The 72,089-nt window shown below is 38.7% G+C and overlaps 1 pseudogene across 1 annotated transcript; it reads left to right on the forward strand.

Annotated features, from left to right (window-relative positions):
• The first annotated feature begins 3,646 nt into the window (after positions 1 to 3,646).
• LOC307070137 (centrosomal protein of 78 kDa-like) lies at positions 3,647 to 54,732 on the forward strand (annotated as a pseudogene). The gene is made up of 15 exons: positions 3,647 to 3,733; positions 24,368 to 24,487; positions 24,584 to 24,992; positions 28,091 to 28,263; positions 28,355 to 28,427; positions 29,490 to 29,593; positions 31,584 to 31,758; positions 37,815 to 37,949; positions 39,140 to 39,195; positions 40,613 to 40,734; positions 50,500 to 50,577; positions 52,021 to 52,187; positions 53,015 to 53,186; positions 53,509 to 53,556; positions 54,105 to 54,732. The product of its transcript is annotated as a centrosomal protein of 78 kDa-like (transcript).
• The last annotated feature ends 17,357 nt before the right edge of the window (positions 54,733 to 72,089 follow it).

The raw sequence follows: 72,089 nt of genomic DNA on the forward strand, positions 1-72,089 counted from the left end.
CCCAAACCACTAATAAGTAACCGATGTTGTATAGAATGCTAAAATCTTAGAGACTGAGTTTGATATTTTAAAAGTTCTGCAAACATTTGCTAATTTCTCCTCATCAAATTTCTCATGCCTCAAACCTGAGTATTACTTTTTAAAAGATAAATTTATTTATTTTTATTTATTTATTTTTATCTTGGCTGCTTTGGGTCTTCAGTGCTGCGTGAAGGCTTTCTCCAGTTGCGGCGAGCGGGGGCTACTCTTTGTTGCGGTGCCCGGGCTTCTCATCACAGTAGCTTCTATTGTTGTTCCACACTCTATGGGTTCCTTTTTAGGTCCTACGAAGAACCCTAGAAATTAGTTCATGTCATTATAGGTTTTTGCAAAATTGTCAAAAGTGAGATATTTTAATTTCCATCAGGTAAGTCCAGCGTCTATTTCTTTGTCAATTTTCCTTCTATCATATTCTGCTATGTTGGATCATATTGGATTGGTCACAGGCTTTTTTGAAATCTGGCTAAGGAGATGTTTTAAGTGAGGCTATTATGTGATTTTCAGACACCACCATATGTAATGGACTATATAATATCCCATTAGAGGAATAACTTCCAGTACTCTTACTGACTACTCTACTGACTTAACTAGCACAAGACACAGAAGCGTAAGGACAAAAACCACCTTACAATATAGCCATGTCTTGCACTTCACAGCTCTCAAAGCATGTGCGTTTGAAGAAGAAAAAAAGAACTGAAAAGTATAAAACCAGAAGTTATTCTGTGGAAAATTATTTCAATCATCAGGCATGTGAAAGATAAGTCAAAGATTCAGTTTTCTTCAATGCTTAGTCAAAACAGAAATTTCCTTCTGTCAAGAATATACTCCAGGGCTTCCCTGGTGGTGCAGTGGTTGAGAGTCTGCCTGCCGATGCAGGGGACACGGGTTCGTGCCCCAGTCCGGGAAGATCCCAAATGCTGCATAGCGGCTAGGCCCGTGAGCCATGGCCACTGAGCCTGCATGTCCGGAGCCTGTGCCCCACAACGGGGAGAGGCCACAACAGTGAGAGGCCAGCATACAGCAAAAAAAAAAAAAAAACAAAAACAACCCAATATACTCCAGGGGCTTCCCTGATGGCACAGTGGTTAGGAAGCCACCTGCCAATGCAGGGGACACGGGTTTGAGCCCTGGTCCGGGAAGATCCCACATGCCGTGGAGCAAATAAGACCGTGTGCCACGACTATGGAACCTTCGCTCTAGAGCCCGTGAGCCACAACTACTGAGCCTGCGAGCCACAACTACTGAAGCTTGTGTGCCTAGAGCCTGTGCTTTGCAACAAGAGAAGCCACCGCAATAAGAAGCCTGCACACCGCAACAAAGAGTATCCCCCAGTCGCTGCAACTAGAGAAAGCCTGTGCACAGCAACGAAGACACAACACAGTCAAAAATAAATAAATAAATAAGTAAAAGAATATACCCCATCAATAATGTGTGTAATGGAATGGTGTGAATGAGTATTTTATCAGAATTCCTGTAATGCACAAACCTATAGCAGTACTGAAATCAGTAATGCATTTAGAATAGTAAATATTTATGAGGAAGTAATCCATAGAGGTTTTCTCAAAGTTAACAAGGAACATTAATGCGACATTATCAATAATAAATTGTGATGCTGAAATAAACTTTTCTAAACTATTAATAACTAAAAGCAAACTCTAATCAACCATGTGAAAAGAAATCTATGTCTATAAACTACAAAGTTTATTTCTTAAAATTTTATTTCTAAAACACATAAACTGTCATATGAGGAGGCAGTTAAAGAATATATAGCTACAAGAGTGGGGAAAATGTTTTATAGAGACACATCTGGCAGTAGTTAATTTTCAAATGTCATTTTTCTAGATTTTGTGACACCTATAGTATTGATATTTGAAAGCATTTAAAAAATTGTAATTTGAAGATTTGCTACTTCCAGGTAGAGTAAAATATTTTGAAGTAAAACAACATTTCCAGTGAGAAAAATTTTAAAAGCCAAATAAAATAGTCAGCATTCAATCAAAAAGTTCTAGACATACCAAGAGATAGAATCATATGACTAAAATTCTAAGAAAAGAACAGATAATACAAAAATATTTATATGAGATATTGTGTATAATTATCAGGAAAAGTCTTTATCAAGAAAAGTCTTTAAAATCATCAGAATTAATATTATATTTTATTTATTTGTATATTTTATTTATATATAGATATTTATATATTTATATAAAGAACTTAAAGATAAAGCCCTAGTTAAGGCAGTGACAAAAGCAGTAGCAGTGGCAGTGAAAAGAAATGGTTATAGTCAAGGATATTTTGTCAGTAAAAGTCCAAGATCAAATGTCTGACTGCATACATGGGATGGATAGACGGAGTGGGAAAGATCAAAGTTAACTATAGAGGTTCTAGTGAAGATGGGGTTGCCATCACCCAACCCTAGGGGTTGCGATCATCCCCAACGTCTAGGAGACTCAAAGGGAAGGTCATGGTCGAGGAAAAGTTAATTGCTGGGAAAATAAGACTCCCAGTCTCTCCATCTCCTTACACTAGTTTTTTTTTAAACATCTTTATTGGAGTATAATTGCTTTACAATGGTGTGTTAGTTTCTGCTTTATAACAAAGTAAATCAGTTATACATATACATATGTCCCCATATCTCTTCCCTCTTGCATCTCCCTCCCTCCCTATCTCACCCCTCTAGGTGGTCACAAAGCACAGAGCTGATCTTCCTGTGCTATGCGGCTGCTTCCCACTAGCTATCTATTCCTTATAGCAGTTTTGTCTTTCTGCTCATATACGTAGCAGCATTTCATTCAAGGGGAAAGTCATTGATCTGACTGGTCAAATTAAACACCATAGTTCAAGGCACATTTACAGTGGTTAGTTCCTCCACAATTTAGAAAGTAACGTTCACAATTTCCCTCTTCCTACACCGCGGAACACATTGGCCATTCCTCCAAAGTTTCCACTCCATAGAGTGGACCAGAGATGACGTTAGCCCAGAACTGAGAGCTTGGCATGAGATGGTGTCAGCCCCACCTAGAGCTCTGGCATAAGTTACGACCCAACTCAGCTCTACAGAGAGTTCTGCATGGAATCTTGTCTCAGCCATAATAATGTGATTCTGTTTTTCATTTGGTTTTCTTCTTTGCTTAACTTTCCCTGGCCACTCTGACAAACAAAATTTCAGGAAATCCTGGGCCACTCACTAACTTTATTCCATCTAATGTTATCCAGATTCCCAAGAAAATTACTAACAATAAAGGGGGAAATTTGGAACATGGTGAGTTTTAGGTGCCTGAAATATACAGGTAACTGAATCCAGTTAAGTAGCAAATTATTTGGATCTCAAATATGCCAGTAGAAGACCAGACTAAGCTCAATTTAATGTACTCTTACTGGAGACACATGTAAATTCTGGGTCAGTTTTGAAAATGTTAAAAGCACATAGCTGAGATTAAAAGAAAGAAAGGAACACCTGCATGTTTCAGAAAGTAACACAGAAATTAAATCCAGAGAAATAAGAGCAGACTGATGTGTATGGGTTCCGTTCCTTAGTATAGGCCTTACGTAAATAGGGGCTGGAGCTAGAAATCTAACATTACCTTGAGGCCAGGAATTTAGACTCAGGATGGAACAATATGGAGAAGTTAGTACAGATATCCTACAGAACTTTCATGAGGAACTGCTTAGTCCATTAAGAGGGCCAAGGGAGGTGGTGAGGAAGATTGATATCTCTTGAAAACCTTCAGGTACAGAAAACATCAACACCTCTGAAAAGTAGGCCTGTCCTTCCCAGAGTTGTGATGGCCAGGTTGTCACTATCCTGTAAGGCCCTGTATGAATCAGAAACTGCAAGGAGAGTAATTCAAAGAAAACCAGATGCAGGATGGGTGTGGCAATAAATCCTAGGACCCTATCAGAAACAAACTTAAAAACACACTAGAGGGAAATTTTAACAAACCAGGGCAGAGAGTATCCTAACCAGAATAAAATAATAATTCTGAGGAAGTTACTTTACTTATTTAAGTAAGATTCAATGCATTGCCATGGCCAGGCCCTTTTGAAGAATTCTAAAACATATACAAACAATTCATTTACATCTTATATATCCCACCATCCAGAGCAAAATTCACTTAAGAACTGTACTGGTGGAAATTGGGCAGCACTATGGAGAAAATACAATGTGTTTACCATCAAAAAACATGAAGGTAAGAAAGATAATGTCTAATTTTTTAATTATCCTGTGGTTTCTTGAAATCTTTTGGAAACCCAAACTAGAGAAACCTAGGAGGAAATGAAGATTTAAATATTTAGAGATTTATCAACTCATCTATAAAAGCTTTATTAATCTCTTCCTTTAATAACATTCCTGAGAGGTATAAATGTGTCCAGTGATAGGGTTGAATAAGCCTGAGAGAATTTCAATTGTTTACTATTCTTGGTCAGCTCTTTTTTTTTTTTTTTTTGTGGTACACGGGCCTCTCACTGTTGTGGCCTCTCCCGTTGCAGAGCACAGGCTCCGGACATGCAGGCTCAGCGGCCATGGCTCACGGGCCCAGCTGCTCCGCGGCATGTGGGATCCTCCCAGACCGGGGCATGAACCCATGTCCCCTGCATCGGCAGGCGGACTCTCAACCACTGCGCCACCAGGGAAGCCCTCTTGGTCAGCTCTTAAGACCTTTCAGGAGCATTTTGATTTTCATGACCTCATCCAACAAAAGCAGGATATTTTACAGAAAGTCCTGGTCCACTTTTCGGCTTGCTTTTGTGTTTATGTTTTTGGTTTTTTCACATCGGGCCGTACTTAGGCTACCTATTGCATACTCCCTCATTCATGCATGCATTCATTCAAACAATATTGACTGAGTTGAGACATTTAATTAACACTCAATAAATGATGTTTAGATGAATGAATGCACTTTCTATCAAAGTAAGTGTAAGTACTGAGAAAAATTACAGAATGTATGATCCCAGCCCCACAAAAGCTTATAACTGTGTTGAGGATATAACATATGCTGATGAAATAACTAATATATCATATTGGACAGTGTCTAAGTTCAAAAATGAGTTTTTATAAATAATCAGAGCCTAAGGAGCACAAAGAAGGGACAGTTCATTATGGGTTGAATCTATCAATAAATGTACATTTCAGATGAGATTTGAGATTGACCTCAAAGAAGAGGACTTAGATATATGAACAGAGAACAAAAAAGGCATAGTGATAGCATGTGCATAGATAGTGTGGCCAATATTTATGTTCTTCATTAAAGACAGTCAGAGATAACCCAAATGTAACTGTTTCCATGGGTCCATTCTCAGTATCCAAAGAAAACGGCAAATCCTATCTTAGTAAAACTAATGAAAAACACAGTCTTTAACAAAGAGATTGTGAAGGAAAGGGGGAGAGAAAGGCTTGCATCCCACACCACGCAACAAAACTTATTGAATTCTTTGTTTAATTGTCTCCCTCTGAAAATTTCCTCTCCCTCTCTCTGTACGTGTCTCTTCTCCCACATCTGGCCACACTCTACCAGCCATCTTTCCAGATCTTTCCAGAACTCTCCATCCTAGTTTCATTAGGCCACAATTTAAACATCTCACAGGTCTCCAGGATGCATCCCCATCACTTATTCCACAAAGACAAACAAAGGACACTTCTCAGGATCACGTTTCTTTGACGGAAGAGGTCATGAGGAGTGATTATAAATAATATAAGGTGGAGAGCAGTGACTTAAAATACCATTTTTCACCTTAGAATGTGAATACAGGGAACTTTGGGAAACTAGAAAATCTAGAAAGGATTCACTGATAATTATTTATGTTCAATGAATAAAATAAAATGTAATAATACGGCTAAACTCTGACAGATTCACTTTTTCAAAAGTTGCTTTCACACACCTTCACTATTGGGATGTTTGATAAACACACCTTTCCTTCTTTACTTTCTTCTTTCTTTGCAGATACTGGCACCAAACTTTCAAACAATAAGAACCTTCCCATAAGTCCCTTGCCAGGCAAGATTAAGGTATGACAATCCAAACAAAGTTTTGAAGAAGATAACTGCTTGAAAGCACAGGAAAAGAGCTGGGTTTCTCTTATTCAACAGTCACATAATGAGTAATGTGCAAATTGGTTTAAAAAGTCTCTCTGCATGAGGGGCTAAGGTTAAGATTAGAACTTCTGAGGCCAGAAGAGCAAAATGACTACAACAATCCACATATTTTCAAGAGCTGCCCTTTGGATGTGAGGGATTGATTTTTCCCACTATTTTTTCAGCAACCCACTGGTGTCTTTATTAAACGACATAAGAGAATACAGTGTGGCCAAGAAGGCTTAGATTTCCTTAGCCCCAAGTCAGATATTCTCCAGTGACTGTCCACTCAAATGAAAAAGAGAGATTTACAAGAGGAAACGGGATACCACTGAGTGTACTTTAATTTTACCTGAATTATTTGTTTTGTTTTCAATTCTCTGCTGAAGTGCCTCCATTAATATATTTTTAAGACCATTTCCTTAAGTTGAAGTATTCATTCAGTATATTCATTTACTATAATTTAGAAAAGCCAAATGATTTAGGCAAATTCATTTCTATATTGCCACAGCAGTGTACTGTGAACTAAATGACACCTGGCAGTTCTTTACTCAGATACTAACTCAATTAGAAGGCAGAACAAGGATACCTACCCATTCAGGGAAGGAAAGGTCACTTAGCCTCTGTAGCTCTCTTAGGTCTCTTATCATCACAGTAACAAATTGAAGACTAAAAACCATATGATCATCTCAATAGATGAAGAAAAAGCTTTTGAAAAAAATTCAATATCCATTCATGGTAAAAACTCTCCAGAAAGTGGGCATAGAGGGAACATACCTCAACATAATAAAGGCCATATACGACAAGCTCATAGCTAACATAGTCAATGGTGAAAAGCTGAAAGCATTTCCCCTAAGATCACGAACAAGACAAGGATGCCCACTCTCACCACTTTTATTGAAGGTACTTTTGGAAGTCCTAGCCACAGCAATCAGACAAGAAAAGTCAATAAATAAAAGGACTCCAAAATGGAAAGGAAAAAGTAAAACTGTCACTGTTTGCAGATGGCATGATACATAGAAAATCTGAAAGACACCATCAAAAAATTATTAGAGCTCAAAAATGAACTTGGTAAATTTGCAGGCTACAAAATTTATATATAGAAATCTACTGTATTTCTATACACTAACAGTGAACTATCAGAAAGAGAAATTAAGGAAACAATCCCATTTACAATCGCGTAAAAAAGAATAAAATACAGAAGAATAAATCTGCCTAAGGAGGTAAAAGACCTGCACCCAGGGAACTATATGACACTGATACAAGAAATTAAAGATGACACAAACAGCTGGAAAGATATACCATGGTCACGGATTGGAAGAATTAATATTGTTAAAGTGACCATCATACCCAAGGAAATCGACGGATTCAATGCAGTCTGTATCAACATATCAAGGGCATTTTCCACAGACCTAGAACAAATAATTTTAAAGTTTGTATGGAAACACAAAAGATCCTGAATAGTTAAAACAGTCTTGAGAAAGAAGAACACAACTGGAGGAATCATGCTCCCTGGCTTCAGACTGTGCTACAAACCTACAGTAATCAAAACAGTATGGTACTGGCACAAAAACATCCATCACTGGAACAGAATAGAGAGCCCAGAAAGAAACCCATGCACTTATGGTCAATGAATCTATGACAAAGGAGGCAAGAATATACAGTGAAGAAATGTCTGGGCTTCCTTAGGGATGGTTTCATCAATTAATTTGTTTTCTTAAATGGACCATACTTTTCCATGTCTTTGTATACCTTGTGACTTTTTTGGTTGAAAATTTGTCTTTCAAATATTATAATGTGGTATCTATGGAAATCAGATTCTCCCACTTTCCCAGGGTTTCCTGGGCTTTTGATTGTTGGAGGCTGTAGTAGTCTGTTTGTTTAGGGACCTTTCCAAACTATTTTTGCAATGACTGTTTTCCTTATCGTATGCACGCACTGAAGTCTCTGTTCCTTTAGTTCATGTTTAGCTAATGTTTTGACAGAGATTTCCTTGAATTCCTGCACCTAAAACAAACAAAAATAAATACACACAAGCACATCCATATGCACACTCAAAACCACACACCTCAGTCCATTGTGCAGATTGCTGGATCACTCCTTCAACATTTAGCTGACCTGCATTGAGTTCAGGGCTCAGCCCATGGTAAAAGCTTAGAGACTCCTCTGGTGTGTTCAGAACATGCATCTTATCTCGAGTATGCATGTGGCATTCCTAAGTTCTCTGGACATATGTGTACTTTTTGTAGGTTCTAATTTTCCAAAGAATCTCCCCCAACTTTGGCTCCTGTATCTTATGTGGTCTATTGTATTTCAATGCACAGTCTTCTGCCCCAGCCATCTGTGCTTTGTTAGTTCACCTTGCACTTTTTTTGAGCAATGACTGCTGCTTTTCCAGACTGTGTTCCAAGTTAGCTGAGACAGAGATAAGCATCTTGTGTCAGTCCTTCAGGTAGCTCCCAGAACAGATAGGTTAGAACAGATACACATAATAATCTGAGAGTACGGTCTCTTCTGCTCCCTCCTGAAGCAGGATTGAGGGTCCCATACTAGGAATGGCCTGCTGCTACTTTAAGACTATCACTGCATTAAGACTCCACCACTTTAACACCATCACTACACTAACAGTGGATGGGGCAAGGGCAAGTAAAAATGCCACAAAGCTTTCCTGCCATTTTCAAATTGCCTCTTCCCTGGTTCAGTATGTGTTTGGTTGCTATAAATCTTTGGCTGATTTCAGGACTAAGAGAAACTCAAAGAACCCCACAGCAAAAAACAGTATAATCAAACTCTCAGAAGCCAAACGACACAGAAAGAATCTTTTCTCCCAAAGGAGAAAGAAAAAAGAAATTTGTTACAAAGCAGGGATCCTCAAAAAGATTAGAGCTAATTTCCTATAAGAAACCACGGAAGCAAGAGGCCAGACATATTTAAAGTGCTGAAAGAAAAAAAATTGTCCACCAAGAATTCTATATTTGGCCAAACTGGTTTCAAAACTTAGGGAGAAATTAATGCATTCCCAGATGAACAAAGGCTGAGGGCATTTATTTTACAACTTCCTACCACTGCCCTATGAGAAATGCTAAATTGAACCTTCAGGTTGAAATGAAAGGACACTAGACAGCATCTCGAAGCTGTAGAAAGAAATAGAAATCTCCAGTAAAGATAAATACATGGGCAAATACTAAAGCCAGTATTGTGTTATTGGCTTGTAGCTCTACTTTTTATTTCTTACATGATTGAAAAAACAAATGTATAAAATAATCATAAATCCATGTTATTGGGCTCACAAAGTATAAAGGTGTAATTTGTGACAATAATAATGTAAAGAGGAGGAACAGAACTGTAGAGGAACAGAGTTTCTGTGTGCTACTGAAGTTGGTTTCAATTGAAATTATATTGTTTTAACTTTAGAATGGTAAATGTCATCTTCTTGATAACCACAAAGAAAATATCAATAGACTATATGCAAAAAGAAATGAAAAGGGAATCAAGAGTTCACCACAAGAAAATCGGCTAAGCACAGAAGTCAGTAATGAAGTAAATGAGGGGCAAAAAATGCATAAGACATACAGAAAACAAGCAGGAAATAGACAGAATTAAGTTCTTCCTCATCAGTAATTTTTGAAAAAGTAAGTGGATTAAGCTCTCCAATAAAAAGATAAACATTGGCAGAATGGACTTTAAAAACAACCATAATCCAAGTATATGCTGTCCGCAAAAAACTCACTTGATTTCAAAAGACACAAGTTGCTTGAACGTTAAAGCATAGAATAAAATATCCCATGCAAATAGTAACAAAAAAGAAGGAAAGAGAGACAGAAAAAGAAAGGAAGGAAGGAAGGAAGGAAGGAAGGAAGATAGATCTGGGATGGCTATGTTACTATCACACAAAATAAACTTTAAATCAAAAACTATCACAAGAGGAAAAGGAGGCCACTATATGTTGATAACAAGTTCAATCTATCAAGAAGATAGAACAACTATAAACATATATGTACCAAACAACCCCCAAATATGTGAAGCAAACATTGACAGAATTGAAGGAAGAAATAGATAGTTCTAAAATAATACTTGGAGATCAATACCTTGCTTTCAATAATGGAAAACACATCTAGACAGTCAGTAGGGAGGTAGGGGGACTGAATAACACATTTAACCAACTAAACCTAACAGCCGTATATAGATCATTCCTCTCAACAACAGCAGAATACACATTTTTCTCAAGTACACATGGAACACTCTCCGCGAAAGACCATATGTTAGGCCACAATACAAGTACCAATACATTTTTAAGAAATTGAAATCATACAAAGTATCTTCTTTAGCCACAGTGAAATGAAGGTAGAAATCAATAACAGAACCATTGATAGCCATTTCCCATCATGCCTGCCACACATGATATAAAGCAATGAAGGGAAAAACATAATTTACCACTTAGAAAAGTGGGAAAGAGGACATACCATTGACACAGAGTGTGTGCTGTTTCCTGTTGTCAGGGATAGAAATAAATTAGCATCATTTATTCATTAGTGTGTTAATTTCTTGGTCAATCATTGGGCAGCCCGTGTTTCTGCCTGATGGGAAGATTTCCTATACTCAGTGTTGAGTGGAGCCAACCTTGAAAGGGACATTTTAAAGGATTATACTGTGATGGGCTTCGCAGTACCCTTCCTCCTATGCCAGTATTTAGGCTGGGGTATTTCCATGGAGTGTGTACAATCGTAGGCCCCAGTTCACCAGAATTTAGTTTGACTCGTTCTGTTAATACATTCCCTCAGTACTTTGTCTTTTGTATCCTTTTGCATTTACTTCATTCTTTATTATCACTGCGAAACAACTTTGTTTCCTGTTCAGATGCCAAAAAGTGGATATCAATACCTCCTGAGTTTTACACATCACAGATCAGTTTTGGATATCAGGGACAGAGACAACAGCTATTTCCAATGACTTTGAGACATACTTTGAACATGTGATTAACATGTTGAGTGTTGAAATGTGTGTCGAGCTCATTATATGTGCTCTAAAAGGTTTCAAACTGCAAATATTTAAAAATCTCTATCTTTGAATAGTTTTCCTGTGCTGTCCCTTTGTGTCAGACTGTTAATGTGCAGTCTGGCACCTTCAAATAATGTGGCTTTGTAACCAATTATTTACATGTTGTTTTATCCACAGAGAATCTTTTTTAAAAAAATAAATTTATTTATTATTTATTTTTGGCCGTGTTGGGTCTTTGTTGCTGCACACAGGCTGTCTCTGGTTGGGGCGAGCGGGGGCTACTCTTCGTCGTGGTGTGCGGGCTCCTCATTGCTGTGGCTTCTCTTGTTGCGGAGCATGGGCTCTAGGCGCTGGGGCTTCAGTAGTTGTGGCACGCGGGCTTCAGTAGTTGTGGCTCATGGGCCCTAGAGCACAGGCTCAGTAGTTGTGGCACACGGGCTTATTTGCTCCGCGGCATGTGGGATCTTCCCGGACCAGGGCTCGAACCCATGTCCCCTGCACTGGCAGGCGGATTCCCAACCACTGTGCCACCAGGGAAGTCCCCACACAGAGAATCTTAAGGTCAAAACATACAACTCGATTAACTACACTTCCTCCTGTTCACATTTCCCTCATCTTTTCTTCATCTTCTGTCTATGTTTCCTTGGCCCTGTTTATATTGAGCGCTTTTGCCATTATATTTGATTGTATGTATTCCGGTGAGTTACCACAATGCTTTATGAGACACGCTAGGATATAAATGCATTTAAGTAATATATATATATATGTATGTATATATATATATATATATATATATATATATATATATATACACAATCACATATATATGTAGTTTGCTTGAGTGCAGTGTTTTTTGTTTTCTGTACTGAATTCATTAGCATGGGTCAGTATAATATTTAGCATTGGTCGATATGTAATTTGTAAACTAATAAAGTCTTAAAAGTGAGGAAATAAGTCTTTCAAATTTAATTATTTATTTTAAAGAGCAGAATAGCATACATAAACAGGTGCCTAATGAAAACTTGTAGTCTAATTTGGAACTCTCATGAACACCTATTCTTTTGTTCTTCTAATGGTATGATCGTAGGCCATTTGATTATTTTTATTTTTATGGCTTTAACTTTAGAATAATGAAATATTCGTAAATTTTAAAAAGTATTTTTCTTTATTTGATGGGGGTGGGATACTGGAGAAATGAAAGGTCAAACACCTATTGAGGAATCCATACTTCTCTATATAGTGTGTACTGTTATTTCAATAACTGATTTAAAATTCCTAAAAGGATGCTATAATAAGTTATTATGCCATTTTACAGACTGAATTAAGTGAATTTCAGGGAGGTATGAAACTTGCCTAAGGCTATCCAGCTGCCAAGTGGTAGAAGTGAGAATTAAATCCAGGTATACCTATCGCCAAAGTTTCTGCTCATCTCTTTACATCATCCACTTTTAATAGCCAATGCTTTTCTGCTTACAAATATGACTGAGGTTTCCAGACAGTCAACATTGCTTTTTAATCAGATAGAAAAATTACTGTTGCTTCTCTAAAGACATATTCCTTTTCCATTAAGTGACCTTAGTTGTTCAGATAATACTTCCAGACAGTAGTCATCATACAGTTGGACACTAAGAACAGAACTCAGGGATGTGTCTAGCACTCAGTAAAGACCAACTGGGCTCACTGATGGTACTTACGGTCATTTCCTCTAGACTAACATAATCTTATTAATAAGACCCTAATAATTCACAGTACTGCCCTTGCCTGATTGTTTGTTCTTCTCCCTCTATCACTCTCTCTTTCCCCATATGATTATTATTTTTCACAATTTTTGGTGAATTAAATTCAGGGATTAGTATTCAGGAGCGCTAGTCACAAAAGCAGAGAATCTTAGCTCACACCAAAGGAAGAAAATAGAGAAAAAGTATAAATTATATGAATACACACATATCACACATGTACCAACTATATGTTGCACACCTCCAACATCTATTCGGTATCTGCACATTTATTGTATATTAGCAGTAAGACAAGAAATGAGCATAACGCTCTGTTTACAAGATACAGAAAACAGACCCAAATATGGAAATTACTAGCGATGAGAATGGGGAAGAAAGACCACAACAAGGAATGTAGATGATATTTTTGTTTCTTAGCTATGATGCCAAATATTGAACTTTCAACTTGAGACAAGGAGGCCATAAAAAGTTGTATTAGTTTCCTAGAGCTGCCATGACAAAGTCCCAGAGACTGAGGAGGTTAAACAACAGAAATTTACTCACTCACGGGTGTAGAGGCTAGAAATCTGAGATAAGGTGTCAACAGGATTGATTTCTTCTGAGGTATCTCTTCTTGGTTTGTAGATGCCATGTTTTCCTTTGGTCTTCACATGGTCTTCTCTCTGTGCATGTCTGTGTCCTAATATTTTCTTTTTATAAGGACACCAGTCATATTGAATTAGAGCCCACCCATTTGACCTCATTTGACCTCAGTTACCTATTTAAGGGCCTTATCTCCAAATACAGTCAGAGTACGAGGTATTGGGGGTTAAGACTTCCACATATTAACTTGAGCAGGACACAGGTCAGGTGATAATAGAAGATAAGAGTAATTTAAGCAAGTAAGTAACTATTGTTTACAGTGAGTTGCTTAAGGATATGTATTTACTCAAGAAAAACAAGAAGAAATTACATAACACTCTGTGTTATACAAAGATATTAAATTAATCATCATAACATCCTGTGAGATGGGCATTAAATTAGACTAAGCAAGAGTAAGCAACTTATCCAGAATTGTATAGTTGGTACTTTCCAGAATTTAAACCAGGTATTTTCCCAGTTCCACTCTACGTTATATATTCATTTCATTATTTGAAATGAATTTTGAGTCTTCATTTTGCTTAGTTCCTGAAGTTATATGGAGATAGAAGGGAGTTGGATATTTTCAGTGACATTCACACATGGGGAAGGAAATTGAGTCCAGAAGCTTCAGCAATGTTTCCATGGAGAACGCTAACAACAGAACCAGAAACACCATTATCCTTTTGGTTCAGTGATCTTTCCTATAGCACTACAAGAATCAATTTTAAGAAGCCCAATGTTTTCCAAACTTTCACCAATGGGCTCTGTAGGTTCCTCTAACAATATCTAAGAGACTAACTAGTTTCACATTCCAAGCCACTTAAGACAAGGAGTTCTGATTGTTCTCTGTGAAGAAATCAAGTGACAATCATAGCTGGTAATTTAGGATAGTTTCTTCAGGGCCCAGGCAAAACCTAATACACAAGTGATAAACATTGTTAAGTGCATCTTTGACAAGGATTCATCAAGTATCAAAGAGGTCTATAAATTGGGAGAAATTATGACCAAAGACAAACATAGACCACAGATATTTAAGTAATGCTCAATTATTTATGAGTTTAACTTTGGTTAACCTCATTTTCCTTCTTCTAGACAATTTCCAATTCATCTCCACAAAGAGACCAGAATACTTACCTTCCAAAACAAGATTTATTGTGTTCCTTTAATTCAAAGCATACAGTGACTTCTACATTCACTCCACCAAGTTTTGCTAGGAGAGAAAAGGAGACATTATATTTTGTCTTGAATTACATATGCCACCATACTTGACTTAGCTCATCCTACTGGAAGCACTTTGACGGCAGATTCTACAGTCTTGTCTTACATCCTCTACGGAATCAAGCCAAGGGAATCACACATAGTTACAGCTGGAAAAACGTTTGTTCTGGGTTGATACTTTTAGCCTTTACCACCAAGACTTTATCACCAAGATCTATCTTGACAGCCTCTAAACAGGAGAACTTCTTGCCTTCCATTTTCATATTGACAAGGAAGGTAAAGGGAAGAACTGAGAAGTACCCAAAGTCAGCTAGCAGCCAGAACAGATAAATCATCTGTGGAGATATTGTTTCTTTCAAAAGATATAAACATAAGAGGAAGTCCTAGTGTTTGAAACAATTGTGCATAATAAAATTCCATGAAAACCTAGAAATCCAGATGCAGATCAGTAACATATTGGCTAAATAAGCTGTTATGTTCATGCAATGGACAAGTGTACAGACATTAAGAAGAATGAGATACTCTGTTCTATGAGATTCTCTTTTCACTGAACTCATCAGTGCTGCAAAAACATGTTACATAATGCTTTTTCTTTAACATTATATCAGGCATCCTCATCTTGTCCTGCATTTATTGCCAGTGTTATTAAAGTTTATCATTTACCTCTTTCTCTTTTAGACATATAATTTCTCCTTATTTTGGAAGCATTCATCAATCCCTATTTTACTCTTTCTTTTAAATTACAAATGAATATTGAATTTTATAAACTATCTTTTGCGGGATATTTCAAGTGATTGTATAGTATTGCTCTCCTTGGACCCTGTTATATGGTAAATTATATTTTGTTATTTTATATATGCTATTTATTATATGTCGTATTATGTTTACTAATTACATTTATTATATTATAATTACATTATAACTAAGGTAGCATTTTGTTTTAGATAGGCAAAACAACCAGTGGAATAGGAAGCATCTTAAAATTAGATGCAAGAGCATAAGGGAATTGAGTTTAAAATAAAATTCACATTTTGGATCAGTAGCAAAAATTATTCAAGAAAAGGGGGGAAATATGGCTATCATTACTAAATTCTAGATACAGCAAGTAGTTAAAAGTTAAAAAATAATGAAACTGTAAAAGTATCAGAAACCTGGGAGACATGAAATAAAGTATTCATGAGGAATACCTTTCTCAGATACAAAGAAAAAAGGATACATTTAATTATATAAGAAATAAAATTTGCCTCATGGCAAAATGCACTACAAAGGTCAGAAAACAAGCAAAAGAAATTGGGAAATATATTAAGAAATGGATATGCTTTCTTTACAACTTTGGAGGAAGCACATGTTTCTTTTTCCTTTAACCTGTTATGGGGGTATTAATCTATAATGTAAGTGCATGGTTCCTTTCCTTTAACCTGTAATGTGAGACTTAATCTATATGGTAAGTGCATGGTTCCTTTCCTTTCATCTGTAATGTGAGTGTCAACATGGGGCACTGTTTCCAAGCACAGACTTTGGATGTTCCTGTACTGGTCCCATCACTGACCATCCACAAAATCTTACAAATGTTGCTTCACTTTCCTGGGGGTTAGAGTCTTAGCTAAGAAATGGAAGCAAAATAGAACTTTCCCACAGGGATGATAGAAGGTTTAAAGGAGTAAATATGTAAGTGACTTAGCACAGTGCCTAGTACAAGAGAGATCAATTATCATTTTTTAAAGAGACAGATGAAAGAAATAAAATGTGGTGTTTTCAATCTATTGATATATATCCTTGACATTAAACTACCTTTTCATTCATTGGATTACCTAACTTGCTCATGCTTTTTCTTACTCTAGTGAACTTGGGTAGCTAATATCATAGTTTAACATTTTTGCTTTTATATTTACAAGTAAATTTGACCTGTAAGTTTCTTTTTCCTTACAGTCCTAATCTATTTTCAGTATTAGGATTATATAGACTTCATAAGATGAATAAAGGAGAATTCTTCCTTCGCTATCTCTAGAAGTTTTTCTTTGTTCATATTGATGTTATCTGTTTAATAGAAGTTCCATAGAATTCACCTCCCAAATGATCTGGCTGGGTCTGGTATTTTCTTGGTGAAAGATTGTAAACTATTGACATAATTCCTTTACTGGTGAAAGAACTCCAGCTATAAATTTCCTCTTGTGTCAGTTTTGGTAAACTTTAGGAGCTAGGAAATTGTCCACTTTACAGAAATGTTCAAATTTACTGGCATTTCATATATTCTCTGCTCTAACATTGTCCGGATTCTTTCTGTATATTATTTACTTATGTTTTTGTTTTGCTTAATCAAAGTGTGTTTTTTAAATCTTTTCAAAGAATATTCTTTTGACTTACTAAATCACCTCAATTTTATACTTTTTTTCTGTTTTATTAAGTTCTGCTCACATATTTATTATCTATTTTTCTATGTTCTCAGGGTTTATTGTTTTACTCTTCTGATGTCAATTGAAACACTTGGTTATTAATTTTAGAAATCTTTTTAGTTATAGATAGTGGAACTTTTTGAAGATTCCAGCTTAGTTGTAAGTATCTAAGGGTCAGCTCATCCACACTGTTGCTAGCCTAAGGCTTAGTTCACCCTACTGCAATGTATATATTGACATTTTTTCCCCTCGACTTTCTGTGTTTTGCTACTTCTCACTTTTCTTTGGAGAGAAGCCCTTTGAAATAACCTTAACTTATTTTACAGCCAAAAGGTCTTTAAAATAATGTGTATTTTTAAAAGATAAATCTACTTATATAATTAGGCAGAAAATCTGACCTGCCATATTTTTAAAAACAGCATAAATTCACACTTCTCCATGATTAATCTGCTATATTACACAACCTTCGAGTTTTTAGCTTTATCAATGACATGTACTTGAAAAATGTTTTAAAGATCCTACCCAGTCTTTTAAAACATCCTTGTTCCTTGTTTCAGTTCTAGTTTTATGTATATTTTCTGCCTTGCACCTGATTATTCCAACATCTGATGGAAGGCCTTGGGAATATAATTCTGGTATTGATTGTTTTTGGCTGATTCTCTCCACTTCTAGCTGATTTCTTCATTATTGTGTAAATTTAGATCATGAGCTCATGTTTAGCTAAACTTTATCTGTGGGAATGCTATAGGCCTGTGTTGAAGGTCTACCTCTCCAGAAAGGGTTTAGTTTTGTGTTTGGAATACCACCGATTTGGGAGCATTTTAAGTTAATTTCTTAGCTTCTGTTTGCAAGACCGCACATAAATTTGCAACCCAAACACTGGGAACACAGATCTGGGGTTCAGAATTCTCAAGATTTCCTACCTGTTTCCTACCCAGAGCAGAGGCCAAGAGAATTTGGTCTTAGTCTCCCTTTGCCAGCAGATATTTTTTCTCCTGGCACACCCTTTCATTGAAGGTGAAGCAAGGGATAGATAGGTTTAGTTCTATCTTCCCATCTAGTAGGGATGGAGTCTTACCTCCTGCCTCTCACGTGGTTATGGCCATTTATAAACAAGTCTCTATGTCAGTTGTGTCATTAAACTATGGCCTGTATTACAAATCCAGACAGATGCCTATTTCTATGGCCTGTGAGCTATGAATAATTTTCACATTTTAACTGGTAACATTTTAAATGGTTACCTAAGTACCTAAATAATATCCTCAATTTTGCTCTTTGGTCTACAAAGCCTAAAATATTTGCCACTTGGCTCCATGAAAACAGGATTTCCAGCTTCTGTTCTAAGCCATCAAGATCTTCAATCCACTCCTAATATAGCTATAACTCTCACACATGTACCACCCTTCTTTCATGGGTCCTGGAAATTTCTACTGCATACTTCAAAAATCAACCACGCACTTAAAAATAAGTTGTGTACATTTAACCTAGCATACCTAACCGTTTTCCTTCAGGAGAGTTTTTCAAGTAATCTTGCCCACCGTATTCTTTAGAGCTTCATTAATAATGGCAAAAAATTAAAACAACTTAACATTCAACAAATGGGAATTGTTCCTAACAATTATAGAAGCACATACAGTAGAAAACTATAAACTCTTATTGAAACAGTGAGACATAACTAGTTTTATTCTTAGAGAACTCTTTATTTAGGTCCCTTTTGTTTAAAGAAGTATATTTCTGGGTATGTATGTATATAGTCATGTATTTATATACACATACATTATTTGTATGATATAGTTATATAAACATATGAAATACATACCTATACACATACCTTTGATTTATATTTGTATACATACACAGGAATATAATTATATATATTATATAGTTATATACATTGAACTGAAAACTGGCAGGATACATATATATCGTGTATAAATGTGTGTCGTCTATGTGCATGTGTAGAAAAGCAGGTTGCGAGATATGGAAGCATGAGTTAGACAGGGTTCATGATTATAAAAGTAGTTATGTGTAGGTAGTGAGGTAAAGGCCCATTTGATTGAAAATATTGCATATTTTTACATCAATTGTTAGGATGAACAGATTCCTATGTAAATAAAATTATAAATAGCTATACATACTTGTATGTGTAATGTATAATTAAAATATATATAGTTTTATAGATGTATTATATTTATATTACATAATATAATTGTCTTATACTAATACATTACATATTGTGTTATATAGAATATATTAACTATAGTGTATTATATCAGATAATAATAATTATATATTTATAATATATATAAATATATATTTATAATTTATATATTATGATATAATTGTTTTATAATCAATATTACAGGATATATCATATTAATATTATGAACATATTAACCATATAAATACATTTCATTACCCATATATTTTGTATATAATATACGCTAGGCAAAAATATATATTAATATAATACATAATTGTTATACATTAATATAAATATTAGTATATTAAATTTATATATCAATATAATATTTAATATTGGTATATTTATATTATATTTAATATATACATAGCTAATGCTCTTTAAAGCCATCTGCTACAAGTAGAAAAAGACCAGGAGTATGGCCAAAGCAAATTCTAAAAATATTAGATTACTTATATTCATTTATATGTCATTTTCCTGGAATCTGCATCTGGCTATTAGAGAGGACACACAGCAAAATCAACAAAGAGTGCCCAGGAGGACATAGGATCCTTTATTTATCGGAACCTCAAAGGAAACACAGTGCTATCCAGTCCCCCATCAAAGAGCCAGGAGCAAACCTTGAAGCACCCAGTAAAAAGCCCATTCAAACAAAAAAGCTTTCCCACTTAAACTGGAAAAAGTTAAGTTCCCAAGAGACCCCCTACACCAACCACCGAAGCTCATTTGGCAGTAAAAACAAAAATGTTCACCGAACAACAAGAAACCCCAAACAATAGTTGTTTTAGCACAAACAAAAAAAAAGCAGCTAATTAGTGTCTCTCCTGTTTGAAAGAAGGGGGTGGGAAGTGGGCAGAAGACCTGATAGGAAAGATAAAAAGAAAAGGAAAAGGAAAATAAGTTTCCAGTTTGACACTCAAGCTGTCTTCTGCATCCATTTTGTCAAGACCACCAAGTCAATGTGGAGGCTTTTTCCTCTTTCCCTTTTCTTTTCATGAGACTGATCACAACCAGCACTGCAGATTCCATCGAATTAAGGAATGCTGTTGCCTACATGTGTGAATGAGCTGTGAGTAAAGTACTGAAGTAGAGGACACCTAAAGTGAAACGTCTTCATGAATGTCCATGTGGCTGAGCAGGAAGTTAACCTTTCACAGATGTGCTAAAGAAGAAGAGGTGCCTTTTATTTTATTTACTTTTCCCCGCACTGTGTTGAATGACTATCATCTACAAGTTCAGGCTACTTTTTGCTGAGGATTAATGCACTGGAAAGGCTGAGAGAAAACTGAACAGTAGAGCTGTCTTTTTCTTGACCAGTTCACCTTACTTTCCCAAACTCTAAGTCTTTCCCTAATTCTTTCTCCTTTTTATTGTAGTAAAATGAACAGAACACAAAATTCACCATTTTGATCATTTTACAATTCACTGTACCATTCAGTGGAATTTAGTACTGTCACAATGTTGTGCAACTATCACTGCTGTCCAGCTGAAAAACATTTTCATCACCCCAAGAGGAAACCTACACCCATTTTAAGGAGTCATTCCCTATTTCCCTCTGTTCCAAACCCCTGGCAACCACTAATGTATAATATTTGCCATGTGTATGGATCTGCCACTGCTGGACATCTCGCATAAATGGAACCATACCATATGTAGGCTTTCGTGCCTGATGAGAAGTTGTGCAGTGGTAGGAAAAACTAAAATGTGATGTACTGTATGATGTATGTTTTACTGAAGTGGCTTGGTCAGATTATAATGATTTATGATAAAATCACGTAAAGCAAGCATCACAATTCTCCAGGAATGTTCTGAAGAATGCTAATGTTAATTATGAATATGTGAATCCCAAATCTTTCATTTGTATTGACCTTATCTCATTAATTCTTCTCCCAACGCTGCTATAACTAGAGTTCAGTTCTAAAATGTACCTTCCTCTTTTCCCATAGAAATTGTCCCACAATTTCAAAAAGTTCTCAAAGGTGAAAAAGTGCACACGACGTTTATCACGTTTGCAAATGCCAATGGAAATGCCAAGCTAACACTGTCCAAAATGCAATATTCTTCTGTGAGAGCACCCAACTTTAAACAAATACACATATTCTAAATACAGCTTAGATCTGTGACATGTTTTGGCCACTGAAGTATGAGCAGACATGATGGCCTTAAATGAGCAGAAGAGGCCTTAAATGGGCTTGTGCAGTTGGGCTCACCTCTTATGTTTCAGTGAACTTCTAGAGAAGACAGGACCTGGGAGCTGCGGCCTCACAGTTGGGCTTGTGTGACAGACCTCAAACTGACCCAAAACACGGAGCAAAACTAGCCATCTAGAGGTCTAAAAGAGAGCCACTGCAGCTAGCCCATAGGTCCAAGAGAAATAAATTCTTGTTTATGTAACTGACTTTGGTGTGATTTGTTCCAAAGCATTATCACAGCAAGAGCTGACTAACACAACATCCTCCAAATCATTGTTATGTAAATGGATGCCACCATGCCAACATTTAAGGCAACTGTGTACTCAAATTGTGAGAATTCTTGAACTCTTGGTGCCTCTCCAACACAATGTACATGGCTAAATTTCCACAAATAAGTTCACTAATATACCACAAAGATCTCTCTAAACTTTTATTAAACGTAATGCAAAGTTCTTTCTTTTCATTTTCTGCTTCTACATAGTTAAAATGCTGTTTATCAATGTAAAACGGTTCTTGCCGTTTGGCTTCTGTCGTTAGAGTCTTTTGAACTCTTTGGCTTTTCAGCTCCTAGGCTGTAACATTTGAATCAGCAAATGCCCCAAGGAGAAAAGCTGCACCAAGTGTCAAGCTTGCGTCTGTGTTTCCCTTCTCTCCACAACTTGGCCCACATGTCTTGGTGTCTCTCTAACATTCAGACGCCAGCGAACAGAAGTTTTCCTACTCTATCCAGCTTTTCTAAAATTTCTTTAGACTTCGCCTGATCTTATGTTATTATTCAACTATCATCTCAATTACCCCTAGGAAGAAAATTTACAATTTTTAGAGAAAACGGAACCCTGGTACACTGTTGGTAGGGATGCAACTGGTGCAGCCACTGTGGACAACAGTATGGAGGGTTCTCAAAAACTAAAAATAGAATTACCATATGACCTTGCAACTCCACTCCTGGGTATAAATCCAAAAAGAACCAAAACACGTGTTTTCAAAGACATGTATTTGAAAAGATACATGCACCCCAATGTTCGGAGCATCAGTATTTACAATTACCAAGATATGGAAGCAACCTAAGTGTCATCAACTGATGAATGGATAAAGAAGATGCGGTACATATAACCAATGGCATACTACTCAGCCTTAAAAAAGAAAGAAATTTTGCCATTTGCGGCAACATAGATGGACTTGGAGGACATTGTGGTAAGTGAAATAAGTCAAACAAAAACAAACACTGTAGGATATCACCTATATATGGAATCTAAAAAAATACAGCAATCTACCGAATATAACAAAAAGAAGGGGAGACACAGATATAGAGAAGAAACTAACGGTTGCCAGTGCGGAGGGGGAGGAGGGGGCAATACAGGGTGCGGAAGTGAGAGATGTAAACTACTGGGTGTACGATAGGCTCAAAGATGTATTGTACAACACAGGGGATATAGCCAATATTTTGTAATAACAGTAAATGTAAAGTGACCTTTAGAAAGTATATAAAAATGTTTTAAAACAGAAATCATACTGAAAATTGGAAACAATTTAAATGTCCATCAACAGGAAAATGCACATATAAATTATTGTACTTCCCTACATGGGAATCCTACATAGTGAGGAAAGTACATGAACTAGACAGATCTTTACGTGTCAGCATGGATGAACCTAGCAAAGATAACACTAAAAAAAGCAAGTAAGAAGAGAAAACATAGTAGAATACTATATGAGGTTGAAGAATACTTAAAAATGTAGCCTAAATAGAAAGACATCCATGCAGTGATGGAGACCAAGTTCAGAGGAGTGGTTACCCAGGGTCAGCTGGGGAGTGGCTGTGTTTGGGAAAGTGGTCACAGCAGGCTCTTCAACAGGAATGGTAATGTTTCAGTTCACACGCTGGCTGGAGGACGGAGGAGTGTCTGCGATATTATAATGTGAGCATGCTGCATGTGAAAGCCATTGCTGACCACATGTAGGGGATCTGATACGCGGGAGCTGGTAGTGGGTGGAGGCATCCAGAAGGTGGTGGTAGAAGAGGAACGTTGTATGCATAACGCCTAAGGCCTGACCAGGGGACGACCACTGTTCTAGAAACTGGACACAAATCCAACTTCTACGACCAATGTTAAAAGACAAACTGAGGCATATTGAAAATAAGACTTTACGTGAGCAAAAATAGATTCAATTCAGGCACCACCAAAGCGGAAGCGGTGAGGAGCACTCCAGCCACAGGAGCTGCAGAGATGTTTATTTTAAAAGGGCAGAAGCAAAGCAAGGAAATGACTGACTTGCTATAACTTTAAAGCCTAGTTGGTGGTTTGTGACTGGTTGTCCTCAGCAGTGTTCGCCACCCTGAGGCGTTGACAGGCTTAGATTTTTGTTGGTTTACATAGGCGGCCGCATCACTAGAGCCACCGCAGGCTAACGGCCTCCTTGCAGGGTTAATTTACTAACACCAGTTGTCTGAGTCCTTACTCTTACTCAGTCACTTCACTTCCTACGCCTCAGTTTCTCTTCTGGAAACTGGATATTCAGTAGTAAATTCTCTGTGGAGTTGTCAGTACCAAACAAAGTGATTATTAGTAACCACGATCATGTCCTGAATGCATGGAACACATCACCATTTGCCAACTACCGTGTCAAGTTAGCAGAAACTACAGAAATTAAGAGCTCTCCACATAAATTCACACACCTGTGCACCAGGTAAAGGACCACAGGCAGACGTTCACTCAGCCTTTCGTGTGTCCCTCACGGAGTGCACGCTCTCTCCTGGGTCGGGGGAGCACAGACACTTACGGGAGTTTACTTTTAAAATGCGTTGATACAACCAGGTCTCAGTTTTGTTTGGATGAGTCAGCAAACGCTTTTTGGAAAGCCCAAAGTCTCCACACCTCGTACGTTTCGCGTTGCCTTAGTCTCAGAGCTCAAGCCCCTACTCTTCAGGCCGCGTCACCGTGGGAGACAGGGCTGCGTGCGGACGCACAGCGAGCGTGCAGACGTCCTCGAGCCCCGCCCCAACGGTCCCGCCCGCTGACGTAAACCCCAGCCCCGCGGCGTGGAGGGCCTAGATTCCTGTGCCAACACCAGGCCACGCGGGGTCTCCGGAGCGCGGCATGGGTGGGTTGGCGTAGCTGGGGCCCGTGGCCCTATGTCTTCTGGCTGCGACGTCGGTCCTGCGCACGCTGCGGGGCCGCAGCCGCCGGGCGGTGGGCGCCCGAGGGGCCGGGGCCCCCAGGCGGGTGTGGCCATCGTGTCCGCAGCCAGCGTCCCCGAGGCCGTGCTCGGGCCATGATCACTCGGTGAAGCTGCGCCGGGACAGCGTGGCCGACTTCTTTCCGCGCTCTGAGGACCTGTGCGCGCTGCAGGACTTGGTGCCTCTGCCCTCCGTGCGCGCTTCCCTGCGGGACGCCCCGCTGGACTTAAGGCCGACCGCCTCCGCGGGGTGCCCTGGGCGCCGCTCCTGAGCACCCGCTGCCCCTGAGCACCCGCTGCCCCTGATCTGTATCCAGAGCTTCTTCCAGCCACGGCTTGTCGAGACAGGTTTGTACTTCCCGCTTCCAGGGCCCCTCGTGTTGGCGCTGAGAAGCGGGGTTTTCGATGGTGCCAGGTGGAGGGTGGGCACTAGAACCAGTGCCCAGTGCCCGGGTGTGCGTGCACTAGACGGGGCGTGCGGCCTAGGACTCCTGCCGGCTCGGTGACCCCGGCCGAGTGCCTTAAGGCTTCTAGGTCTCAGTGTTCTCATCTGTAGCGTGGGCTTAACAGGTCCCAGTCTCTGTGGTGGTTACAAGGATGCACTGTGTTAATGCTTCTAGACTCTACAAAGTAGAACACTTAGCACAGTTTGGAGCATCGTTCATTGTTGCACAGATGTTACCTGGTCTGTTGAATGACTTTGCCTGGTACACACCAAAGCGATTAGGAAATGGATATATCCCAGCTTCATTTCCTTTCCATTCAAACGGTTCAGGAAAAAAAATTTTTTTTCAATACTCGTATCATATAGTGCAAAGATCACCGGTGTGAAGGCAGCTTAGGGTTTGAATTCCAGGGCTTATGCTGTCTGTGGCCTGGGCAGGTTTCTTTTGGACTACAATCCCCACACTTGTAAAATGACATTAATAACCACTCTTTCTGTGGGTTCTTAGAAGTAATTAAGCAGGTTATGTGTGTAAAGTAGCCTGGCACTTGAATGAGTTGTCAGAACCAAGGGCTGCTGGAGACGATGCTTCTGCCCTAGGTAATCTCCCCTTCTACTGGGCGGCAGGTAAACACAAGCACAGTAGTCAGTGCTCTGGAAGAAGTGAGCTCTGGTGCTACAGAGCACAGAATCTTTTTTTAAAATTTAATTATTATTTTATATTGGAGGTTAGTTGATGTACAATATTGTGTTAGTTTCAGGTGTACAGCAAAGTGGTTTAGTTATTCATGTATCCATTCTTTTTCAGATTCTTTTCCCGTACAGTTTGTTACAGGCTATGGAGTAGAGTTCCCTGTGCTATGCAGTAGGTCCTTGTTGATTATCTGTTTGATACAGAGTCGTGTGTATATGTTAATGCCAAACTCCTAATGGATCCCTCCCCCCGATCTTTCCCCTTTGCAGAGCACAGAATCTTGGAAGGGAAAGTTCAGGGTAGGCTTCTTGGAGGAGGTGCCATCCTTTCTAAGGATATGTAGAAGGTCCTGGGGTGGCAGGAGGGAGCAGTGTGTGTCAAAGTTTGAGAACTATAAGAAAATATGGCAAAACTAAGGTATAGGACTGGAACTCAGGGTTTGGGAAAGAAATGAGAGTTGATACTGGAAACTTAGTGGGGCCCAAGAGAAGGGGGCCTTGTTTGTCCTGTCAGAAGTTTGGGTGTTTATCCTGAAGGCTGTGGGAAACACCAAAGAAGAGATGGACTTGTGGTTTAGAGACTCACTCGGACCTCCATGTGGAAGGCAGTTGATTTGGTGCAGGCTGAGTTGTAATCTGAGGGTCCCACTTAAGTTATAAAAGGTGGGACTGGATTTTGCAGATCTGAGAGAGAATGGGTGAGGCCTGGTGACCAGTTAGAAAAGGGAGGGCAGCAAGCGTGGGTGACAGTTTACAGCTGCATCTTTTTGAGAGATACAGAGCACGGTAGGAAGGTATTGGGGGTGGCGAGAGGATCTTACTTCATCTTCAGTGCTTTAGAGGGGCCTGGTAGACGGGTCTGGACCCAAGGTACAGATCTGGGCTTTTTGGGAGGACAGGTGTTTGAAGGCATGGTAGAGACTTAGGTTACCCACAAGAAGATCCAAAGAATCATAGGTCTGAGAGATTTTTAAGTGGGTATATTTGAGGATGTTTATAAGCTGTGAGAAAGTAACCAGCAGAGTAAGGGTGTGAAGATGTAGGAGAGGAAATGATTGTTCATTTGTTTTCAAAAAGCTGAATACTCATCGTGTGCCTGGCCCTTTTCCAGGATCTGGGGTTCACACCATCTGTTATCTCTTCTGCAAGGATAGTTCAACTCATCCCCTGGTGAAGAGAAGTCAGATTATTCTTTGCATCCCATTCAGGTATAAGAACTGTTCTGTACCTCTGAAGGGACTTTACTTAACCAGAGTAATAAGTTAGAAATCAAAAGAAATTAGAGCTGGAAGGGACCTTAAAGGCCACTGTACTTAATTTTGCCTAATATTTTACATTGAATGTAAGAAAAATTTATTGTAGAGCCCATTCTCTTCAGAGTTCCTTCACTGAACTTTCTTTATGTCTTGCATCCAGTGGGTCTATCTTGTAAATTTTGGCCTCCTCCTAAATTTGCTTCTTCATCCATATTACATTTGGCCCAGACTATGGCAGAAACTCCTGGGTGGTTCACGGCCCCTGGATTCAGTTCCTCTAAGTTCATCCGCCTGCTCGGGTTAAGTGATCTTCTAACATAAAAAGATGTGCTTAAAATAATGCTGCTAATGGCTTGCCCACACAGAGTTACTGCATACTAGCCGCCCAGCGTGTGCTCTGCACGGAGGCGTGTAGTCTGAACTGTGTTCGGCCAAGCCTCATAGGGCTCTTTGCCCTGAGGAAGGGGAGCTTTTTGTGATCACTCCCTTTATCTTGTCGGTCCTTCAGCAGCGGGGAGCCTTTTTCTAATCAGCGGAGGCACCCTTACTCAGCCAGTGGTAGCCCCAGGTCTCACCACCTGTGGGATACGAGCCATGCTTTCTCCCAGGCTTGCTTGGGCCAACATCTCTTTCATTTCTGTGTCTTCTCACACTTGGACCCCTGGCCTTTAGTCATCCCCACCTGCAGTATTTACAGTGCCCAGCAGGAGTCAGGCTTGAGTGTCTTTTCACAGATGTTCCCTCTGCAGTTAATGCACCTCCTACTCCAACTCTGCATAGCCTCATCTTTCTAGATTCTGCTTCAGGGTTATCATGAAGCCATCACTTGGATATAACATTCTGCCTCCAAAGGAACCTCTGTGCATAAAGGTTATGTTTCTTTATCTCATGTGATTGAAATTTTGAGTTTACACATGTCCCTCCTTAATGAAGGCTTTAAGGGCAGGAGTCGTTTCTAATCCTTAGCACAGAGCAGATGCTTTTTTTAATGCTTTTTAATGATGATAAAATGTGTGTTTTAAATCACTTATTTTACAATAATTTTGCTTTAGCTTCTGGCAGAAATAAAGTTTACAGAAGTCGTGTTCCTGCGAAAAGAAATAAAGATGTGACCTTCCAATTGTGTAAAGCTCTTAAACGCTGTGTAAGTGCATCGGGTGCGCTAAGGAACGTGGAGCTAAGTGGGCTAGTTGTGAGAGAGAGAGGCTTAACTATGTTAACAAAGGTAAGCCTTCATTGTGTCCTGCCAACATTTGATAGTTGCTTTTGGGGCAAATTAAACCAGTAAAATTTTAAACTCTTCCTCCATATTAAAGGGATTGAATAAATTGGCCACTTTGGTGCACCTGTGTCTTGCGAATTGTCCAGTTGGAGATGGAGGTTTAGAAAGTGAGTTTCAGTCTTGTTTATGTCTCTTCCCATCAGACTGGTCTCGTGATTTCCTACACACCATGTTACTTCCTGTCTACCTTTTCTTGGTGTTGTTCATGCCTGGATTGTCTCCTGTACCTGCTCAAACCTTGGTCCATTCTCATTTGTACCATGAAATTTTGTCATGCTGGATACTGTCAGAACTAATTTTACTTAACTTTGTGTTAAGCCACAAACCACACATTTTGTATATTTTCTGTGTTTTGTGTTTGTCTATATTTTTATGGTTTCTCTTCAAGAAATATTATGGGAAGGGAAATAGCAAGATGTAAAGAGCAAAAAAGTCATCATTCTCTTTAAATTGTTAGAACATCTATCTGCAATCATAATTATGATGCACTGTGGTATGTGTTAAAATAGTAAATACATGTAACGTCCCGTAGGAGCAGCAAACTCAGTTGTGTTGGTGAGGGTGTGTCATGGAAGTAATCACAAAGCAGGTGACTGTTGGTTGGGGTCCTGAAACATTAGTGTGTGTTCCCTGTGTCCAGTAGTGGTCTGAAGGGGTAAGGAAGCCTGCCTTTCAATTTGAGGGAACAGAGGGTTTGAGGTCCTCTCTCTTCTATTGCTCTGGTACACTGCATAGCAGCTAATAAAATACTGGGTTTACAGTTGACATTTAAATCGTGATTGATCATCAAGATTGGCATGTATCATTGGAAATGAAAATCGGAAGAGTCTTATGCTTTTTAGGTTTTTCTTTTTTTTTTTTTCCCTTTGTCTCAAAAGTATGTAGTACTTTACTGAGTGGTTGGGAAGAAAGTTTGCAGTATTCAGTGTATTCAGTTTTAGTACCTAAATAGAATTAAACTGTTGCTGTAAACTGGTATAACACTTTGTTACTGACAAATTTTAGAATGCATCAGTTCATCAATCACCTGTTTGGGAAGATTGTAGTTAATGATTTTAAGAATGTGGCTGTAAACCCCCAATTGACTCAAGAAAAGCAGATAAGTCAAGATTGACAAATGTATAGGCTCTTCATCTTACTGTGTGTGTGTGTTTTTTGTTTCCTTTTAGTTACTTGTCAAGGTGTAAAGAACTCTATCACTCTTAAGACAGTAAACTTCACGGGGTATAATCTGACATGGCAGGGAGCAGATTACATGCCCAAGATCTTAAAGGTGATTTTATGTTTAAACTTTCATAAAAACATATGTGATTGAAACACATTCATACATTGACACAGATGGCAGTCAATTTTTTCTTTTGATATCTGTGAGTGCATCTTTCGTTTTGTTGAAAGAATAAGACCAGTTTTCAGTTTGGGATTCTACCATTTAGTAAAGATAGTCCACTTAATTTTAGAAATAAGAGATTTAATATATAATACATAATAATACTTCTATGTATTTTTAGTTACTGAAAACATTGATTTTGATGCTGTGAAGAAACTCTGCCATTATAGTCTTCAATCTTTAAATGAATCAAGTGTCTATTAGCTACTGTAGTTTGTAAACTAATAAAAATCACTACCTCGGCAACTTGTAAATAGAGTTTTTAAACCAGTGCCTTCACAACTTTACAGTGGTTATAATTACTGTATTTAGGCCTAAATTATTTAATAATTTGACATGAAGCCTTTTTAATAGTTCGATGGTGCAGACCAGGGATAGGTAAACTATGGCTGGTGGGCCAGATCAAGCCCGTCGTCTGATTTTGTAAAGAAAGTTTTTTTGGAACATAGTGGCACCATTGTTTACATGGTAGCTATGGCTACTTTCAGCCTACGCCAGTGGGGTTGAGTAGTTGCAACAGAAACTGTATAGCTCACAGAGCTGGAAATGTTTAAATTTAGATTTTGGAAATTGAAAAATTCTTTGAGCCTATACAGGGCAAGTCCATTGACCCCTGGGGTAGAGAACAGTCAAGAACTTGGGTGCCGAAGCCAAATGGCTTAGGTTCAAATTCCCTTTCTCCCTTTTCATAGCTAGTGACCATGGACAAATCACTTAACGTCTATGCCTCATTGTGAGGTTTAAATGAACTCATTTGTATAAATAGTGTTTGGCACATACTAAGCACTGTGTAAGTGGTTGCTGTTATTTCTGCTTGGAGCTTTTATAAGCTATTGTTAATGGGAAAATGACACTAATGATTTTCCTTTTAGAGTGTCAAAGGCACTTTGAGTCTTTTATGTTTTCAAAAATGTAACAAGACATTTTTCATTTAAACTCAGTGTTCCCTCTTACCAAAATTGATTTTATGAATATAAAGAATTGAATGTCTTTAAGACAAGACTTGTGGTTAAATGTCAAACCATTATCTTCCCAAGGCACATCAAACTGGCTGTGCATAGTCCAGGCCTCTAAAGTTTGTGTGCATACCCTAGGTAGCATGTGAGATCCATTTTGTAAATATAGTTTTAAAAATAATGCCTGGGACTTCCCTGGCAGTCCAGCAGTTAACACTCTGCGCCCCCAATGCAGGGGGCCTGGGTTCGATCCCTGCTCAAGGAACTAGATCCCACATGCAATAACTAAAAGATCAGGCAGGCCAAAACTAAAGACCCGGCACAGCCAAACAAACAAACAAATAAATAAATAAATATTTTTAAAAAATAAATAAAATAAAAGAATGCCTTAGAAGTTAGGAAAAGAAAATATTAGAACCTATTTAGCTTTGTATCATTTAAAAATATCTATGTATCTTATAATGTACATAAGTTATATGTATAGAACTTTGTGTATATAATTTGTGAAAAAATAAGATGCGTATTAAAAAGTTTTCTTAGCGGTTGCCCAGTCAGGTGTTTGGAGGCCATTGGAGGACAGAAAGATGAAATTTAGAGCCTCAGCAATGATAGAATTTAGAACCAATTCCCTGACTTAGAAGATAAGGAAATAATTCTTAGACTGTAATTGAGTTGTCCAACTTTACATAAGTGTTCATAAACAGGTCATCCAGTGGCTGGAATCTAATCACTGACCGACTAGAATGTGGGTCACTGGACTCGTAAAGCAGAACTGACTATTTAATTTCTCAGCTTGGCTCTCCTGGCATATATGCTTGATATGTGTGTGTGTAAATCTCTGACATAATAAGCCATACTCAGTAGGCACACCCTGTTTCCTTATTGAAACATCCCAATTTCGTCCCGTTAAATCTTTGCAGTATCAGACTATCAGAAGGCATGAAGCAACCTGGGCTGAGAGTCTTCGTTCCAGGAGACCTGATCTTGACTGTATGCCTGGTTTGAGGCGCATCACTCTGAACTGCAACAAGCTCATTGGTGACCTGGGTGCTCGTGCTTTTGCAGAATCTCTTAGTGAGGATTTATGGCTTGGAGGTAAATTCTAAAATGGAAAATATTGAATTTTTAATATAATATATGCTTAGCTTTTGGCATGATACTGTTGTGATAGGATTTTTTTAAGGCCTCATTTTTCTGATCGTTTTTATGTTGCTTTTAAACTTTCTCTAAGAGTTACATATATACTTTACAGAAAATACAGAGTAACAAGAGAACAATTACCTATACATTTAATACCCAGACATAAATCACTGTTCATTTTGGTGTATATATTCTCAGTCTTTTTATTGTTTTCTATAAATATATTTGTACACTTAGGGATTACAAAAATAGAATTGTAGTATACTTGCTATTTCATATTCCTGCTTTTTTCACTTAATGAGGCATCATGTAGTATTCCATCCTATTGATGTCCCATAGTTTAATCAATTATTTGCAATTAGATTTAGACAGTTTGCTTTTCCCTGTCACAAACAATGTGAATACATTGTATATACGTCTCTGTGTCCATCGGGATTGCTTCTGTAGAATAAGGTACTACAAGTGGAATGACTAAGTGTGACATATTTTTAAGACTTTTGATACACATGGCCAAATTACCACCCAAAAAGTCTATGCCAATTTGTAGTCCACCCCAAGAGTGGATGTGAAGCCTGCCTCTCACAAACACTGGCTGGTAGCACTTTTAAAAAACTGTAAGACTACAAAAATGAGTACCTCTCCCTTTTTTATGCAAGTGGGATTAATCCAAATTTTATAACTTTTTTCAGTTAATTCAGTATGACCATCTTAGCAAGTCAGTAAATTTGCATCTACTGCATCATTTTATTTTCTTTTTTTTTGCGGTACGCGGGTGTCTCACTGTTGTGGCCTCTCCCGTTGCGGAGCACAGGCTTCGGACGCGCAGGCTCAGCGGCCATGGCTCACGGGCCCAGCCGCTCTGTGGCACGTGGGATCTTCCCGGACTGGGGCACGAACGTGTGTCCCCTGCATCAGCAGGCGGACTCTCAACCACTGCGCCACCAGGGAAGCCTTACTGCATCATTTTTTTGGTGACCCTTCAGTGTTCCATTATATGAATATGCCACAGTACACATAGCTTACCCAATCTTGTATAAAAGGTATGTCCAGTTTTTCAGTTACAAATAGTACTCTGATATATATCCTTACCTATATCTCTGACTATTTCTTTTGGTTAAATTCGTAGAAAGAGAGTTGTTGGATCAAAAGAGTATAGACATTTTAAAGACTTTTCGTACACAATCTTGGCTTAATCTGATAGGAGAATAACCACATTTTGTTTTGTTTTGTATTCGTTTGATTTACTGGTGAGGTTTACTGGCTGTTTGTATTAATTTGGCTAGTTGGTTAATTACACCGTGTGTCCATTCTTCTGTAGTGAGAGTTTGTAAGGGTTGTATCATATCCTGTCAGATCCATACGTCTGACTTGCTATTTCTGTATGTCATGGGGTGTTGAAAGACCCCAGTTATTTTAATGGGATGGTCCACTCAACACTTCAGTAAATGACTCATGATAGTTTCCTTTCATGTAATATTTTTTAATACCTGTGCTTTTGCGATGACCCCTTTTGTTTAAATGAGTAGGTTGTTCAGCCCCAGAACTACTAGAATTCATGATCATTTGTTCTGGTTTTTGTCTGACCTTTTACTGTGAGAGTTCTTGACCATCATAATTTCATGATAGGTTTTTAGTATGTATTCTCTATTCACACATTGTTTGAATTTGTTATTATTTGTATCCTAGAAAACGGTACTTTTCTAAAGTTGTACTTCCCTTATGGTTTTAGCAGATAATTTTCTAATTAAAGTGATTTATACCTGTAAATTTTTCTTATCTCTACTGTGAATAGAGGTGAACCTAGATACTAAGCCTGCTTCCACCAAGAGCATTATTTCCTTCTTGTGCAACCTCTGAATTCTTGAAAGGAGCACTTTATTCATTTGTCAGTTTCACAAGTAATTTTTTTAATACCTCTGTGTGCCAGATGCAGATTTAGGCACTACGGATAAAGCAGTGAACCAGACAGACAAAAGTCTTGCCCTCATGGAGCTTACATTCTAGTGAAGGAGTTCAGCTAGAAATGAGTAAACAGATAAGTAATATAATTTTAGAGAGTAGGAAGTGCAAAAATATCTTAATGTAAGGAGAGTGAGTGGGGGCAGGTAGGACTCCATTGGACAGGTATGTTAAGGGACAGCTTCACTGGAGAAGTGGCATTTGAACGGAGACCTGAATGAAGAGAGCGGCAAGCCATGGAAGAGCTGGTGTAAGCACATTCCAGGACAAGGGGGCAATGAGTATGTGGGCATGTAGATGGGTGGAGTATTTAAGGAAAAGCAAGGAGGCCAATCTGGGCAGAGTACTGAGTGAAGAAGAGTGTGGTATGGCATGAGGTCAAGGAGCTAGCCAGGGGTCTGCTCTTGTAAAGTCTTGAAGGCCAGAGTAAAGATGTGGATTATTCTAAATGAGTAGAGGGTTTGAACTGGAAAAGGCATGATCTAAGTCATATCTGAATAAGGTGACCTGGTATAGAGAAGGGACTTGGGAGTATAAAGAAGAGGAACAGGGAGACCAGTTAGGAGACTATCACAGTGCTCCAAATAAGAGATGTTTATGGCCTAGGTTAGGTTGAAGTTTGCAGCAAGTGAAAAGTGGTTGAATTCAGGTTGTGTTTTGAGGATGTAGCTATTACACATTAGATGTGATGTGAGGTATGAAGGAAATAGTAACAAGGAGACAAGTCGTTGATGATTATGTGTGCAACTGGGTGGTATCACTTAGAAAAAGGGGGCTGATGGGAGGAGCAGCTTTTGAGAGAATATCAGGACTTTGGTTTGTTATCTTAGATGCCCTGGTTTGATATCTTAGATGCCTTTAGGTATCTAAGTGTCTGGACGGTGCTCAGACTGTACTTTCTATCCAAAGGTATCCAAAGCCACTTTAGATGCAAAATGTTTAAAGTTGACCTTGCTGCTGCCAAAATAGTAGCCACTGTGGGCAGTCTGCAAGATGGTATCTTAGGTTTCTGAGGAAGAAATTAGAATACACAAAGGGGGAAATAAGTGTATAATTACATAATGTAGATTTCATATTTAAATTTATGGGAAAAGCAATAATTATTTGGCTTTTGGTTTTAAATGGAAATAGCCACTCATTGGGAAATAATTACTCTAATTTCAATTCATTTTACTTTAGATCATTCTGTGATGAAAACAGTTACCAGAAAAGTTCTCCAGATGGAAGGAGTGCCAAGTCAGAGGTATATAACATGTTTCAGTTCTCTTGGAAGAATTTCTCTTTAATGGTTTGTTTTTCTTTCTTTCTTAAAAGAAAATTATCAAGGTACTTTCTGCCATCTTAAAACTAAGTTTTTAGTCAAATCAAATGGCTTTTCTGTTTTTGAAAATGTTGTGTGATGATTTAATTTAGGTTCCCAGATAGGCAGATTGAAAACCTTTTAACTTTTTATTTTCTGGAACATATAATCGTTAGTCACAAATAGTCTTTTTTTATTTTTGGTGATAAGAATGAATAGCAGGAGCACCATTTGTGCAACCAAATCTAATATGAAACTGTTTCTTGTGAGTAAATTTGAATTTTGAAACAGCAAAACAATAAGGTTTAATATAAAGCAAAATAAATTTTTTATGTTTATGATCTGCCAATTTCCCAGGAAGAGTTTTGTGGTGAGTTGAGTTATATACCAGATACATTAAAATCACCAACGGACAACAGATCTTTTATTCAGGTGCCCTCTGAAAGTTTTAAAAATTTGTTGACTTCATATCACTAAACGGTCCACTTTAAAATGGTTAAAATGATAAATTTTCTGTTTTGTGTAGTTTACCACAATTTAAAAAAAATGTGTTGTTTGAAGATTTGTGGGTTTTATAAAGGTATTGTATTAGCATAAAAATGAAAAATGTAAAAGACCACCTCTAATCCCATTATCCTATCAAGCAATATTTACATTTTATTTTCTCTTCCTGCTGTCTATAAACATAATTCCACATAGCTTCAATATAATTTGCCATTCTTATCTTTTCACACTAAATTTAAATTCTATGATTCCTAGTTATACTTTTTAACATTGTATTCACAAGGTTTCATTGAGTTGGTCAATTTTTTAAATTGGTGAAAAATTGGAAATAGTGTATTAAATAAGTTGTTAAGAGTGTTTATGAAGTCAAAAAAAAGCTTATGATTGTCTGCCAATTGTTATTTCAAGAGAGTGATATTTTAAGAATCAAATAGTACATACAAAGAAGTTAAGATTTGTGATATCACACTAATTAGATATTATTATTAAAAATTTATATCATATGTAAAGCGTTCTTAAAATAGCTAAGTTGACTTTTGCTATGATATTCGAAATGGAAATATATATAAATAAAACATGTATATGTAAAACATATTAGGAATTCTGTAAAATTAGTACAGAATAATAGGGCATCATGGAATGAGAAGAAAACAGTCAAACATTTTTTTATCTTTAGCATGATTAAACAAAGTGGAAATGTAACTGAAGTATACAAGCTCATTGAGCTATTTTAAGAGTAATTTTATTTCTTGGGCTTTTTTTTGTGTGTTTGCCTCAGTTATTTGGAGACATAGAGGTAAGCCTAATCAGTATCTGGGTATATACCTAGATCCAGGTGAGTATAGGGGTGAAATAATGGTGTGAATTGTGTCACATTTATATTGTAATTATGTATGCCTAAAAAGAGATGGGAACTTTTATTAGAAATTTTTTTATCTCCTAACAAGAAAAGTGTAATTAAAAAAATTTTTAATACAAATGTATTTGCATTAGTTTCTGAAAGTAAAGGAAGGGTATACACATACAAACCACATGCATACAAACATTTTTTGATGGTAATTAAGTTAAAAAACACAATGAAATAGCACAAAATGAACTGAGCTCCTGTATTTTTTTAAGAGGCATGTAAATCACACAGGATCATGTGGTGATTGTCAATAAGCTACTCTCTATGAAATATTTGTCCTATATTACTGCATACACTCCATTTTACCCTGCATCCTAATGCTGCTAAAATATAGTAGAAAGCAGCAGCATAGCACAGGGAGATCAGTTTGGTGCTTTGCGGTAACCTAGAGGGGTGGGAGGGAGGCTCAAGAGGGAGGGGATATGGGGACATGTGTATGCATATGGCTGATTCGCTTTGTTGTGTAACAGAAAGTAACACAGAATTGTGAAGCAATTATACTCCAATCAAGATCTATTAAAATAAATAAATAAAATAACATAAAATATAGTAGCTTTGAAGGATAAATATAACCATTTTAACCTATGATGTTTGTTTTCAGTAAATTCAAATTAAATATTTAAATGTGAATTTTAATATATGGCTTGTTCTAAGTAAAATATGAACACGTAGGTCTAGTTTTTGCAACCAAATGTTTCATATAAAGATACTTGCCTCTGTACCACTGAAATATAGGATAAGTCTCCACATTTCACTCTTTTATCCAGTGGGTTTCATTTGTTTTTTTGTGTGTTTTCTATATGAAATCAAAGGAGCAGTGAAGGTTGACAGGCTTATAGGAGGGTAACATTGACTCACCTACCCCCCAGCAACTTGCAGCCTTATAACTTGTATTGTTTTTACATAGAAAAATTCATCTTAAATTTAAATTTTGGCCTACTTTTGAAGATTCTGTTTGGCAGAAGTCATGGGTGTATCTGTGTTTCTGTGTCCTTGAGATTCAGAAATGCCAAAGGTGTTCTAAGATTCAGTAAACTTGAGTGTTTCTGCATGACACATAAAAGGTATCATACTTTGGGATTTTTTAAAAAAAATATTTTTCATTTCTGCACATCTCAATACTTTTGTTTTAGTTAAAATAACTTGTTACTGTAGAGAACTTGTATTTTTTAAAAATGCTGGCTTATGTAAAACCTTTGTACAAAACGATCCTCTTTTTAGTGGGCTTGGCATCATTGCCAAGTGCCTGTTTGATTCCTTTCAAAGTGTACACGTGTGACAGTTGCTCTGGAGACCTTTGGTGCATCTTGATTCCTTCTTTTCATGCTTTGTCAAACACAGGCTTGGCCACAAGGCAACCTGCAAGTAATGGAAGGAAACACTCTGCTGGTAAAGAATGTTAGGGTCCTGAACCTCTACCACCTGGTGTGTCTGGTTTCCGGCCATGGCTACTGCAGAACGTGCAAAAAGCAACAGGTAACCTGCTTGCATTCCCTGTCTTTTTCAGTCATTCAGAGTTCTTTATTTTGGAACTTCTATTATGTGGGTGCTCTCTGGTGCTTTCTATAGAGGAAAAACGGTAACTCACACATGGTTTCTGCCTAATGAGCCCTCTAAGGAAGAAAAACAAAAAGTAATTGGGAGTTTCAAGTTGTTTCTCAAGTGTCACAACAGAGGTAACCCCGTGGGAGTCTTGAGGAGACTAAAATTATCACCAATTGTGCATGTGAGAAAAGTTTCATTAAAGGCAGGTGTAGTTGAGCGAAGCCCTACAGCACAGAAGTAGGCATTTCGATATGTACGAATGGGAAAAAAGACATTGTAGGCATGGGAAATAGTTCAATGCAGAATGGATGAAAAATATGCATTAGACCAATTCTAAATCAACTGGCTTATTAACTCAGTAAATCAGATTTAGTGAGTCAAACTAGCTGTACCTGATTTCTTATCCAGGGGATAGCTGTTCGTAGTAATTTTTGTCACAGAACAGTAAATAAAATGGTTGAACTATAGCTTTAGGCTTGCTAAGTGAAATAGATTGCTCTAGATGATGTTCAGGTGACTTACTTGGTAGTATTCACGAAATTGGGGATTAACAATTGCTTAAGAAAACAAAGAGAATTGATTTTAAATAGTACTTGAAGTAGTTACTGTGTAAAATATCTGTTCAGTTGCTCATGTTAAATGGATGTTTATAATCCCCATTGGACAACTGACTAATTTTTTGCAAATGATAATGTGAATTGCTGTTGCATAAACTACAGTGTTGAATCTCCAGTCTCTGCACTTGAGTTTAACAGCTCTGTGGTTTCCTATCTTCTTCCTGAGACACTTAATCACAGGTCCATCCTCGTCACACAGGGTGGTAAATTAGAGAACGATGAATATCACCATTTAAAGAAGTGAGACTGAAATCTCAACCATCCTGAACATAGGAACTGAAGGGGTCTCTCAGCAGTTCAGAGAGTTAGTACTGAGCCAGTCGGCTGAATACTGTTCTGTTTTCTCCGTAGCAGAGCCCTCCAGGTCCTTGTTTTGAGCCTATTTATTTTTATACACAATTCTGTATGGATACCGTACATAATACTAAATAGTTGTATTAACTGGGTTTAACTGGTGATGTATTTACATGAAGATCTAACTTCGTTTTGTTGATATCTTTTTAGGGGCTTTCCATTCATCAAAGCTCGTGATGTATGTAATCAGTTGCTGGTGTTTAGCTGTCATATTTATGATATATAGGGCTTGAATTGGGAAAGGTGGACGGTCATTCTTCTTGCTTTTTAAACTGACTGAGCCTTACAAGAAGCATTTTCCTCTCAGAAATAAATCCATGTAAAACACGTTTGGTCGATCTCCCAATGCAACTGTGTAGTTGTGTGGATTTGGCACACAACTGGCAGCCTTGTGGTTATGTCTGTAAACAAGGAAGCCTGTTTTCCAGTCTGCAAATCAGCTGTTACCCAGTGAAACGAACTTGACTGCCATTTCTGACCCCTCACATGGAGCTGTCATACTCAAGAATGTTCACGTTTTCAGGAAACGTTGTTTGCAGGCTATATGTACAAATTCCTGATCTGAAAGCCAATATAAAGCAACATCTCCCAAACCTCTGCTCCCTCACCAAGGCCACACACATTCCCTCGCTTATGGCCTCATGGCAAGCTAATACTGTCAGTATCAGATTCTCCTTCCCAGTGGTACTGGGAGACTGCATAGTTGCTCTGTGAAAGGCACCACTGCTGAGGTTGAGAGAAGAGCATCTTGGGTGTCAGTCCTGCCCTCGTATGCCCAGAGAGAGGGGTATGCACCTCATTGTCCCGTTAGGGTATTCCTGTGCTGCAGGGTTTGCTGCTTGTTGTCAAAATGATGTCCTAGTGACTTGTTTTCTGCGTGGTTATATAATCCCAGCACGCTTCTTTATGATCTGTAGACTTTTATGGGGTTGTGGCCAGATCCATTTAAAAATGTTTGGAAATGTCCTATTGAACAACATTGCAGTGGCAGTGAAGCTTGATGGGAGAATTGTATTACTGTTACCCTAGTTTTGGCTTAAGGGTGGTGAGAAGATGAAATTTTTGATGGGTCAGTTTTAGTTATGTATGTGTATGTGGTTTAGTTTTTTAAATTCTAATGTCTATTATTCACAGCTTAGATATGTTGACTTTCTGATTATTCATCAGTCCCTTAACTGATGTATTTTCCTATGAAAAACTACATTTTCTTCCAGACTGTTTTTGTCTGATGGTGAAGAATAAATTTTTCATTTGCAGTATAAAGTTGATCTGAGAAAAAATGTTTACCTTGGATCGTCACTTGGCTTCTGTGAAAGAAACTTAATAAAATAATATGGGCAATTCCCATTACTAATCCTAACCATGTACAACAGAGGTCTGTAGAGTAACATAGCAAAAATAAGTTCCTGTACTTTTACTTAGTCATTGCCTGTTTTAGACTAAGGAGCAGTGAGAGACATTTATAAATAATGATATCTCAGATCACTTTTGTTAAATGTCCTCTAATATTTGGATATTCTGTATCTGGCTTGTGTTATCTTTTATACAATCTTGTTTTCTTTCTTTGCGCTTTAACAACTCTGTCGTCTCCTATCTTCTTCTTGTGACACTCATGTCCATCAGAATTTCCTGTGACTTGTGACAGTAGAGAGTCCTTCCTCCTCAGAAATCAAAGAGGTCGATGATTCCTCAGAAAGTGTTCAGGAAGAGCCAGAGAAAATCCGTTTGAAACAAGAGCATTGCAGGTACAAAGTTATCACTTTAAAGCTATAGAGAAGATTACTTTTCAAATGGAAGCCTGATTGCAACACTGCACAGCTTGTGTGAGGTTTCTGTTTTCCCCTCCCATCTGCATTGTATCCCCTTGAATGGTTCCTTAAGCTTAGACCAAGGTGAATGGTGGACATTTGAACTCTAAGAAATAAAAATCAAAACATGTCGTTAGTAATATATTTTCCTTTCCCTAGAACCTTAGTGTATTAGATTTAGGGAGAACCTTAGTGATCATAAGATAAGGAAATTGAGTTCTGAATGAATATAGTCAGCTGATTCAGTGCTCTTGTTTTACAGATGAGAAAATTGACAGTTCTAGTTGAACTCTCTTTTTATAAGAGGAAAATATGGCCTTATTTTAAATAAAAGTAAAGTTGAAAAATGTTTTGATGTTGATATTCTCCTTTCCTAAAATAAAAAATATCAAGAAGCTACATTATATTACCAAATAAACCTGACCTCTAATGTCATTCCATACTTTTGTTTGTATGGACAGAAAAGAAAAATTGATTTTCATAAGAAATTTTTGCACCTCAAAAATAATATATTTATTTTATTTCAACTTTACTGCAGAGCTGAACATTTCTAGTAAATAAAGGAACACCATTTGGGGGGGACCTTGTCTTTGTGCTACAAAGTCCATGTTTAATTTTTAAAAATTATTTAATATGATTTTCTTTTCATATGAAACATGAAACTTGACAGGTTTCAGAACTAATTATCCCATTATTGTAGGACTACGGGAATTACTCTTTGATTTTCAAAAGAGAAAGTTAGATTTTTGTTTTTTAATGAAAATTAATGATAATATAGAGAAATTTTAAGAAAAGAACTTAGAAAATTATGAAATGTTAGAGTAGGACAAATCTATAGTTCATGTAGTCTTACCCCCTTTTGTTTTATAAATGAGCACCTACAATTTGTAGCACGTAAGTGGTTTATTAGTAAATGGCAGAGTCTGACAAGACCCTAGAGCATCTAACCTGCATTCCTTGTCATTTTAGATGTGGTGTATTCATTTCCTTCACGAGTAGACCAGGAGATTGTATTTCTAAAAGCAATGATAGACACAGGGGAAGACCAAGAAGTTTAAACACTGGGATCACAGAATAGCAGATTCAGAATGCACTGAGAACCCTTTTAGCTCTTCTGCGTTTTGACAGGACACTACAATGATGGTATCAAAGTGTTTTAAGTATATAAGGCCACAACAATCAAGAGATTTCAACATAGTTTTGAAAGACGGAAGACAGGTGGGAGAGTGTGAAACTGAAGCAGTAGAACAGAGGAAAAGCATCACCTAGAATAGGCACAGGGACCACCTGCAACTGAGGAGGATTCTGACCCCACCTGCAGAAGTAGCCCCATGCTCAGGTGCGCATGTAGGAGAGAGGGTGGAGTTAGTTAAAAGTGTGACTGAAATAGGGGAGCTCATTGAAGGGTTGTGTTTGGAGGAGTGGACTCCCAGCCCCGCCCTCACACTCCTGAAATGAGATGATTTCATTTTGAAAACAGTGAAACTGGCGAGATCTAGGGCAGCTAGTGTGAGTTTTTACACCCTAGAAAATTGTGTTTGGGGGGGATCCTGTTACAGTTACTCCCCGCTTTTTCCTGCATAAGAAGCCAATCAATCGTTGACTTCAGGGAGCTTTCTGCACTCATTCTTAAATAGAAAATAACTGTCAGTTGCCTGATAGTTGAGTAAAGCTTACAACATTAGAGAGGGGGAAAAAGAGTGAAAACATATCCTAGTAGGACCAGGGACAACTTAGGGAACAAAATAATTTAAGAAAAAACCCGGGCTTCCCTGGTGGCGCAGTGGTTCAGAGTCCGCCTGCTGATGCAGGGGACACGGGTTCGTGCCCCGGTCCGGGAAGATCCCACATGCCGCGGAGTGGCTGGGCCCGTGAGCCATGGCTGCTGAGCCTGCGCGTCTGGAGCCTGTGCTCCGCAACGGGAGAGGCCACAACACTGAGAGGCCCGCGTACCGCAAAAAAAAAAAAAAAAAAAAAAAAAAAAAAGAAAAAACCCTAATTAGTATCCTGAGAGAGGTTTAAAAAGAGCTAGCAACTATAAAATAAGACTAGGGTGTTAATGAAAAAGAGAATGGTCCAAAAGCAAGAGAGGTCTCCTGGAAATGGAAATATGGTTGCTGAAATAAATTCAGTAGGAATTTAAAAAATTTCGCAGTATATAACAAAGAAACACACAATGGAAAATGTGATAGAAATATGTTAGAGAGGCTGCATCTGGGAGATCCCACATGTTACTATTAGAAACTCCAGACCCAGAAAAAAAATGGAGGGAAGCTGTCAAAGGGCAACAAAATTCCCCACAGCTGAAAGTAGACATCAGGTTTCAGATTGAAAATAGTTATGCAAGATGAGCAAGAATAGACTCATACCTAGGCACCCTTCATCATGAAACTTTAAAATACTGAAAAAATAAAATAGAATAAAATACTGAGATGATACATCCATTCCAGAGAGAAACCTACTGGTCACCTAAAAAAAAAAACTTAAGGGCTTCCCTGGTGGCGCAGTGGTTCAGAGTCCGCCTGCCGACGCAGGGGACACGGGTTCGTGCCCTGGTCCGGGAAGATACCACATGCCGCGCTGCAGCTGGGCCCGTGAGCCATGGCCACTGAGCCTGCGCATCCGGAGCCTGTGCTCTGCAACGGGAGAGGCCACAACAGTGAGAGGCCCGCATACCGCAAATAAAAAAAAAAAGTTAATATCTGACTTTATCATACTTGTCAACAGCACCATGGATCCTGGAAGGCATTAGAAAGATACCTCCAAAGTTTTTCAGGCACATAATTTTCACCCTAGGGGTTTGTATCCAGCCAAACTATCAGTCATAAGTGGAGGCTGAAGAAGATATTCTGTACACAAAGAAATTTGAAAATTTTACCTCCTGTGCTACACCTTAAGTTATTTATAAAAATAATCCAGCAAAATGAGGCAATAAACCAAGAAGGAAGGTAATAGGGGATTCAGTGCAGATTGCAGCTAGTCTAGGGTGGAGAGGCTTCTATTGATTGTCTGATTGAGAGCTTAGAAACACCTTGAGGCATATTGTACTTACTAGGTATTAGGCACTGTTGGAAGGGAGGAGGGGGAGGAAGAGGAGAAGGAACTTGAACTCCAGAGGAGAAAAGGCTATATGGACATAAACCTGAAGCAAACTAAACTATGGTTGATTTTTAACCTACTATTGGTGAGGAAGGGAAGAATCCACTTAAACTTGACACTATAGATGTCCCCCTTTTCAGTGACACACAGGGGGTAATGACCACCTATCTAATTTGTTGTCCAAACCAGAACTTGTCCAAACTCCTTAAACTTCAGTAGTGTAAGGAGGCGCTCTAATGCTGTGACATCAGGACAACAGGTATAAACTGGAACAGCCCAAGGCGGCTTGGGGTATGTGGTCACCCTGCACAAGGGCAGTGACACCTGCCCAGTATGGAACGAGGTATAGTCTATACACAGAGACACAGTACATCTGCAGTGGGCAATATTAATTTAATTGTAATAATGGCAATACTGTCTTGGTTTGCAGCTTTTATTGTCAACTTGCATGTAACCACAAATAACTAAAGTAAGCTCTACTTAGTGTGTATTAGTATTAACTTGGTATGTACTGAAATGTATTGTGTACTAGTACGTATTTAGTATATATTAGGCTCTAAGTGTTTCTGCATATATTAACTCATTGAATCCTCTGAATAGCCTTATGAGGTTGGTGCTAATATCATTCCTACTTTTGAGAACAGGAAGCTAAGACAGGGAAGGAGCTTGCCTTAGGCTGTGCCTAATTTAAGGTTGGATCGAGGCTTTGAGTTTAGGCTCTCTGCCTGTTCTCTTAAACCTTACTCCATACTGACTCTCAAATAACAGAAGACTTAACTGCACATAGAATATAAATTTCAACTTTGACAACGTAAAAGCTAGGTTTGGAAGGTAGACAGGAGGTAGAAAAAAGGGAAGATGGTATGAATGTCCTCATTTTACAAAGCGTGACATTGAGAGAGTTTCTAGTTGATCAACAATGTAGGTTTTTAAGTGTATCACTACAAGTGAAAGAGATCATGAGCAGTGGAATAACTCATGATGACATAACTTTACTGAGCAGTGTGGATGTAGGAAAGAGTGTAGAGGAACTAGACCCTTACTTGTTAGTAACTCAGAAAGTGAACAGATAATGCCTCCGATTTAGTGAGAAAATAGTCATGTGAGAGTATTACTTGGAAATGGAGAAGAATTCAAAATGACAATAGTTGGACCTCCCTGGTGGCGCAGTGGTTAAGAAACTGCCTGTCAAGGCAGTGGACACGGGTTCGAGTCCTGGTCCGGGAAGATCCCACATGCCGCGGAGCAGCGAAGCCCGTGCGCCACAACTACGGAGCCTGCGCTCTAGAGCCTGCGAACCACAACTACTGATCCCACGTGCCACAACTACTGAAGCCCACGTGCCTAGATCCTGTGCTCCGTAACAAGACAAGCCACCACAATGAAGAGTAGCCCCCGCTCGCCGCAACCAGAGAAAGCCTGCATGCAGCAACGAAGACCCAACACAGCCAAAAATAAATAAATAATAATAAATAATAATAATAAAATAACAATAGTTGACGTAAACCTCATAAAAAAGGAAATCCATACAGCCAGTAAACACAGAAAAGTGTACGACTTCATTAAGTAATAAGAGAAAAGTGAGTCAAAACCAAGGAAACTACATGCCAATCAGATTGACAAATACATAAATAAAGTCTGGTAGTATCAGGTATTGTAGACCTGAAGTACTATGGGAATCTTCTACCCTGTTTATACTGGAGTATAAATCGACACAACTACTTTGGAAAGAATTTAGCACTCTCCATCAACTGAAGGTATATAAATAGCCTGTGAGCCAGCAGCCCTCACCCCCGCCCTGTGTAAATGCACCAGAATAACGGGTACAGCAGGATCCCTGTCTATGATTTGCATTAGCACAAACTGAAAACAAACCAAATGTCCATTAAGAGTCAAAAATTAAATAAATGATGTGTATTCGTACAGTGGGAAAACTATCCAGCAATAAAATTGAATGAACTAGAGCTACAGGCAGCAATGTGGATGAATTTTTTAAACCAATGTTGAGAGGAAGAAATAAGATAGAAAAGACTTCATATACTATGATCCTCTACATAAAGTTAGATGTTGACACAACTAAACTCTTTTGTTAGGGATGCATACAGGTTAAAGGAAATGATTGTCAAGAAGTGAGGATGGTGTTTAACTGGGAAGAGGGAAGGAGCTTGTGATAAGAAAAGGATATGGGGGGGGTTTTGCGATGCTGAAAAGTATCAATAGTTTCAGATTCGAGTACTGTTTATGTAAGTATACTCTTTTTATTTGTCACATTGACAGTTTTGTTCTGTGCACTTCTCAGTACACATACCGTATTTTACAATTAAAAACCTGCGTAAAGAATCGGTCGCTTCTTGAGTGCTGGATGTGGGAGTGGGTTGAGACCATTTCATTTTAAGCCCTTCACTACTGTTTGCATTTGCATGTTCATTCATTCAGCATTAATTGCACATATTCTATGTACCAAGCACTCTTCTAATTTTATATGTGTTTTAACTCATGTAATCCTCACAAGAGCTCTGTCATATGGGAGCTTATCTCCATTTTATAGATGAGGAAGTTGAGGTCTAGAGTTATAGAACTTGTCCAAGGTTATATAGCTAATGGGTAGTGCCAGGCCCATTGGCCTCAGAGAATCTGAATTTTTACAATATAATCTAAAAGAGAAATTTAATGACTAATTATAAGCAAAAAAAATGCACATTAAAGAAGATGACAAGTTTTCATCTGTCCAGATAGAGAAAAACACACAGTCTGTCTTTCACTCACGTACATCTTGTATTGGCAGGGATTTTCCTTATTAAGCAATTATTTATTGACCGTCTGCGTTGTGCTAGGTACAGGTGCTGGGGATAAACACTTAATAAAATACACCCCCTATCTTCAAATAACTTGCACTCTAAGTGAGGAAGGGAGCCAACAGTTATAGTAGAGGTTATATACCAAGTGATACATCGCTGATGGCAGTGTAAAATCTCAGAAATCTTTTGGAAAGAAGTTTGGAGATTGGTACCTCAGAGCCTTAAAAATGTTCATTTGCTTTGATCTCAAACTCATTTTTATGGATTTATTGTAAGAACGTTATTCTCAATATGGAAAAAAGCCTTCATGCATAAAAACGGTTATTTTGTCTGATAATATTGAAAAGTTGGAAAGAATTTAAACGTGTAAAATGCTTAACCAGTAAACCCACTCAGTGGAATATTTTGTAGTCCACACAAAAAAATCAAGGTTATGAATCCCCTGATTCTATGAGAAATGATTGATTTCAATGTTAAATGGAGAAAAGTTGAACATAAAATTTGATATCCAATATGATGGGAGCTTTGTCCCAGAAAAATCACCCTAGCCGGTGTACAGAAGGGAGGAAGGAGAGCAGATGACAGGAAGGAAAATTATTCCAAAGCCTTATCATTAGTCTTGTTTAAGTAATAGAATATCAAGCAATTTTACTTTCTAACTTTTTTGGTTCCATATTTCCATGTAAGGGACATGAATTCTGAATACTTTGTAGGAGGAGGGTACACTTTTTCACGAAAATTTAACACTGTGTTCTAATTCCCTCCATTAGAGGGAGAAACTATTCCATGTAATTGCACTTTGATGTGCTATTTAGAACCAGTCAGGAATTTTAGTCTACTTTCCTCTGACCGTGGTGAGGGTTTTTTGTTTGTTTGCTTATTTGTTTAGAATTTCTTTGAAATCAGTTTTAGAAGATTGATTAAACCATTATAGTAAAAGTAGAGGAATTTTGCCATTTTTTCCCCTTTTTCCCCATTGAAAACTTGACTGGCTTTAGTAATGAAACATGAAAGAATTTGAAGTTCTTAGACTCTCAATTTTTCAAACATGTTCTGAATATAAAAATATATGTTCATTGAGCAAATGTTTGAAAACAATGAACAAGTTCTTGAATGAAGTAAAAGCCACCTCTGCATGTACACACACCTAATCTGCTCTTTTGTCTTAAAAATGTATCAGAAATATTTTGCCATGTCACTAAATACTCTTCTACATCAGAGAATTTGATTAAGCTTATGCATCATCTCCCAGGAAAAACGCACAGATATATTTTGAATGTAGAACTCCTGAAGCCCATTCATTAACTCTGGTTGAGACCTCTTGTCATTCTTTTCTTAGTGGCTTCATAGCACATTCCTTCAGACGGTGAGCTGTTTTTATTTAAACCAGTCCCAATTTGGAGGCTCTTAGCTTTCTTCTAGGGTTTGGTTATAAACAATCTTATGACATCATGTTGGTAGATACATCTTTGCCCACATCTTTGATTTTCTTAGGGTAAACTCCTGATGTAGGATTGTTGTTAGGTACCAAGAGCTACTCTCCAGAAAGTGATACCAGTTGCTCTCCCAATGATGGCATATAATAGAGTTCCTCATTCTTTAAGTGATTGTTCAAAGCAGTTGAAAGGTATAAATATACCGTACTGCTTTCATAAGTATAGGAATTCTGATTGTTTATCGCTGCATAAGAAACCACCCCGAAACAGTGGCCTAAAACAATCACAGTCGTTTATTTTGTTCATGAACCTGGAGGTTGAGTAGGATATTGATTCTTTTACTACACTCTTACTGACTGAGAACAATACCTATTTGACTAGCTCACAGTTCTGCAGGTCAGAAGTCCAGGCACAGCATGACTGGGTTCCTGCTCAGATACACACGGGAACATGTGAGTTCCCTCCTGAGAGTGTTAAAGCACATGAAATTTAAGTGTAAGACATTGAGCCCCAAAAGTTGGATGTTCACCATAGTTTGTGTGGGTCACAGAGCTGAAATCAAGATGTCAGTCTGGCTGTGTTAGCATCCAGAGGGTCTGGGAAAGAATGCCTCCAGGCTTTTTCGGCTTGTTGGCATAATTCAGATTCTGCAGTTGCAGGACAGAGGTCCCCATTTCCTTGCTGGCTGTCAGTCGGGGGACAGTCTCACCTCCTAAAGGCCTCTCACTTGCCTTCCCTGGCACAGCATTGGACTTCTTCAGAGCCGGCAATGGAGAGTCTCCCTCTTGTCCCTTTTGTACTTCAATTCAGGAAGAGTTCAGGTCCTTTTCATGGGGTGCCTGAGTAGGTCCCATCCACCTAGAATAATCTCCCTATCTTAAAAAAAATCAACTGATTTTGAACCTTAATTCCGTCTGCAAAATCCCTTCACTGCAGCACCTAGATTTAGAGTTTGGATAAGTGGAAGGTTTGTGTACTTCAGTAAGTAGGAGTGTTAGGGGCTCTGTTAGAATTCTGCCTATTGCAAGCAGTGTCCCCACTTCAAGGACCAAAGTGTTTTAGTTCCTAAAACTCCTAAGAGAGTTTATCAGTGTTCATTTTATTTTATTGGCCTTGGTGGATGGGAAGACTACCACCTCCGTGAGCAGGAATGGCAGCCAGCTTCGTGGCTCTGCTACTTAGTGGTGTGACCTTGGCTGTGCTGCTCTACGTACTCTACTTCTCTGCCTCTGTTTCCCTCATCTGTAAAATAACGTGGAGTTAGTGACTGTTCTTTCCTCTTACTTTTTTTTTATAAATTTATTTTATTTATCTATTTTTGGCTGCCCTGGGTGTTTGATACTGCTCAGGGCTTTCTCTACTTGCATCGAGCGGGGGATACTCTTCGTAGTGGTGTGTGGGCTTCTCATTGCGGTGGTTTCTCTTGTTGCGGAGCACGGGTTCTAGGCGCGCAGGCTTCAGTAGTTCTGGTACGCGGGCTCAGTAGTTGTGACTCGGGGGCTCTAGAGCGTAGGCTCAGTAGTCGTGGCACATGGGCTTAGTTGCTCCGAGGCACGTGGGATCTCTCCGGACCAAGGCTCGAACCCGTGTCCCCTGCACTGGCAGGCGGATTCTTAACCACTGCACCAACAGGGAAGCCCCCTCTTAGGGTTTTGATGATTAGATTTATTTAATGCCCAGAGAACTCCAGGAACAGTGCTTGACTGTAAATTGCTTTAAAAGTGATTACTTTTGGGGCTTTCCTGGTGGCGCAGTGGTTGAGAGTCTGCCTGGCTGCCGATGCAGGGGACATGGGTTTGTGCCCCGGTCCGGGGAAGATCCCACATGCTGCGGAGTGGCTGGGCCCGTGAGCCATGGCCGCTGAGCCTGCGCATCCGGAGCCTGTGCTTCGCAACGGGAGAGGCCACAACAGTGAGAGGCCTGCGTACCGCAAAAAAAAAAAAAAAAAAAAAAAAAAGTGATTACTTCTTAAAACACTGCTTTTGAGTCTGCAATTATGCAATTTTGGTATGTTAAGCATGTTCATTAATAGGACTTCCTACTATAAAGAGACCCACAAATAAAAATAGAACTTTTCTTTCTTGGTCTTAACTATTTATTTCTGATTTGCTATGTTATACGCATATGCCTTTTATGGTGGGCTGCCACAAATTTATGCTGGAAAAAGTGGAATTTAAATAAATCTTTACTATGTTAATTTGATAGATTTTGATCATTCATTTCACTAGCATGGTATGATATCACCAGCAGCAGACTAAAATCTGAGTTCACTTCTGGCTCTGCCCCTAAAACCTGACGAGGCCTATAGCTGGAAAGGCTTTTGGATATTATACTATGAATTAGTTATAACATTTACTCTGTTTGTTTAGGAAAAACTGGAGGAGTGCCTAAAGCAGTTAAAGCAGGAAAGAGTAATAAGACTTAAGGCTGATAAATGAGTCAATGAAGTAAACAATTTCTTATACTTTTCGGAGTGTTTTGGTTTTATTTCAATTTGATTTTAAGCCATATACACATAGTTTGTAAACTTTAAAACTGTAATATGTTGCAAATTGGTTGTATCATATGGACTTTTGCATTTGCTGGTATTTAGTGATCATATGATCTATATTCCAGAAAGCATGTTTTTAAAAATGTGAAAATCTCATTTTGTGTGTGTGTGTGTGTGTGTGTGTGTGCTTTCTTACGACATTAGCTTATTTTCTGTTCATGATTCTTTGATTCAAGAAAGCACTTTTTGTGCATATACTGTATATACAGTAGCATAAAAGACACGATGAGACTCTCCCTGCAATGAATTAGGAAAGTGAATGATTTAAATAAATTTAAGATATTGGAAAACTTCTAAGAATGCAATGAAAGATAAAAATATATACTCTAAGAATTACATTAGGTAATGTGCATGAAAGCAGGGCATAATCTAAAAAGTTCTATCTAAATATACTTTATCAGAGGTTGAGCATAGGGAGGAATTTTTCAAAGTTCATCCACTGGATTGGCGGACACTCATTCAATAAATGGTGAGCACCTGCTTATATAAGGCAAAAGGGGCATCATGAACGTAACAGCCTTTCTGAGAAATACTGGAGTTGAGCTTATAGGGGGGTTTAAGTGCATAGGTGATGAGCGGAAGGGGAAGAATGCACACGAGTGAATATTTTGAAGGAGCCAAAGAAAATATTGGTGATCGTACATTTAATAAATTGGGTTGGGTATGATTTAGGCCTTTTTTTTTTCTTTTTTTGCGGTACGCGGGCCTCTCACTTTTGTGGCCTCTCCCGTTGCAGAGCACAGGCTCCAGACGCGCAGACCCCGTGGCCATGGCTCACGGGCCCATCCGCTCCACGGCATGTGGGATCCTCCAGGACTGGGGCACGGACCCGTGTCCCCTGCATCGGCAGGCGGACTCTCAAGCACTGCGCTACCGAGGAAGTCCGATTTAGACTTTTTAACGTAAGCATTAGATATTTTGCTCACTAAAGTTAATTGTTAACATTCAGCAGAGTTGTAATATGTTTTGTTCCAATCAGATTCTATAATTCACTTTCTAATTTAAGGGAAACTTAAAGCAGGTAATTTTCTAATGTGGAATGAGGCTCCATTATGAATTGAACCAGTTAGAAATGTGATCTTTTGTGAAAGATCATTAATAAAACGATAACTTTGGTTTATTTATATACCACCTAAGCGTTATATAGGAAACTTTGTTGGGTGCCTATGGGTTTTGGTTATTATGTGATATGGTCTCTGTCTTTACTGGTGGAGAGTTAGGTTAATTACAGATTAATTACATTTTGAGTGTTTTAGCTTTGTTCCTTGAAGCTAGACAACACTACTTTTGACGACAATGAGAAAAGGTCATGTCAGACATTTTCAGTCTTCTTTTATAGCTGGAACATGAAAATGCCCAGTTAAGAAATACAACTTTCTCTTTGTCTGAAGCCCTTCATGCCCACTCATTGACAAGCATGATCCTGGATGATGAAGGTGTTTGGGGCAGCACTGAGAATTCTTTTCAGAAGTTCCATGCTTTCCTGGTTTTCCTTAAAGATGCTGGGTTAGTTCATTTCTCTTCATGGCATTCTTCTCTTTGCAACTCTAATGGTAGTTTGCTGAGGAACTGGAGCAATTTTCATCACTTACGTGGCCATATTTAGCCAAATTTAGTGTAATTATAGGTAATATAGTTGACGTTTTAACATGAGGAATTAAATTTTTTAAGAAATGCAAATAGGGGAGCCTGCTTTGGTAGAGTGGGGAGCCCATTATAAAAGAGTAACCTGTAGACAGAGTAATTAGTAGGTACAGTTTTTTCTAAAGACTAAATTGAAGGCAGTTTTCATTGAAAATATTCGGGAATGGATAAGAATTTTCCTCTCTTTCATTTATTTTGCTTGTTTGATAAGTTTGAATTAAAGTTATTTTTGTCTTAGACATAAAAATTATTATTAATCTGCAGGGAAGATATAGGTCAGTGGTTCTCAACTGCGAGCAATTTTGCTGAAAGAGGGAAGTGGAGATTGATAGTTGATGGAGTGGTGTTTTGTTAGTGAATGAATTGGCGTTGGTGTTGGGAAGGAAGGAACAAACACATTCTTGGAAACTGGAGGAAAGGTGGTAAAGAAGTGTGGGAATGGAGGTGTGACAGGCAGTGGATGGGGTGCATGGTACATGTTGAAGCTGCTACTGAGACAGTGCGATGTCTCCTAGAGGATGAATCTGGAAGGGGCTGAGAAGTTGGGGGAGAGAGAGGCTTGTAGTCTGGAGTAGAATGTTGGCTTTTAAGATTTTAGAAGTATTATGATTGTAGCTCTAAGGAAATCTTAATTGCTCTTCTGTGATTATAATAACCTTTGTCTTTTCTCCTTTCCTCCTCTGGTCCAGGCTTGGGCAGCTGGCCACAATGGCTGGTATAGATCAGTCAGATTTTCATTTACTAGGTCGTCCCCAGATGAATTCTACTGTTAGTAGTCCACCTAAAGAAGAAAAGAAGGCACTTGAAGAAGAAAAATCAGAATCAAAGCAGAGTGCCCCAGGACCAATGCAAAATCTCCAAGTAAGTGGAGAGGACAGCACTTAATGATTCTAAGAGTGATTAGCAAAAAGGAAATGACCAAATCACAGAGAAAATAATAATGGTCAGTCTCTAATAGTTCACATGCTCGCAAGCTAGAAGACTCTGGAGTCCTCTCCAAATCTGAGATTAGTAAATGTGGGCCCATTTCATGATACTGTATTGTTGTACATAAGAAAACTGGAAGTTCTTTAGAAAATGTAGGAGTTACAGCAAACTCTCCTTAATGAAGAAAGAAAACATTACAGAAAATATTCCAAATTTTAAATTGTATAAATGTCTGTTCTATTCATATTTTATCTAGGTTTCTATTTGTATGCAGTTAGCTTACAATGAAGGAACACTAATGAAGGTACACGTACTGATATAATTTTTATAATAAGTAATCTTGACATAGCTGATACGTAAGATCTTATACTGACTCACCTGGTCATGGGAATGGGAGGGAAAACCTGTGAGCTTTTCCTCCAGCCTCACTTGGTGTCCCCTTTGCCCAGCTCAGCCAATCTCAGACTGGTCTTGTGAACTGACAGCTTGAGAACACAGTCTGGCCACAAACTATACACTGTTTACTTGTGCCTGGAGGATAGCAAAGAAATTAATTTTCTTACAGAGTAGGGTTTCATTTTAGTGAGGGAAAGGAAATGGGTAATAACTACCCCAATCACCAAAGTCTGAAAATGTAGCAGACATAGCCTTGGATATAGATAGCTAGGTTAAGCTGAGAATCACTTGGCAAGATATAATTAGAAAAAAACTGGCTCTGAAATCTTCTGAATAATCAATTGACTATGTTAATAATAAGATCACAGAGTAACATTGAAGTTTTGAACTCTACTTTTTAATGGTTGGCTTTGTTCATCACTGAATTTTTGTCTTGTCTTTTGTCTTTCCCTCCAGTTTCAGAAAATTACAGGTGATGCTGGGATTCCTTTGCCTGTTGACTCCTTCCATGTCCCAGTCTCTACTCAGGAGGCCTTAGAAACTTCCAAAGACAACCTGGGGGTCATAGTCCCAGAGCAGCGGCAGGAGTCTTTTGAAGATTTCAATGCTAGAACGTGTTCTTCTTCAGCAGACGTCATTTCTGCAACTGGAAGTCAAAGAAAAGAAGAGGAATTACCTAGAAATAGCAGGTCTTCTTCAGAGAAAATGACCAAAGCATAATATACCAAAAACGACTCTGCTAAGAAACCACCTGGGAAGGACCTGCATTCCTGCTCTGACTCACCTGTAAAGCAGAAAAGCAAAGGAATTGGGCAAAATAATTCTTTGCTTACTGAACCAATTAGAAGTGAGTCTTCGAAAAAACACATTTCTGTTAAGAAATTTCTGTACAATAGTGACTGTTTCATCAAAGACAACTAAAAGTAAACTCAGTCTACTAGAACATTCTGAAAGTGAGACTCTTGGATCTGATTGTGAATTTCCAGAAAGCATCCATATTCCATCACGCCTAACATAGGTCTAAATCTTTTAAAATTATGTTTTTGCCTTCAAATTTTAATAAATTACTTATGTTTTTACTATAGCATATGGTGTTTTGAAATACTTGACTGGAAGCCATTAGAGAAAGATTTATCTATACTTTTTTATTATAATGAAAGTTTTGGTGTATTTTTCCTTGTGACAGTTTGCACCATTCATTCAGCTGGTGTTTACTGAGGGCTTCATATGTACAGTACTTTGCTGGGTGCTATTGCTTTCAGCAGTGAACAAAATAAAGCCTTTACTCTCCTGGAACTAACACTCTGTGGTGGGAGAATACGTAAACAACAAAACAGGGTAAGGGGTAAAAAGAGATGGGAATAATAAATGAAATCGTTTTACCATTTGGTTAACTGTCAAACTATTATAAATCATATGGCCAGAAGCCATGGACATATTTTAATTCACAATAACCAGAGAGCATCAAACATTTACCAAAGCACTTAACCGTGTTTATGGATTACAGCAACACTATGAGGTAGGGAAATATTACCATCCCAATTTTATAGATGAGGAGTCTGAGGAGACATTATGTGAGTTGCCCAGAATTACACAGCTGTAACCAAGTGGGAAGCTGGGATGTGACCAGAACCCATGCTCTTTTTTTTTTTTAATGTATGGAGTTTATTATGTTTCATTTGTTTCTGATTTATGTGATTTTTTAAAAGATCTTTTTTGCTGTCGACTACTTTTAAAGTCTTTATGCAATTTGTTGCAGTATTGCTTTTGTCTTATGTTTTGGATTTTTGGCCGCAAGGCATGTGGGATCTTAGCTCCCCGACCAGGAATTGAACCCTCACCCCCTCCATTGGAAGGCGAAGTCATAACCACTGGACCACCAGGGAAGTCCCCCTTATGTGATGATTTTTATGGCAGTTTTTTTAAATTGTATTTTTTATTGACATATAGTAGAATTACAGTGTTGTGTTAATTACTGCTGCACAGGAAAGTGACTCAGTTATACATTTATATACATTCTTTTTCATATTCTTTTCCATTAAGGTTTATCACAGGATATTGAATATAGTTCCCTGTTCTATACAGTAGGACCTTTTGGTGTTTTTTTTAATACATCCACTTTTTAAAAATAAATGTATTTATTTATATTATTTTTGGCTGCGTTGGGTCTTTGTTGCTACACGCGGGCTTTCTGTAGTTGCAGTGAGCAGGGGCTACTCTTATTTGTGGTGTGCAGGCTTCTCATTGGTGGCTTCTCTTGTTGCAGAGCACGGGCTCTAGGTGCATGGACTTCAGTAGTTGTGGCTCACAGGCTTCAGTAGTTGTGACTCGCAGGCTGTAGAGCGCAGGCTCAGTAGTTGTGGCACACAGGCTTAGCTGTTCCGCGGCATGTGGGATCTTCCTGGACCAGGGCTCGAACCCATGTCCCTTGCGTTGGCACGCATATTCTTATTCACTGCACCACCAGGGAAGTCCCGTGTGGGACCTTTTTGTTTATCCATCCTGTATATATACCACTTTGCATCTGCTAATCCTAAACTCCCAATCCTACCCTCTCCCACCCCCTCCCCCTTGGCAACCACCAGTCTATTCTCTATTTCCTTGATTGTGCTTCAGTTTCACAGATAGGCAGAACCCAGGCTCTTAATCACTTTGTTATTCTGTTTCCTTGTTGTTAAGAAGGGTTTAAGGAAGGCACTGAGAGAGAAGCCAGTGAGCACTGGCAGTGCAAAACAGTGGGGCTGTCAGAGAGCACACCTGTCTCCTTCCCCCATCTGAGCAGAATTTTTAAACAGCAGAGTATGTAAGAGTATGTGATGACACATCTCTGGATTAAATTATGTCTCCCTGGTAAAATATGCACAGATAAGTCTTTAGTTCAGTCAGACTGAAAGGTGAGATCAGAGAAAAGCTGGAGTGTCAGATTTCTTCTCAAAGGTCCTGCCTGATTGTTACTAAGAGGACTACTAGAGTACTAGTTAGTTCATTAGTCATGGATTGTGTGTTAGAGGAGTGAAACAATGAGCAAGATGTAGTGTTGGCCCTTTAGCAGTGGAGTGAGAGGGGAAGACGCACAGCAGATGTCTCATCCTGCACGTGACATGCTATGACGGGCATATTCAGGGCGTTTAGTCATCGTTTGTGGAAGAAGAGGGGGAGCTGTGAGGCAAAGAAAAGTCATCGAAAGAGGCAGTCCCTAAGCTAAGTCTTAAAGGACTCGTGAGAAACTGGTGAGTCAGCCGGTGAAAGGCAAGGATACTCAAGGCAGAGTGGACAGCAGAAGTCCAGAGCCGTGAGTGTGCGAGGGGTGTGTTACGGAGCCACAGGCACAGGCTCTGGAGGATCAGCGCAGTGTCCCCAGGCAGCGGCAAGTGCCCCTAAAGGAGGCAGCGAGGAGGAGGAGAGCGGGTCTTAACCATCCATGTGCGTGGAGCTGGTTTCCTCAGAAAATAGCTAAGAATGGAAAGGAAAAGTTCAGGTGGCATTTTAGACCACTGACATCAGTATGGATGAGGAATCTGAAGAAGCCTGGAGATAATTATGCCCCACTCTTCTGAGGAGCAGTGTTTTTTATTTTCGAGGGGGACTTTCATGCTGCCACCTCCTCTCCTGTCCCTACTGAAAGGTTTATAGGTCGGCAGAAGGGAGAACCTGGCTTAAGTGAAGTTGAGGAGGTTTCTTTACTGTACAGCTTCTTGGGGCTGCTGTAGGCTAATGTGCATTCTGGATCGTCACAGCAGGCATATGGTACACAGCCACCTGCAAATCTATTTGTCTGTAGAGTCCTCTTTTCATAGAAGTGTCTACCAACTGGTTCCACCAAACAGCAATTTGGTAACTTCTAGACCAGGTAATAGAAAGGGGTCTGAAATAAGGTATATATGAAGGGAGGAAATAAGTTCTAATTTTATTTAGGAAATTACAAGCAAGACTTGATCTTGGGAAGTAAGGAAGAAGTAGGAGGCGGAGGCTGAACCCCCATCCGTGTGACTAAGGTTGGGTGGTGGTATCATTGAGTTTGGAAATAGGGGATAAATAACTGAATTGGGGAAAAGACTTTAGTTCTGGACATGTAGAATTTGAAAGCACCTGTAGAATTCAGGAGACAAACAGGTAGGTAACTCGACATGCACGTGAAGACATGGAAAGATAAAAATTTGAATGTCACCAGCACTTCGCAGTCATTACAATCATGAAAATGGATGAAATTTCAGAGAACTGTGAGTACTGACAACGTTTAAGTAATAAGCAGAGAAAGAATTCTGGGAAGGAGAGAGGTGATAGAGTTTCAAGAAGGAGGAAGTAGATGACAGCGTCATACTTCAGAGAATGTAAGTGTCCATTGGATTTGGGCAGTTAGGTCCCCAGTGACCTTAGAGCAGTTCAGTGAGGTGGTGGACAAGAAAGCCAGACTGCAATAAATTGAGGGCATAGCGCTGCCTGTGGGGGCCAGGCGGGGCTAGTGAAGACAGTGGGAATAGGCTGCTCTGAAGGAGTTTGGATGAAAAGAGAAAATAATTAGCAAAAAAGAAGTTTTTAGAATGAGAAGGACTTCTATTTTATATGTTGAAATGGAGGAACCGATAAAGGAGATACTGAAGATGTAGACAGTAATTTAGAGAATTGGGGAAACACGGACATATGAATAAGAAAAAAACCTTGCACAGTATATAAAAATCACTTGTATCCTTCAAGTTGGATGGATACTGGTAAGTTTGGGAGGAAATAAAGGTAAGAAGAGATAGAGGTAAATGAGTTTATACTGATAGCCCCAGTTTTCTTTGACCCAGATTTTTCAGAGACACATATATACACATACATAATTACAGTTTTAAAATTCTTTCGTAGTTACATGTTTTATTAATCATGTCTGAGAAAAGTCATTGATTTTCATTCTCTACAGCATTATCTTGTAAGGACAAGATACAGTGACAACTTCCAAGCTTTTTACCTATCAGAGCTGAAACTGAAAGTATCTTCATAATTGAATGTTCACTTCTTATTTGTAATAAGTTTATCCTTAGGAGGATACTTCATAGTGTTTGATCACAGATGAGTTTGGGCATTGCTATCACTCAATAATGCTAAGCATCTGTCAGGTTCTCTCCTACACTATATATTAATTTTTTCTCCGTTAAGCAAATATTTATTGGCGGCCTGTGGGAATAAGATACACCTAGGTCCTCTTTCCTTGGTTTATTCACAAAAGCCTCTGAAACTAAATTTCCAAGTCAGGCCATAGTAAGGCCTGGCATAATACGTTTTCATCGTTAACAGTTTTTTTTTGTTTGTGGTTTTCTTTTCTTTTCTTTCTTTTTTTTTTGAAGCAAGGATAAGATAACTCAGTAGTTGTCCATTGATTAATAAGTCAAAGAAGACATTGATGGAGCATGGTATTTTGAATATCCTTTCCACAGAATAGGTAATGGGCCATCCTGAAACTCTGGTGAGATGCTTATCATTTTCAGATTTTGCAGTGGCAGAGAAAACCCTATTACACCTTGAATTATCACTAGAAACATGAATTCAGCCAAACAGAAACAGTGCCTCTGCCTACTGAGTTTGTCAATTTCCATCTTAACAAAAGTGAACATTTCTCCTTTAGATTAAAGTCAAGAAAATCCCCTCTGTCCAGGATGCGATAATGGGGTGCCAGAAAGAGGAAAACTGAAGGTATTCCCTCTTTACACCTGAACAGTGAATTCATTCTGATATCAAATATTTGTTAAGATTCTGCTATGACCAGGTGCTTTATTGTGTTTAGAGATCAAGTTACTGTTCATTTTTGGTAAGTAAGAAAAATCCATGTTTTAGGACTCTGAATAGTAACTTTATATATTTTATATATATATATATTAAAATAAATATATATATATATTATATATAATATATATTCCACCTATTCAACAAAATTGTAATTTTCATCATCTCTTACGAACGATGAACTGTATTTACTCTTTGGAAAGGGCTTATAGGGAATTAAAGTCTCCATATACTTTTTTATATAAGACCATGGAAACCAAATTCTCAACTGGGAGCAAACTTAGGTTTTGCTATGAAGGTTTATGCTTGCCTGGCCTTAGAGTGGTAGGCCAGGAACTCAAGGTGGAGTTTTTTTCCTCTAAGTTACTTTCATTGATGCCACCCTGAAAAAATTCGGAGGGAGTATTTTTTGAAATAGCTTTATCTCAGTAACCCTTTAAAAATGCTTCAGGGTATGGGGAACATAACTGTCAAAATGTTCAAGCAACTCTTGTTGATTTAAGTATAATTGATCAGGAGCAATAGAGGAAAGAGCTGGGTACAAAAGACAAAAGGCGCGAGGCTATTTCATGTGTTGTTTTTGGCTTATTGTACAGAACAGAGAAAGTCTCATACACTCACGCAGCCAAGGTCCCCTACTCTTCTCTCCTTTTAGTAGAAATAAAAGAGAGCTAGTTTCTCAGTAGCATCATTCTATCCTTAAGTGGGTACACAGTGATATTCTAATGGTCTCTGGAGCAGAGAATAATTCCGTGGCAGCTCTGACCGCCAGTCACTGGGTTCTCTGTAACTTAGTCTTTCATGGCCAAGGACTATAATCATTATTTCGATTTATATTTAACATCTCAAAATTGAAAGTATTCCATGGACAACAAAACAGGAAGTGATTTCATGAAGTGTTTTTAGTATGGATGAAATAATAAAGTATAAAAAATACAAATCGTCAGTAAAGCTTTTTCTTTCCAGAGAAGTATATTCAGAAATTAATGTAAGCATCTAAGGTGCGCACGTGTGTTTTTTCACCCATGATCGTGTGTGTGTGTGTGTGTGTGTGCATTCCACTGCTACAGGAGACGTGCAAAATAATATCAGATTTGCTACTATATGAAGTACTGGTTTCTCCCAAGAACTGTGTGCTCACAGGATTCGTTCAGGAAGCTGAGTGCCCTACCGCCACATCGCAGTCGTATTTCATCACCTTCGGCGGGAATAACTTACACTTTAACCTTACATGCAGGCGTATTAAATTAGTATTACTCATCAGAACTTGCTTATTAATAAAACAAGCTGAATTAGCCACTGCAGAATCATATTTGGAAATTCAATGACAATTTTACATTTTTAATAAAGGCTCAGAAATATTATTGCAGAGCAGGTGGTACAGAAAACTGTGGTCAAATTTGACATTCATTAATCATTGAAGTGTGGAACGTGACAGGTGAAAATTGATATTGATTTCTTTCCTCTAATATTTGGAAGAGTTCTAACAGGTAAATAAAATGAGACAAGACATAGCAAGTCTCACTGATTTCTCTGATCACCTCCTCCCCACATATCACTCCATCGCCTAACATGTTTTGAATAATTCAATGCCCATAGTCTTTCCACTTCAGTGCATTATAAAACACACTCAAGCTGGGTTTCAATCATATTAGACTGAAAGCTGAACTTTTTTTTTTCTTTTATTTATTTATTTTTTATTAGTTTCTGCTTTATAACAAAGTGAATTAGTCATACATATATATCTGTTCCCACATCCCTTCCCTCATGCATCTCCCTCCCTCCCACCCTCCCCACCCCACCCCTACAGGCAGTCACAAAGCACCGAGCTGATCTCCCTGTGCTCTGCGGCTGTTTCCCACTATCTATCTACCTTACGTTTGGTACTGTATATATGTCCATGCCTCTCTTTCGCTTTGTCACAGCTTACCCTTCCCCCTCCCCATATCCTCAAGTCCATTCTCAAGTAGGTCTGTGTCTTTATTCCCGTTTTACCCCTAGGTTCTTCATGACATTTTTTTTTTAAATTCCATATATATGTGTTAGCATACGGTATTTGTCTTTCTCTTTCTGACTTACTTCACTCTGTATGACAGACTCTAGGTCTATCCACCTCATTACAAATAGCTCAGTTTCGTTTCTTTTTATGGCTGAGTAATATTCCATTGTATATATGTGCCACATCTTCTTTATCCATTCATCCGATGATGGACACTTAGGTTGTTTCCAGCTCCGGGCTATTGTGAATAGAGCTGCAATGAACATTTTGGTACATGTCTCTTTTTGAATTATGGTTTTCTCAGGGTATATGCCTAGTAGTGGGATTGCTGGGTCATATGGTAGTTCTATTTGTAGTTTTTTAAGGAACCTCCATACTGTTCTCCATAGTGGCTGTACCAATTCACATTCCCACCAGCAGTGCAAGAGTGTTCCCTTTTCTCCACACCCTCTCCAGCATTTATTGTTTCTAGATTTCTTGATGATGGCCATTCTGACTGGTGTGAGATGATATCTCATTGTAGTTTTGCTTTGCATTTCTCTATTGATTAATGATGTTGAGCATTCTTTCATGTGTTTGTTGGCAGTCTGTATATCTTCTTTGGAGAAATGCCTATTTAAGTCTTCTGCCCATTTTTGGATTGGGTTGTTTGTTTTTTTGCTATTGAGCTGCATGAGCTGTTTATAACTTTTGGAGATTAATCCTTTGTCAGTTGCTTCATTTGCAAATATTTTCTCCCATTCTGAGGGTTGTCTTTTGGTCTTCTTTATGGTTTCCTTTGCTGTGCAAAAGCTTTGAAGTTTCATTAGGTCCCATTTGTTTATCTTTGTTTTTATTTCCATTTCTCTAGGAGGTGGGTCCAAAAGGATCTTACTGTGATTTATGTCATAGAGTGTTCTACCTATGTTTTCCTCTAAGAGTTTGATAGTTTCTGGCCTTACATTTAGGTCTTTAATCCATTTTGAGCTTATTTTTGTGTATGGTGTTAGGGAATGATCTAGTCTCAAACTTTTACATGTCCCTGTCCAGTTTTCCCAGCACCACTTATTGAAGAGGCTGTCCTTTCTCCACTGTACATTCCTGCCTCCTTTATCAAAGATAAGTTGGCCATATGTGCGTGGGTTTATCTCTGGGCTTTCTATCCTGATCCACTGATCTATCTTTCTGTTTTTATGCCAGTACCATACTGTCTTAATTACTGTAGCTTTGTAGTATAGTCTGAAGTCAGGGAGCCTGATTCCTCCAGCTCCGTATTTCGTTCTCAAGATTGCTTTGCCTATTCGGGGTCTTTTGTTTTTCCAAACAAATTTTGAAATTTTTTGTTCTACTTCTGTGAAAAATGCCAGTGGTAGTTTGATAGGGATTGCATTGAATCTGTAGATTGCTTTGGGTAGTAGAGTCATTTTCACAATATTGATTCTTCCAATCCAGGAGCATGGTATATCTCTCCATCTATTTGTATCATCTTTAATTTCTTTCATCAGTGTCTTATAATTTTCTGCATACAGGTCTTTTGTCTCCTTAGGTAGGTTTATTCCTAGATATTTTATTCTTTTTGTTGCAATGGTAAATGGAGTGTTTTCTTGATTTCATTTTCAGATTTTTCATCATCAGTGTACAGGAATGCCAGAGATTTCTGTGCATTAATTTTGTATCCTGCTACTTTACCAAATTCATTGATTAGCTCTAGTAGTTTTCTGGTAGCATCTTTAGGATTCTCTATGTATAGTATCATGTCATCTGCAAACAGTGACAGCTTTACTTCTTCTTTTCCCATTTGGATTCCTTTTATTTCCTTTTCTTCTCTGATTGCTGTGGCTAGAACTTCCAAAACTAGGTTGAATAAGAGTGGTGAGAGTGCGCAGCCTTGTCCTGTTCCTGATCTTAGTGGAAATGGTTTCAGTTTTTCACCATTGAGGACAATGTTGGCTGTGGGTTTGTCATATATGGCCTTTATTATGTTGAGGAAAGTTCCCTCTATGCCTACTTTCTGCAGGGTTTTTATCATAAATGGGTGTTGAATTTTGTCGAAAGCTTTCTCTGCATCTATTGAGATGATCATATGGTTTTTCTCCTTCAACTTGTTAATATGGTGTATCACATTGATTGATTTGTGTATATTGAAGAATCCTTGCATTCCTGGAATAAACCCCACTTGATCATGGTGTATGATCCTTTTAATGTGCTGTTGGATTCTGTTTGCTAGTATTTTGTTGAGGATTTTTGCATCTATGTTCATCAGTGATATTGGCCTGTAGTTTTCTTTGTGACATCCTTGCCTGGTTTTGGTATCAAGGTGATGGTGGCCTCATAGAATGAGTTTGGGAGTGTTCCCTCCTCTGATATTGTTTGGAAGAGTTTGAGAAGGATGGGTGTTAGCTCTTCTCTAAATGTTTGATAGAATTCGCCTGTGAAGCCATCTGGTCCTGGGCTTTTGTTTGATGGAAGATTTTTAATCACAGTTTCAATTTCAGTGCTTGTGATTGGTCTATTCATATTTTCTGTTTCTTCCTGAGTCAGTCTTCGTAGGTTGTGCATTTCTAAGAATTTGTCCATTTCTTCCAGGTTGTCCATTTTACTGGCATAGAGTGGCTTATAGTAATCTCTCATGATCTTTTGTATTTCTGCAGTGTCAGTTGTTACTTCTCCTTTTTCATTTCTAATTCTATTGATTTGAGTCTTCTCCCTTCTTTTCTTGATGAGTCTGGCTAATGGTTTGTCAATTTTGTTTATCTTCTCAAAGAACCAGCTTTTAGTTTGGTTGATCTTTGCTATTGTTTCCTTCATTTCTTTTTCATTTATTTCTGATCTGATCTTTATGATTTCTTTCCTTCTGCTAACTTTGGGGTTTTTTGTTCTTCTTTCTCTAATTGCTTTAGGTGCAGGGTCAGGTTGTTTACTCGAAATGTTTCCTGTTTCTTAAGGTGGGATTGTATTGCTATAAACTTCCCCCTTAGAACTGCTTTTGCTGCGTCCCATAGGTTTTGGGTCGTCGTGTCTCCATTGTCATTTGTTTCTAGGTATTTTTTAATTTCCTCTTTGATTTCTTCAGTGATCACTTCGTTATTGAGTAGTGTATTGTTTAGGCTCCATGTGTTTGTATTTTTTACAGATCTTTTCCTGTAATTGATGTCTAGTCTCATAGCATTGTGGTCGGAAAAGATACTTGATACAATTTCAATTTTCTTAAATTTACCAAGGCTTGATTTGTGACCCAAGATATGATCTATCCTGGAGAATGTTCCATGAGCACTTGAGAAAAATGTGTATTCGGTTGTTTTTGGATGGAATGTCCTATAAATATCAACTAAGTCCATCTTGTTTAATGTATCATTTAAAGCTTGTGTTTCCTTATTTATTTTCATTTTGGATGATCTGTCCATTGGTGAAAGTGGGGTGTTAAAGTCCCCTACTATGATTGTGTTACTGTCGATTTCTCCTTTTATGGCTGTTAGTATCTGCCTTATGTATTGAGGTGCTCCTATGTTGGGTGCATAAATATTTACAATTGTTATATCTTCTTCTTGGATGGATCCCTTTATCGTTATGTAGTGTCCTTCTTTGTCTCTTCTAATAGTCTTTATTTTAAAGTCTATTTTGTCTGATATAAGAATTGCTACTCCAGCTTTCTTTTGATTTCCATTTGCATGGAATATCTTTTTCCATCCCCTTACTTTCAATCTGTATGTGTCTCTAGGTCTGAAGTGGGTCTCTTGTAGACAGCATATATATGGGTCTTGTTTTTGTATCCATTCAGCCACTCTGTGTCTTTTGGTGGGAGCATTTAGTCCATTTACACTTAAGGTAATTATTGATATGTATGTTCCTATTCCCATTTCCTTAATTGCTTTGGGTTCGTTATTGTAGGTATATTCCTTCTGTTGTGTTTCTTGCCTAGAGAAGTTCCTTTAGCATTTGTTGTAAAGCTGGTTTGGTGGTGCTGAACTCCCTCAGCTTTTGCTTGTCTGTAAAGGTTTTAATTTCTCCATCAAATCTGAATGAGATCCTTGCTGGGTAGAGTAATCGTGGTTGCAGGTTTCTCTCCTTCATCACTTTAATTATGTCCTGCCACTCCCTTCTGGCTTGTAGAGTTTCTGCTGAGAGATCAGCTGTTATCCTGATGGGGATTCCCTTGTGTGTTATTTGTTGTTTTTCCCTTGCTGCTTTTAATATGATTTCTTTGTGTTTAATTTTTGACAGTTTGATTAATATGTGTCTTGGCATATTTCTCCTTGGATTTATTCTGTATGGGACTCTCTGTGCCTCCTGGACTTGATTAACTATTTCCTTTCCCATATTAGGGAAGTTTTCAACTATAATCTCTTCAAATATTTTCTCAGTCCCTTTCTTTTTCTCTTCTTCTTCTGGAACCCCTATAATTCGAATGTTGGTGCGTTTAATGTTGTCCCAGAGGTCTCTGAGACTGTCCTCTGTTCTTTTCATTCTTTTTTCTTTATTTTGCTCTGCATTAGTTATTTCCACTATTTTATCTTCCACCTCACTTATCCGTTCTTCTGCCTCAGTTATTCTGCTATTGATCCCATCTAGAGTATTTTTCATTTCATTTATTGTGTTTTTAATCGATGCTTGATTCATCTTTAGTTCTTCTAGGTCCTTGTTAACTGTTTCTTGCATTTTGTCTATTCTATTTCCAAGATTTTGGATCTTGGAAATAGAATCTTGGATCAGCTTTACTATCATTATTCTGAATTCTTTTTCAGGTAGACTGCCTATTACCTCTTCATTTGTTAGGTCTGGTAGGTTTTTATCTTGCTCCTTCACCTGCTGTGTGTTTTTCTGCTTTCTCATTTTGCTTATGTTACTGTGTTTGGGGTCTCCTTTTTGCAGGCTGCAGATTCGTAGTTCCCGTTGTTTTTGGTGTCTGTCCCCCGTGGCTAAGGTTGTTTCAGTATGTTGTGTAGGCTTCCTGGTGGGGGGGACTAATGCCTGTGTTCTGGTGGCCGAGGCTCGATCTTGCCTTTCTGGTGGACAGGTCCACGTCCGGTGGTGTGTTTTGGGGTGCCTGTGGCATTATTATGTTTTTAGGTAGCCTCTCTTCTAATGGGTGAGGTTGTGTTCCTGCCTTGCTAGTTGCTTGGCATAGGGTGACCAGCACTGTAGCTTGCTGGTCATTGACTGAAGCTGGGTGCTGGTGTTGAGATGGAGATCCCTGGGAGATTTTTGCTGCTTGATATTATGTAGAGCTGGGAGGTCTCTTGTGGACCCGTGTCCTGAAGTTGGCTCTCCCACTTCAGAGGCACAGCACTGACTCCTGGCTGCAGCACCATGAGCCTTTCATCCACCCGGCTCAGAATAACAGTGAGAAAAAGTAGAAAGAAACAATTAGTAGAAGAAAGAAAGAGAGAGGGAAAAGAAAGGAAGAGGGGAAGAAAGGAAGGAAGGAAGGAAGAAAGAAAGAAAGGAGGGAGGGAGGGAGGAAGGATGGAAAGAAAGAAGGAAAGAAAGGAGGGAGGGAGGGAGGAATGAAAGCAAAAGGAAGAGTGAATGGAAGAAGGGAGGGAGGGAGGAAGGAAAGAAGGAAAGAAAGACAGGAGGGAGGGAGGAAGGAAAGAAAAAGAAAGTGGAAAGAAGAAGGGTGGGAGGGAGGGAGGGAGGAAAGAGAAAGAAGGAAAGGAGGAGCGGAGGGAGGGAGGGAGGAAGGGACGGTAGGAAAAAAAGAAAGAGCAGGTAAAGTAAAATAGAATAAAGTATGAAATATAGTAGCATTATTAAAATTAAAAAGTAATTATTGAAAAAAAACACGGACCGATAGAACCCTGGGACATATGGTGGAAGCAAAGCTATACAGAGAGAATCTCACACAGAAGAATACACATACACATTCACAAAAAGAGAGCAGGGGGAAAAATCAAAAATCTTGCTCTCCAAGTCCACCTCCTCAATTTGGGATAATTCGTTGTAAAAAGAGGAAAAGGGCGAGAAGTCTGAAATCTTGCTAAGTCCACCTCCTTAATTTGGGATAATTCGTTGTAAAAAGAGGAAAAAGGGGGGAAAGTCTTAAATCTTGTCCTCAAAGTCCACTTCCTCAATTTGGGATGATTCGCTGTCCATTCATGCACTCCACAGACGCAGGGCACATCAAGTGGACCGTGGAGCTTTAATCCGCTGCCTCCGAGGCTGCACAGAGAGATTTCCCTGTCTCTTCTCTGCTCTCACAGCTCCCGGGTCTCAGCCTTGGACCTGGCCCCGCCTCTGCGCGTAGGTCGCCGGAGGGCGTCCGTTCTTCGCTCAGACAGGACGGGTTTAAAGGAGCCGCTGATGCGGGGGCTCTGGCTCACTCAGGCAGAGGGGAGGGAGGGGCGCGCAGTGTGAGGCGGGCCTGCGGCGGCAGAGGCCGGCGTGACGTTGCAGCAGCCCGTGGCGCTCCGTGCGCTTTCCCGGGAAAGCCGTCCCCGGGTCCCGGGACCCCGGCAGTGGCGGGGTGCACAGGCCCCCCGGAAGGCGGGGCGGCCAGTGACCCGCGCTCGCACACAGGCCCCGCGGCGGCGGCGGCCGGCGGGCGGCGGCGGCGGGCGGCGGGCGGCGGCGGCCGGCGGCGGGCGGCGGGCGGCGGCGGCGGCGGCGGCGGCGGCGGCGGCGGCGGCGGCGGCGGCGGCGGCGGCGGCGGCAGCGGCAGCAGCAGCAGCCGCCGCCGCCCCAGCGTCCCACGCCCGTCTCCGAGGTCCGCGCCTTACCCGCGGCTCGCGCCTGTCTCCGGCGCCTCCCCAAGCAGCCCTCTTAATGCCCTCTCCTCGCGCACCAGGCAACAAAAGGGAAAAAAGTCTCTTGCCTCTCCGGTAGCTCCAGACCCTTTCCCCGGACTCCCTCCGGGCTAGCCGTGGTGCACTAACTCCTTCAGGCTCTCTTCCTGCCACCAGCCCCAGTCCTCTCCGAAAGCTGAACTTTTTATGGAGGGTTATTTAAAACAAAATGCGACTTGAGCCCAACAGCCTTTGAAACCAAACAATCCTGGGAGTTCAGTAAGGAAATGTCAACACTGTGGAGGACTTTTGGATTCAGAAAATTCAGTAATCCTATTTGATGTATGTTAACCGTATCAATATTAACAACCTTCTGCTGGATTTCAGCACTGATTTGAGAGCTGAGATACTACTGGTCTTGTATTTTAACTAGTTGTGAAAGCACTGAGAGAGTTGTTCTTGGGTTGAACTTGACCTGCCCCTGGGAATGCTCTCTGTTCTATCCATCTTGAAAAGCTTTACGCAAGTGCATTTCTCTGCCTTCCTTCTTCTCATCTGTACCCCTTGGGAAAACAAAAGATGCTCAAATATAGATGTGAACACTGCAGATGCTCTGCTTGGCAATGGCGTCTTTCAGCTTCCCAATAAAAAATTATATTGCTGACCACCCATTTGACTGAAAAGTGACTCATTTTACTGACAGATATCTGGATTGAGATGTCAAAAGAAATAGGTCATTTCAAATTTCCTTTTTATGTCATAGCTTTGTGTTGCCACACTACTTGGTCAAAAGTGAGATCATGAAGGTTCCTTCCTATGACCTCCAAATAATTAATCAAAATGTTCTTCAATAGGCTATATAAAAAGCAAGCAGAATATTCCTAATTATCGATCTTTCTCTTGAGTCATATAGTTCTTGTAATTTCAAGGAAGAGAAACTCAAATGGAAAGTGTTACAATAGCCAAGCATACCAGCACTGTTATCTAACCATTCAGCAATTTTCTCTGCCAAGTCACTCTGAACCTTAGACTACTGAGAATGTCTTTTTAATTAATTTTTAAGGTTCTCCTCTTTTGAGTTAAAAAATGGTCACAATTTTATAAGTAAAATTAAAGAAAAAACACTAAATAGACCATCAGAGATATTTCCATTAGGCATTATATATATATATATATATATATATATATAAACATATACATATATATACATAATTTTAATATATATACATATATAAATGCACTGGGATAAATCTCCAACTTCTGTGTCATAGACACAGAAGGACATAGGTCCATTTTCTTAGGAATAGGGAACTCCTTTCACAATGGAAGTTGGGAAATTGGCTAGACCATCCTTCTTGAAAATAATTCCATGAAGCCGCCATTTAAGGTTGTCTGGATCTTGGCTCCTTCTAGCAATCTAATACTCCAACAGTGTGTATTTGATCAAATTCAGGTCTTTCTGAAGCCAGGCTAGAAATACAGAGTAAGTTGGACGACTCAGGTAACTGACCAAAAAGGAGGAAGAAGAGGAGCAAAACAATTTCCCAGTTTCATTTTTTCCCATATTCTCTGTGCTTTACAAGGGAAAAAAAATTGGGGTCTGAGTTCCTTTCATTCTTAGCCATTGTTGGTTCAAAGTCTGAGAAAAAAAAAAAGAGGTAAAAATGAAAATATGGAGTCCAGAATTCCATTAGCTCTCTTGCATGCAATGTCACAACTTCAAAGGCCTTCCAAAATAAAGGGATAAACTTTTAAAAATATAGCCCAGGGCTTCCCTGGTGGCACAGTGGTTGACAGTCCGCCTGCCGATGCATGGGACATGGGTTCGTGCCCCGGTCCGGGAAGATCCCACATGCCTCGGAGTGGCTGGGCCCGTGAGCCATGGCCGCTGAGCCTGCGCATCCAGAGCCTGTGCTCTGCAATGGGAGAGGCCACAACAGTGAGAGGCCCGCGTACTGCAAAAAAAAAAAAAAATATATATATATATATATATATATATGTATATATATAGCCCCGTCTTTTCAATCTAAACAAGTAAACACTAAAAATATATTTTAGAAATCCAGCAAACACACTAACCACACTCAAAGCAAAGGAAGGCTTATGGCTTACCAAATGACAGTGGCTGTCTACAAGAGAGAGAAAGAGAATACTCCAAAATTCTATCTGACCTGGCAGAGCTCAGCACAGCTACTATTCTTCTTTCCTAAAATCAAGGCATAAAGAATTTGAATAAAACTTGCCAGAATGTCATCCGCTGCCTCCAGATGCACATTGAAGGACGGAGTGTCCAGAAATCAGGATGAAGAAAACTGCTGAGAGAAGACACTTCTCCTATCAGTGCACCACCAGGGTTTATCTGGGTAATAAAATGATAATAGGCCTTTTTGTCATCTTCTTTTTATAATTTATACATTTAAATTTCAGTTAACATCTAAAAAATATCCAATCAGAATGACAGGCATTTCCAGAAGTATCAGTGTTTTTCATCCTCACCCTTTTACAAATGTGAAAACTGAGGCTCAGTATAGCTGTCAAGGAATTTTCCTAAATCATTGAAGCTGTAAATTTGGGACTTAAGTCTAAATCAGTTTCATTTTATCTTGGCTAACTTCTTTAAATTCTGTTTAGTGACAAGGGGATGGGGAAGGGTAAGCTGGGACGAAGTGAGAGAGTGGCATGGACATATATACACTACCAAATGTAAAATAGATAGCTAGTGGGAAGCAGCCAAATAGCACAGGGAGATCAGCTCGGGGCTTCGTGACCACCTACAGGGGTGGGAGAGGGAGGGTGGGAGGGAGACAAAAAAAGGAGGGGATATGGGGAGACATATATATATATATATATATATATATATATATATATATATATATATATATAGCTGATGCACTATTATACAGCAGAAACTAACACAACATTGTAAAGCAATTATACTCCAATAAAGATGTTAAAAATATATATATGAAAGCTATACTATAAAATAGATAAAGTCATAATATATCTGAGAGGTGAAATTATGGCTGCTTTTTAATCTATTTTTGGATTATTTGATTACATGATTTCTCTATAAAGAATATGAATCCCTTGTATAATAAAACTTACTCAAAACCAAAAATAAAAAACAATTCTGTTTAAGAAGAGAGGATAGAATGAAGGTTTGAACATAGAAATCATCTAGAAATCACTGAAGATACTGGGTGTGTAGCGCAGTTTCATTTGTAGTGGGTTTGGCTTACAGTCTTATATTTAGTTTTATTTCTATACAACTATCAAAGAAGGAGAAAGAAGTTGGGTAATATTTGCAACTAATCAAAGCAGAATTGCTTTTAGCTTTAACAAAAAGATCGTTTTGTGATCTCAGATGAACATCTTTATTCTTAAATGGAGCATAAGTAACATTAGTGGCTAAGGTTATTTGCAATAAACAAGACTGTTTACTGTTTACCACCCAGCAGATGACTATTTGTAAGTCTCACTGAGTATGCTAAAAGCTTATACTGAGCTCTCATTTTACCAGAGTGAATTTAAATTAACTGCAGCAGCCAGAATTAATGAAACTGGGTAAATGATGCAAAGATATTCCACAGGGTATTCTGTTTTAATTAGAGATAGAAAATGTGTGTCATTAGAGGTTTTTAAAAATGTTGCATTCTATTACTTTCTCATATTTTAAATCTAGGAATATAGATGAAAACTAAAACATGTTAGCCACCTTAGTTCAGTTTTTAATGTAGATCAGCTTTGAATTTATATTGAGTGAAAAGTAAAGAGTCTGAATGAAGAACATAATCTGGAAGCATTCAGGTACAAGTAATCAACTTTATTAGAAGTTGAGTATCTGTTAATTAGCAGGCAGCTATATAACTTAACTATAAAGCCACTACAATTCAAACATTGTAGCATTACTACCTGAATGAGCACATATACAAATTAAACAGAAAAGAATATCCACAAATAGTTCTAAGTATGTCTGGG

The sequence above is a fragment of the Hyperoodon ampullatus genome (assembly GCF_949752795.1).
Source record: "Hyperoodon ampullatus genome assembly, contig: scaffold_443, whole genome shotgun sequence".
NCBI lineage: Eukaryota > Metazoa > Chordata > Mammalia > Artiodactyla > Ziphiidae > Hyperoodon > Hyperoodon ampullatus.